Source organism: Arachis ipaensis, chromosome B7 (genome assembly GCF_059453495.1).
Source record: "Arachis ipaensis isolate K30076 ecotype BB chromosome B7, ASM5945349v1, whole genome shotgun sequence".
Lineage (NCBI taxonomy): Eukaryota > Viridiplantae > Streptophyta > Magnoliopsida > Fabales > Fabaceae > Arachis > Arachis ipaensis.
Genome location: NC_142442.1, coordinates 140878865 through 140950953, shown reverse-complemented (window position 1 = coordinate 140950953; position 72089 = coordinate 140878865). Strand labels below are relative to the sequence as shown.

Below are 72089 nucleotides of genomic sequence, written 5' to 3'. Positions count from 1 at the left end.
CATGCACGCAATACGCGTTTTGCATATTGTTAGAGGAATACACACTTTACGTATTGTGCTTCTCGAAGAACACGCCCGCAGACCCCCATTAAACACCAACTTTTCTAATATCTTCGTAAATCTCACTTTCTTCATCAATAATAAAATAAAAAATTCTTGTAAATACGGTGTGTTTTTTCTCTTCTTTGAAGTCGACCACCGTAAAAAATAAAAAGGTACATTTTGGATACAAGAATAAGTGTTATAATGAAGAAGAGTCTACTTGTAATCATATTTAGCTTATGCTTGGTCATAGAATAAATTTGTAAAAGTTATAACCGTAATATCTGTCAAATTATTCCTCTCTTTTATGGGTATGCATGCATAAATTCATATTTTATTGGGTTAATTACTAATTCAATATTTTAAAAATTTAGCCGTTGACAAAAAAAATTTCTAAAAAATATTATCGACAAAACAGTTATCAAATGATTTGAAAATACAAGCAAAAAAACTAATAAATATTATATTTTTTATAAATAACAAAAAGATTTTTATATTTAACAATCAGCTTATTCATTATATCTAAATTTTTGTGATAACATTTGAATAAATATTTAGAAGGTGCATACAAAAAATTTGGAATAAAATTTGATCTCTAGATTTTTTTAATGTGGTCATTCACAATAAATTTTTTTGAAAAAAATTATTTGCTAAAAAATTACAAAATTTTAAAGATAAAAAGATTTCTTTTAATAATGATTCTAAAAATTTATATCAAAATTTAATCTCTAAAATAATTTTTTAGAATATATATTTAATATCTAATTCTTTTTGTCATTTTTTTAAATTTTTTAAAAATTTATTTATTAATATTTTTTGGAGTCCGTTTGTTAGCTATGTAAATTTTTTAATATCATTTTGATAATTTACTTTTTTTTAATAGATGTATTTTATATTAGTAATAAACAGGGACGGACCCAGGGTATATAGGAGGGGGGCACTTGCCCCACTAAAATAAAAAAAAATTATATATATATATATTTGTTCTTGATATAATTACATTTTTTGCCCCCATAAAAATTTATAAAATTTTGTCTTCAGATTTATGTTATAAATATTTTTTTATTAAATTAAATATATAACAATATTATTTTGTTAAATTTGATTTAATATAAAAATAAAAAATAAGTAAATAAATTAACTCAATAAAAAATTAATAAATAGTGTTAATATAATTTTTAAAACTAATTAATTACTTAATTACCCAACTAAAATTTAGTTTTCTAAATATAAGTAAAATTATTAATTTTTTTTCTTCAAAAATGAGTTGAAATAAGAAAAAATAATATCTATTTATTAATTAATATTTTATATTTTAAAATTATATAATACTTTTTAATTTTATCTCTTAAATAATCTTACTTGCAACAAGTATTTTATGTCATAAATATTATAACAAATAAATTTTCTAATCCAATGGATGGTAATTAATATTTGAAAATTATAATGAGTAGTAGAATAATTGTTTAAAAGTATAGAAGTTAATTTTGATATGTTAAAATATGTATATTTTTTCATAGTCATTTAATTATATTTATTCTTTTAGATAACTATTTAGGTGATAAATGTAAAAAAAATATATTTTTTAATTATAATACATAATTAAATAGATACATAAAATCTTTAATCTGATAGTGTATTAAAATTAAATTAAAAAATATATAAAAAATGTAATTATTTAAAAAAATAAAAATAATTATAAATTGAGTTTCTATTATTTTATATAAATATACTTTTTATATACAGGTTTTTTTTGGTATTTACTATTTATATATAAATTTAGTTTCAAATTATAAATACTAGTGTATTAATAAGTGCTAACGTGCCAACTAATTCACTCTTTTTTTATTAAATATGTATAAAAATAAATAAAAGTAAAGTTAGTTAGAATGACGAGTTATTTAAAATTTAATTAAGATGTTTTAAGTTTAAAATGACAAGTTAATTAACTAGATATTTTTGCCCCCACTCCTAAAATTTTTTGAGTCCGTCACGGGTAATAAATGATGAGCATGAATATATATTACTAGTGATGATGATAGCATCGAGCTTAAACAAATTTATTTTATTTTTGGTCAGAATAATATAGAACAACAGTGATGGAATACATGGCATTCTAAGGCTCTTGTGCTGTCTTATCAAATTATTTGTTTCGCATAGGATAAGTTGGGATAAATCTTTTCGGTGAGAAGCACACTGATGAATATATATACGGGTTTTAATTTAGTTCCTCCCATAATGGGTATTGCTGTTTATGGTGGACTTTAATTTAGTTTAAATTTCTAAAAATCAATGGAACGAAATTAGTTATATGGTAATATATTTGGAATCATATCGACATACTAGGCAAAAAGGCTCAATATTTACTGCTTTCATTGGACTACCAATGATAAAATTTATTGTAGTATATGTTTTTGGTTCAGTGTGGACCAAATCATTCCATCCACACAAACAAGAACAAGAAACTAAATCATTCCATCCACACACATGACTAAATCTTTAAAGTGTGGCGAGGTTTTGTATCGGTGTTCTATTTGTTGGTCTCATATAGCCACATTTCAAGTTCGATTTTCAGTTGTAGCTGGGTGTGATAGAATCTAAATTGTGTGTGTGAGTGTGATGTGCATGAGTGATAAATACTTAGGATTGGGAGCTGTCCAATCTATCGACAAAAAAAAAAGTAATTTTTTTTATATTCGATTCGTGTATCTATTGTATTCTTGAATTTTCAATTTCACCATTTTAGATCTCGAAATTAAATTCCAAACTCAATACTATTTTTTAGGTTCATTTCCGACATAATTCAACAGTTGAGATGATGAACTAGCACAATCACTACTACGCTAGATGTGCCATAGGACGTTGTTTAGGGTATTAGTACTTAGTGAGACAAAAATGTCACCGTTTTACATAAATGAAGGAAACAAAACATTGGAAACATGTGTGTTTTGATTGTTCACAATTCTTCTCCTTCTTTTCTTCAACACTCAACACTTTGTCTTTGTCTTCTTCTAACAATGGTGAAAGCTTGTGGTGGTATGGTTTGCGAATTCGACAATTTTGTGGAACTGCTAGTGTCGTCATTAAGTTCATTGTGTTCGTACAAAGAAGAGACTATTGTTGTCATCGAGATCACTATATAGTATAGTTATTTTTTTATTTTTATTTTTTATTTTTTATTTTTTATTTTTTATTTTTATTTTTGGTAATCATAGATGATTCAAGGGTTTAGTTAGTTTTCTTTTTGTATGTGGTTGGGATATTTTTATTGTTATTGAAGGATTAGGATTTCAAATGTTCTTCTATTAGGGTGGAATTTTAAAAATGCTTTAATCTTTGCACTAAACATGATATGTAAAATGTTGAATTTCGGTTTTAGTCATGCTCATTAAATTAAGTTGTACAATCTTTATTTTTAATGTAGATGGAAATTCTACTTAATATCATGTGCCTAACCACCTAAGGACGGGGCGGCATCTACAACCACACCAATTTGGCACCTTTTCAGGTCTGATTCGCGCTAATGTTCTTGTCCAGTTTTTGGTTGAAGACGAGTGGTTCGAGCTCCCTGTCGTGTGACTATCTCCCACCCCCTCCCCCCCCCACAATCATTTGGTACACTTTTGCAAAAAATTTGCTTACGACCAATACTAGAGTTGAAAGAAGAGTAAGAAAAATAGCAAATAGGGTACAAGAAGTAGAGGTACAAGAAGATGGGATTCTAGGTTTATAAATGCAAATAGGGATTACTGTGGAACATCATCACCACATTTTCACGTCTCCTAGCCATTATTAATGCTAAAGTGGCTGTGACTATGCCAGTTCATCATCTCAGCTGTTGAGTTATGCTGAAAATGGGTCTGAGAACTTTTATGAAGTCCAACGTTCAATCTTAAAGTTTAAAATGGTGCAATTAGAAACTCAAAAGTACAATTGGTATACGAGTCGAATTTAAAAAATCACTTTAAAAATTTAGTCCACATGATTGAATGAACCCAACAAAACATCCTCTCATTTAAAATAACTCCCACCTAAATATCTAATAACAACAAATGCCTTAACTACTCTATGCTACTAAGGTGAAACAGAACTCTAATGATTAATGAAGATCTATTGATAGGAGGAAAAAAAAAATATATTTAACCTCTCTAAATCTTGACTCATAGTATTATATCTCGTAAATTTTTAATACTTAGTTAAATTTATCAATCTTTTATTTATCAATTTATATATACTTTTATCGATAATGTTAGGAAGACAAAAAAAATAAGCTCAAATTTATCTTATTTAGTATTTTTAATTGTAACGACAATTAATAAATATTAAATAAGATAAATTTAAATTATTTTAACGATTTTTTTCCTCCCAAATATTATCATATTTTTATTTATTTGTTTATTTGTTTGTTTTTGTATTACACTACATACTCGCACACCCATACTCTCCTATGGATTCCTAGGTTCTATTTCCTGAGTTGGCCCATGTTTCGGATCATGTTACAATTTAGAATAATTACTTGATCAACCTAAGTCTCGATGCAAATATTTTTTTTTGTTTAATGGACTTATTATTTGACCAACTTATGTTAGTAATCAAGTTGTTGTTTTGTGCTATTTTTTTTTTTACAAATTTTGTTTTGCGTTCTAGGTTTTTGTTTATTTTGGACTTGCCTTTTAGGTTTGTTAAATGGACAATGTAGAGGTTGGCCTACGCATTTATTATTGGCCATACTGAATACTACTTTGGTTTTACATATTTTATTCAGTTTCACATGTGAAACGAGAGGCAAATCATGATGTAGCCCTTCTTATCTTAAGCCCCAAAAAGAACTCATATAGCCCATCTAATAGAAGTTTCATTTATGAATTTATTTTAATAAATAATACACTTTATTAAAATTTAAATGTGACAGCGTTTACACCTAATATGAATTGAATATTATCGCTCAACAACTCTATCTAATAGTTTTAGACATTGCATTCGAACTTTTCTTTCTTTAAGGTTTTTCTAAGAAGAATTTATTTCTTTATAATTAATGTCTACCTCATATAGAAACAACAAAGTAGACAATTAATAAGTACAAATTGAGGTCGATTTTTAGCTGTAACATTTCTTACTTCATACAGGTGCATGTGATAGTGACAGCCACAACTATACAACGATAATAGATCAGATAATATAAAATACACATCACAACATTACATTCAATAATTTAGAGATGCATGCATATGGTGGATTAGTCCTTTGACATTTTTATTGAGCGCATGTTAAAAGATTTCAATCATCAAAAAGTTCTTTTACTCCTTTTTGAGATGTTATCCTAATCACAACTCACTATAATCTTGTATTATTGTTTTTTTTTCCTCGTGGACTTCTACTATTCTAAGTTGGACAAAACATCATCTAATTGTTTCAAATTACTAGTACTTGTTTGATTTATAATTGGGTTTAGATAATGATAAAATTTCTAATGGCGAAAATTTTAAGGTTAATATAAAAATCAAAGGAGAAAATATTGTATGAAATTTCAAAAGTAATGGATGAAAAGGTACCCACCTTAAAAGTTAAAAAGGAGACTGATTTTGGATTAGTCAAAAACCATCATATGTATGATACATTGGGAATAGAAAATCAATTATTTGAACGATGGCATATATGATTCATACCCATGAAAAAAAAAAAAAAAAACAAAGGAACTTGCTTCTTTTTATTACAAGTATTAGGAGGTGACCTCTTACTAAGTTTTCCATCCCTAATAAAGTTTAAAAATACATGTTAAAGAAGTTCTAACTAATATATTTTACATACTATCTCCTAGGAAAATTTACATTATCATCTAATTAGTGTTTTTAATTCTCTTTCATGAACTAAAATTCTTCAACCTTTTGCATCTTAGCATGGATGATAGAGAAATTTTATTAGTAGTAAAGAATAGTTTTTATACTCATTATTGCAACTCATGCTAATAAACTCACTAATATTTTAAACCAACTAAAACTTCTCAGTGAGTCAGAAGAGTTACAAAAATGAGTACAAAAACTATTCTATTTGGCATTAGCTCTGATTTTGTTTTGAGTGCCATCTTTGTTTATAACAATTCCAACCAATTTACATGGCTCCGCATCTTCAAGCATTTGAACCACTGTTCTCATAGTAGGCCTCATAGCTGGAAGAGTTGCTGTGCATATAACTGCAGTTCTTAACACTTTGCAAGCTTCTTCTTTATACATCTCTGGAATTCTTGAATCCACAACACTCTTAAACATTTCTTTGTTCTGTGCTTTACTATGGACCCAGCTTACTATGTCTTTGTTTTCACCAAATTCTGCTTCAATTGGCCTTTTACCTGTCACTAGCTCCATCAACACAACTCCAAAACTGTACACGTCACTCTTCTCATTCACCTTATAAGTGTAGCCATATTCTGCACTAATTTAAAACATAAAAAATATTAACAAGTATTTATAATTAATAGATAAGAAAGAAGAACATAAAATTATGAACTAACTAACCAGGAGCAATATAACCATGTGTTCCAGCAATGACTTGAGTAGAATCCTTTGCAACGTTAGCTTGAACAATCTTAGCCAAACCAAAATCTGCAATCCGAGGCTTCAAGAACTCATCAAGCAAGATGTTACTGGACTTAACATCCCGATGAATAACAGGCCTCTCGCATGAGTGATGCAAGTACTCCAAGCCCTTGGCGGAGCCAACTGCAATCTCATATCTTATCTCCCAATCAAGCTCCATCTTCCCACCGGTGTGCAACTTATCCCACAAGCTTCCATTAGGCAAATACTCATACACCAAAAGACTAGAATCCTCACTTGTTATGCTACAATACAATTTCACCACATTCACATGCCTTATGGAGCTCAATGCCTGCACCTCTGCATCAAACTCCTTGGACTTCCTAGTGCGCTTTCCGGCCAGCATGGGCGTTCCACTGCCACTACCAGTACTCCAGGATCTCGACTTCTTCGTCCTCCAATCAACATCGGTATTCCATATATGCTTTACAGCGAGCTCTTTTCCATTGGACAATATCACCCTGTAAACATTACCTGAACCTCCTTTTCCAATGAGATTCTCTTGCTTGATCGAATCAAGAATCTCGTTTTCGGTGAAGCTTAGAACATGGAAGGATTTTACGTCCCATGAGTACTCTTCTTTAAGAGAACGCTCTCCTCCTCCATATTTCACTTTCTTCTTGTTCTTTTTCAAGTAAAGCGTCAAACAGAGCATAACCACAACCAGCCCAACTGAAATGCAGACCACAAGAGTACGTACGCCTTTTGACATGCCAGAATTCTTAGAGCACCGAGGGAATGAACCGATCAAGTTGACGCTGCAGAGTCCAGGGTTTCCAGCGAGGCTACCATTGTAAGCTTGAATAGTAAGAGCCTGAGGAATTTCGCCGGTCAACCTATTCTCCGACAAGTCAAAGAGGCTCAATCTCAGCGACGCCAAACTTGCCGGAATCTCGCCGGACAGTTGATTCCTGGACATGTTAAGCGAGTTCAGAGCCGGTAAAGATCCTAACGAAGAAGGAATCTTGCCGGAGAGCGAGTTCATCGATAAATCTACGTTGTTTAGCGCAATACAAGAACCTACAGACTTAGGTATCGATCCAGTTAACTCGTTCTTCTGTAAATAAAGGCTTCCGAGTTGTTTCAATTCTCCAATTGAATCTGGAATCTCACCAGAAACTTGATTCTCGCTGAGATCAATAGTGACTAACGAACTCGCTTCCGAAATCTCTTTTGGTATCTGACCGGATAACCGGTTCTTCCGGGCGTATATCTGAGACAGATTCTTAGCGCTCTTGATGTCAGAGGTAACCGAACCTTCTAGATTGTTGAGTTCAATATCTATGATTACTACGTTCGGAAGACCCCAAAGTCCTCCCGGTACGGAACCGGAGAGCGAGTTGTTACTGACTCTGAAGCGGTTAAGAGTGTTACAGGAAGCGTAGGTTTCCGGTATTGATCCGGTGAGCTTGTTCTGAAGCACTAACAGAGCAGTCATTTTCCCCTTCTTGCACATGTCAGGTGGAATCGGACCCGAAAGCATGTTCTCCGAAACATCCACGAAATCGAATTCCGTCCAAGAACCCAGTCTCTGAGGGATTTCACCAATTAATTTGTTTCTATACAGAGATAATGCCTTGAGGCTCTTGAATTCGCCGATCTCTTTCGGAATCTCACCGCTTAAACCGTTTTCGAAGAGCTGAAACGAAACGAGATTGGTTAAGAACTTCACCTCGGTGAGATCGCCTTCCAGTTTGTTCATTGAACCGTCAAAGTAGTTTAGTCCCGTAAGGTTGCGAAGACCGAAGGGAAGCTTTCCGCTTAGGGAATTATTGTAGAACGTCAGCTGCCATAGCTTCTTCAGATTAACGATCTCGCCGGGAAGCTCTCCGGTGACTAAGTTATCAGAGAATTCCAGTTCCGTAAGCTCCGTAAGGTTGCCGATTCCGACTGGAATTTTCCCTCCAAGTGAACAATTCGAAAGGTAGAGCCAGTTCAGTTTCTTGAGACTAACAACTTCTTTCGGAAATGGCGTGAGATCGAAGGGGTTATCACCAACGCTTAACTGTAACAGAGAATCCGTCATGTTCAACAGTGACTGCCATGGAAAAGTTCCGGAGAAACCGCTCTGGTTCAAGAACAGGTACTGCAGTTTGTTTAACGGTGAGATGTCAGGGAACGTTCCGTAGAAGTTGTTGTTCCCAAGGTCCAAGAACTTGAGCCCGGTGCAGTTTCTGATGTCGTCGGAGATTTTTCCATGGAGAGAGTTGAAACCGAGCTCGAGAGTCTGGAGAGACTGGATGCGGCAGAGATTGTGAAAATCAAGAACGCCGGTGAGGGAATGGTTGGAGAGGTTGATTCCGGTAACGGAATTGGAAGCGTCGCACGTAACGCCGTTGAAGGCGCAAACGGAGTTGTCAGGGGTCCATGAGAGGAAGGCGTTGGGGTTTGGTGATTGAAGGTTTGACTTAAAGTCGAGGAGGAGTTGACGATCGTCAGAATTAACGGCGAGGATTAACGAGGAAATGAAGAGAAGGAGAAGAGTGTGGTGGGAAGAAGGGGCGGCAAGCATGTTGACGTAAGTGTATGAGGGAATGGAAGGGAAGGAATGAAGAAGGTTGTGATTAGGAGTCTTGAAGCGTAAGAAAGTGATAAGGGAGTTACATATAATATAAGAAAGAAGGAACAAAGTGGAAACTCGTGGGAATGGAGGGGATAGTGAGGAGTGACTTATATGATGATAATGCCAAAATTGCCAATGCAGCAATCCTCAACACTACTGGCTGTAGTAAATCCCCCACCACCTAGTGAAAAGTGAAAACAGGTTTTGTCATTTACTCATTTCCCATTAATTTTGGATGATGCATGAACGTGGACGTGGTTGATTGTTGATATTTTAGCCTCATCTTTAAATACTTATTATTATTAATTTTGATACACAAACAATAAAAAATATTTTTATTGACGCATTCCGTAATTAAATATACGTGTAAATTAGATTAATTATATTTCTTAAAAAAAATTAAGTTAATCATATCTTTTAAAACAGTTCTGTTAGTAAGCTAATGACTTATTTATACAATGTGTACAATGAATTATATGAGTTACAAAATGAACATCACCCATAATATTCAGAATAAATATCCGGGTATTAGGAATAATAAACATCTCATTCCAAAAGTTTAAGATGATTTTGAAGTTCACTAAGGATCAAACTCTTAACCTTTCGAATCTAGAACTCTAATACCATGTCATAATACCACTCATCTCAAAAGCTTACGCAAAAAAATAACACTAATAATTATATCTCTAATACTCCCTAAACCTCCATTTTACGCATTGTACAAATATTTCATTGGTTTCCCATACTTTCTCTTCTTAAAACAGTTTCAAATGAGTTACATGTATGTTTTTACTAACAAAATAAAAAATTAATGCTTATAACTGATTATTTTATTTATTATTTTTAATAGTAATTTATTTTTTAAAAAGCACTGCACTATCTGATTTATCTAGAACACATCATAGTTTATGTATGATTTGATTTAGTTTTTTTTTTTTTTACAAATATTTATTGTGATTCAGTTTAGTGCTTAACTTCTAGCATTTTTTGTTGCTATAATGTTTCACGTACATTAAAATATATAAGTATAATAAATATCTAACATACAAGGCATATTATTCACTGGTGGATATTTTAATAACAATATCTTTAGATAAAAATTATATTGTAAATCATTAAATAAATTAATATATTTAACCATATTATCTAACAATTCATAACGTGATCTTCATATAAAAATATGAAGATCAAAAGATCTATACTATATATGATCAAAACCACAATAAAAACACTAAAGAATTGGATTCAATCATTAACACTTTATGTGGATGGTTTGGTTGTTTGTTTGTTACTTTGTTAATGCTACTTTTCCTAAAGCACTCACGTGTTTCCTTTTTTATTTTCCTCTCTCTTTGCATAATTGGCATAATTAAGAAGTTAGAGTAGATTTGCATACTCATCTTATGAAGGTAAGAAATAATTCTTGGTTCTTGTGTCTATTTGGGTTCTTTTCGTTATTGTTGTCCTGCAGCTATATATTATGTACTAATATACTGTGTTTAATTTTTGCATACATAAAGAAATTAAAATTGTAAAGTTTCATATTGAAACATTTTTAAAAACATATTTTCAGATTTGTTAGCAATGCAAGACCCTGTTCTTTTTGCTTAAGTTACATCATATTACTGATAGATCGGAAGTGGTGATCCAATGAGGCTGTGAGTGAAAGAAGACTCACCAACTCAGATGATTATTTATCTAGTCAATATAAAAAGTAGTTATTTTTGCTAATATGACGTTATGTGATTAAATACATGTGTAAAACAATTTTATACTCACAGTGCATCAAAATTAAATTCATACAAAATATACATATATGGAACAAGAATAAAATGCCAATGAGTAATAGCTCAAATGACATAGTCTCCTCATACTCAATTAAGAGGTTGCGGATTCGAGTCTCATATCTTTGGTAAAAAAAAAAATGGAACAAGAATAAAATCGTCTTCCATAAAACAAAAAAGTAAAATAACATATGTATGAACATCATAAAAGTAAAAAATTGTAATAATTCATCACAATTTTAAAAGCTTATCATTTTAAATTTCTTATATATCTTAACAAAAACTAATGGATAGATCAATCATTATATATATATATATATATATATATATATATATATATATATATATATATATATATATATATATATATAAGTGTAAAATGAATATTATTTATTAGAATACGGAAGTTATTATAAGGAGAGGGAAATAACAATTAAAATGTATACTTAAAACTTTAGGACTAAAATGTTTGGACATCCAAAAAGACAAACTACCTATTGAATCCCTTTTATTCGTTGTATATATTTAATAAATTAAAAACAAAACATAATTGATATTTAAAATATTTTGGTTTACCTTTTAATTTTTGTGTATTATTATATGTTAGTGTGAAAACAAAATTACACTAACATTATATTAAATGTTGTCACATAAATAATAAAAAAAATTTTCATAAACAAAAAATGTAGAGGTTAATTAATTAATTGATTTTGTTTACATAATAACGACACTACCTAATGTATAGTTGTTGGTAGAATACATTGTTTATTCTTTTATAATTATATTACGGACATATTGTGGGGAAGCATGTACGGTATAATATGTGAACGGAAATGTAAAGTATTCTTCCAATATAATACACTTTTTTTAATTTATATTGGATAAATAATTTAATTAATTTTTTTTAAATAAAGGATTTAAATAATAAATACTTATATTAAAAATAATTTATAAATAAATTATTTTATATTTGATTTTTTAGTTCTAAAAATACTTATTTAAAAAAATAATAAAAAAATTTATTATAAGAGAAGTCATTTTTTAAATTTTTTTTATAAATACTTAAATAACTTTTTAAAAAGTTACAATTTAATTTTAAAAATTATACTAAATCTTAATACTATAATTTTTTTATAAATTGAAAATTAAAAAAAAATTATTTATAGACCTATCTAAATCTATCCTTAATATGAGATTTTCTGACTCATGAATATCCTTAACCTAATATTCATATCTTCTCTCTCTTTTCTTTTTTTTTTTTTTTTTTTTCCGGTAGAACAAAATATTCTCCACATTTTTATCTTTTGCATGTCACTGCACGATTCATGTTGTTGGGAAGGTAAAGATAAAAAATGGCTACTTGCGAAATGAAATATATATGGTCTATGAAATAATCTAATATTGTTACACACACACATATATATGGCTCTACATTATTTTATGGTAATAATAAGTACATTCAATACTCTAAAATAATTGATATATAATTTAAGTTGTTGTTTATTAATTACTTGAAGATTATCTATTTTTAAATATATCTTGTGTTTCAATGAATACAAAAACGGATTCCAATAAAATAAAAAATTTGATGCTGGGAAGATTGTGATAATTTTGAACACAAATATTTAAAAATAATAAATTTGATACTAAAAAATTGTGACGATTTAAAACAGTTACTAAATATAGAAAAAAATTATTATAAAAATTTATAATTTAGTAACGATTTTCAACTATTATCAAATATATATATATTGTGATGGTTTAAAGCCGTTATTAAATATAAAAAAATTATCATGAATTAGTAATTTAGTGACAGTTTGAAACCGTCACTAAATATAACAGAAAAATATATCGACAAATATTATAAATTAGTAACGATTTTATACTTTTAAAAGTATCACAAATAATTCAGCGATAATCTTACAATCGTTGCTAAATCCCTTGACAACGCTCAAATTGATCACTTTTTAACTGTCGCAAAAAAATTTAAACATCGTAAAATCATCGCTAAGCAATAAAAAAAAAACGATGCAAAAATATTGTTTTGTTGTGGTGCGATACTCTTCTCTTAAAATAAATATAAACATCTATATCCAATATAAAATTGGAACACAAAATCTGCCTATTTTTATTAATAGAAAAACTAATAATTTTTGTTAAGTTGTTAATAACATTAAATAAATAAAATAATTACAAACTTTTTACTTTTTATCTTTCACAAGAGTATAGCGTCCTAAAGGCGTCCTTTAAGAAAATCTAATTTTTTCTTAAAACATTAAAGAGCTTTTAAAATTATTTTCTCAATTTTTATATACATGCATTTAAAATAAAATTAGACAACTATTTTTTTGAAAGAGAATCACTTAACTATATATAGCCGCCAAAATTGACCTTATGTGATGCACCAAATAAAGAAAGAGGGGCCACTTTAGAAAAAAAAACATTAGAAGGTGACAAAACAGTGTACCAAACAAGCTGAGATGACAAATTGACAATGGACACGAAGCACGCACACATTATATGATCATCACTTAAATTTCATATTAGCTTTAGTAGATCGAATTATCAATATCAATATCAATATCAATGGAGTATATCTATTCTATATATATAATTATATATACAAAGGATTTATGATTGTCTTTCTATAATGGTCATGTTTTTAACTTTTTATATTTATATATATTATCATAGTTATTAAATTCAATTATTTGGTTCATCAATACTGATATACTATGCAGGTAATTCAGCAATTAATTTAAATGAAGAAAGTATGAGGATAGTATAAAAGTTTAATAACTAAAAAAATAAACCAATTCACATAACAGATAACAGAATTGAGAGGTAGAGTTGAGGAAGGGAGAACTTCTTGCAGCAGAGAAGAAGAGAGAATTAGTCAGAATGGCCTGGAATAAGAATTAATAAGAGAAGGGCAATTTCAGAGGGAGAGAGGGTCAGAGCTTACAACTTCCATGCCATTTCCTTGGTATCTTTCTTCCTATATATTTGTTGTCATTCCAGGGGAGTTCGTTGCTTCCATTTTGCTAGTTGAGTTGTTATGCCGGCTGCCCCATTTCTCTTTCCTTCTATCAACAGTCCCCTCGTTCAAATTGACCTTGCCCTCAAGGTCGAAGTTGGGATGCATCTGCTTCATATCTTCATAAACTTCCCAAGTGGCATCCTCCACAGGCAAAGCTTGCCACTTGATCAATACCTCTTCATGCCAGTGGTTATCCTTCTTAACCATACGGTGTCCTAAGACCAGTTGAAGCTGCAATTTGAGGCCCTGGCCATCCAGCAACAACGGTGAAGGGATGCTGGATTCTGGGGTCTGCTGGTACACTTCTTAAGCAATGACACATGGAAGACTGGGTGGATTTTAGCAGTTGCCCGGAGCTGCAACTTGTATGCAACTTTTTCGATTTTTGCGATCACTGGAAATGGGCCAAAATAGCGCATGCTAAGTTTTTTATTCTTGCGCAACGCCACCGATTGCTGTCGATATGGTTGGAGCTTCACATAAGCCAAGTCACCGACTTGAAACTCCAATTCGCTGCGCTTCTTATCAGCGTTTAGTTTCATGCGAGCTTGTGCTCATTGTAAATGGCTCCGAAGGGCTGCCAGCACATGGTCACGCTGCTGGAGGAGTTCTTGTACCGCTGGTGGGTCTGTGGCCTCAACATTGTAACAAATAAGAGGAGGGGGATCTCTCCCGAATAGGGCCTTGTATGGAGATATACTTGTAGCTGAGTGGACTGCGGTATTATAACTAAATGCCGCCCAAGTCAGTAAATTGCACCAAGCCTTCAGGTTCTGCTGAGTATAGCAGCGTAGATACATCTCGAGACATCTTTTGAGGACCTCGGTCTGGCCATCAGTTTGCGGATGCCAGGCAGAGCTTCGAGCCAACTTGATGCCCTGTGCATTGCACAAGTGTTCCCAGAATTTGCAAGTAAATACCTTGTCTCGGTCAAAGACGATGGACTGGGGAACCCCATGGATGCTAATGATGTGCTTGATGAAAGCATCAGCGACCTTAGAAGCTGAGAAGTCTTATGGAAGGGGAATGAAATGAGCAAATTTAGAGAGACAATCGACTACCACCATGATTGTCGCAAAGCCATGAGAAGGGGGAAGACCGGTAATAAAGTCCATGGAGATATCTTGCCACACATGGGAAGGAATGGGGAGTGGCACTAAGAGGCCTGGGGGTGCGCGGGTGGAGTACTTTGCCTGTTGGTAAATGGCACAAGATGAGATGTATTCCTTGATAGGAGTTGCCATGTGTTTCCAAAAGAATTGACTTGCAATTCTAGCCAAGGTTTTCTGAATACCCGCATGTCCACCTAACGGTGAATCGTGGAAGTGCCGCATAATGTGTTTCACCAATGGAGAATTGGCTGGGATGATAATGCGGTTGTCCCCATACCAGAGCCCTTGTCTGTTGCGCAGCCGGTCTGAGGATACCGCTGACTCAGATAATTCCGATTTGGGATCAAAATCTCTGAGGCCCTGTTGGATTTGAGCCATCAACTCACTCTCCATAGTAGTAAAAGACATAAAGGCACGAGATAAGCCATCTACACCTGATTCTCGGACCCTTTCTTATATTCAATTGAAAAATTATAGCCCAACAGCTTCGACATCCACCGTTGTTGCTCTAGAGTTTGAATGGTCTGTTGTTGCAGCTCCCGCAAGCTTTTATGATCTGTTCGAATAATAAACCTATTGCCGAGAAGGTAATAGCGGAACTTGGCCACAGCCGAAATGATGGCATGCATCTCCCGAGCGTAAACTGACCAGTTTTGGTTGGAAGTAGGGAGTTTTTGGGAGAAATATGCAATAGGGTGGTTGTCTTGGCTGAGGATTGCACCAATTCCGGTCCCCGAAGCATCAATTTCCAGCACAAAGGGTTTTGAGAAATTTGGTAGTGCCTGCACCGGCGCTGTTGTAAGTGTATATTTAAGGTTGATGAAGGCATCGTTGGTGGCCGCAGACCAAGTGAAGGCATCCTTCTTCAGTAAGTCTGTGAGCGGCGTAGCCAAGGTTGCAAATTGGCGGATGAACTTTCTATAGTAACTAGCAAGGCCCAAGAATGCACGAAGTTGCTTCACCGATGTTGGCACAGGCCACTCCCTGATAGCTGTGACCTTTGAACCGTCCACTTAGACCCCATTTCTGGATACTACATGTCCCAAGTAATCAATGTTCTGCTACCCAAAGGAACACTTTGACAACTTAGCAAAAAGGGTGTTCTCCTGAAGAATGGACAAGACATGCTTCAAGTGTTGCAAATGAGAATCCCAATCAGGACGATAGACGAGTATATCATCGAAGAAGACTAGCACAAACTTCCTTAAGACCGCCACAAAAATGGAATTCATGAGGCTTTGGAAGGTCGCTGGTGCATTAGATAACCCGAATGGCATTACCATCCATTCGTATAATCCCTGGTGTGTCTGGAAGGCTGCATGATGACGATCATCTTCGCGGACCCTGATTTGGTGATAGCTCGATCAGAGGTCCAATTTGGAGAAGAATTGCGCTCCAAAGAGCTCGTCTAATAACTCGTTGATGGTTGGCATGGGAAAAGAGTCTTTTACGGTCACAGCGTTAAGAGCCCAATAGTCCATACAAAAATGCCATGTCCCGTCTTTCTTCTTAACTAACAAGACTAGGGACGAAAAAGGGCTGGTGTTGGGCTGCACCACGCCTTCTGACACCAACTCAGCCACAATATATTCAATCTCGACTTTCTGGCTATGTGGATACCGGTATGGGCGTACTTTGACCAGGGAAGAGTTGGGAAATAGGGTGATAATATGGTCATGGGTACGCGGTGGCGGAAGGCCGTGAGGGATCTGAAACACTGCAGCGAAGTCGTTTATAAGTGAGGCCAGTTCAAGCGGCATGGTGGAGGGAAAATCCAATGGAGAAGGAACAGGGGTCTCAGGCGGCTGGGCTTGAAGAGTGTATAATTCCAATAGCAGACACAGAGAGGAGACGCCAGAATTGGCTAAAGTGAGCCTGGGTTGGACCTTGCCACTTCTCGCCTTGTAGGGTGACTAACTGATCTCCAGCCAAGAATGTGATGAATTTATCTTTGTAGTTGACCAAGTAAGTATCTAGTGTCTCTAACCAACTGTCACCTAAAACTAACTCCTTTGAAGCAATTGGCAGCACAAAAGCTGAGATATAGAGAGTGTGACCCTGGATGGTGACTGGAACATTGCGCACTTCACCTTCACAATGTAGTAAGGCACCGTTGCTGACCTCCAATGCAAATTTTGGGGCCGCAAAGATGGGGAGAGCAAGCATAGTTGAGAGGTCAGGGTAGATGAAGTTGTCAGAACTGCCGCCATCCATGAGAATTCGAAGTTGTTTCCCTGTAATAGAGCCAGTGAACCGAATCGACTTCCTAGAGGGTACTCCTGACAGAGCATTAAAGGATAAGTGGTGAGGTTCCTCAGTGGTGGAATCTTGATCAGGGGTGGAAACGGGTGGGCTAAGGGGCTCCTCTGGTGAATCTTGGTCCGGTGGGAGTTCCTCCACTGACTGGATGATGAAGTAGTGCTTGGAAGAGCATTTGTGGGAGGGGGAGAATTTTTCGTCGCAAGTAAAGCACAAACCCTTATCATGGCGAAATTGAATCTCAGCGGGGGAGAGTTTATGGAGGGGATTTGATTTGGGCGGGGTTGGGAGGAGTGGGGGTGCATAAGGCATGCGTGGGGTTGAGGTTGGGGTGTCCGCGTGGGCTTTGCTCGCTGAAGTAAAAGGGGGTTTCTGGGGGTGGGTGAGGAAAGGCGTGGCTAGGGTTCGAGATCTGGATGAGGTTGGGAAAAACTTCTCGTTGAATAACTTGGCCAGGGCGACCGCCTATAGCAATGAATTCGGTGAACACGATTTGACTTTGCGTTTCAGATCTGGGTGTAACCCACCGACAAAGCAATCAAGAAGAATAGCATCATACATACCGTATGCCCTTGCGGCAAGATTGGTGAAGGTGTCAAAGTATGTGGTGAATGTGGAGGATTGTTTCAACTTCAGCAAATCCTCGCGGGGGTTGTCGACTGGGACGGGCTGAACGGGATCTGCATCGCGGTGGATAAGGTGAACCAATCTTGGATCGGGCTTGTTCTTTCGAGCAATTGAAACCAGGACAGAGCCTTGCCTTCCAGGCTCACGGCAGCGAGGTCAACCTTCTGGCCCTCTGGGATGTCGTGGATCTTGAAGAAACGGTCTGCTCGATAAATCCACTGGAGAACATCATCTCCACCGGAGAAACAGGGAAACTTAAGCTTCACATGTCGTGGGGGCACGAAGATCGAGTGCGGCTGATTTGCCGACACCGACCCCTCAGCACGTTGAGCGGCATGGGCCTGGAGTGAAGTCAGGGATTGATTGATGGCAGCAAGTTGTTCCTGGTGGGCCTCGGAACGTTCGGATAGTTTGTTGATAGCGGCTTGCATTGTTTGCAGCCGAGTATTGTCGGCCATGAAAATTACAATGAAAGCACCAGTTGATATAACTATGCAGGCAATTCAGCAATTAATTTGAATGAAGGAAGTATGAGGGTAGTATAAAAGTTCAACAACTAGGAAAATGAACCAATTCACATAACAGATAACAGAATTGAGAAGTAGAGTTGATGAGCTTCCTGCAGCAGAAAAGAAGGGAGAATTGGTCAAAATGGCCAAGAGTAAGAATTAACAAGAGAAGGACAATTTCAGAGGGAGAGAGGGTCAGAGCTTACAACTTCCATGCCATTCCCTTGGTGCCTTTCTTCCTATATATTTGTTGTCATTCCAGGGGAGTTCGTTGCTTCCATTTTACTAGTTGAGTTGTTATGCCAGCTGCCCCATTTCTCTTTCCTTTTATCAAATACCTTCAAATTATAAAATTTATTTACAAACAAAATTTAACAATTATATTATGATTTATCTTATATTTTTTAATCATATATATATATATATATATATATATCATGAATTTATTAACTTTAAATATTATTAATTAATTACTCGCTTTTTTATTATTAATTAAATATTGTTTAGTATTTTTTATTATTGTTAATTCTAAATTTTCTGATAAATGTGTATTTAGTTAAAGTAATAAATAAAAACAAACAAATAAAGTGTATCTTTTTAAAGTTGACAAACATAAATTTTTATATGTTCTTAACTAAAAGTATATTAATTCATGACAATTTATGCATATAAATTAAATAGAAAAACATAATATGAGATTGTCCTAAATTAGATTTTGCTATAAATTTATCCATTTTTATATATACAAATCACAGTACATGGCTGTATATTTGTGAATAAAACTCACTCAAATACAACAATTTATTGACACAATACTACATAAATAAAATATTTTTAGTAGTCATTTATTTTGTTTTTAGCGACAATAAAAATAGTTATCAATATACATTTTATCGTTAAAAAATTTTAACAACAACAAAAAAAATTTTAATATCTGTAAAAAATATATAATTATTATTATTATAACATATAGTAATAACCAAAAAGAAATCTAGAAATTTTAATATGTAGAAACTGAATTTTATACATAACCAACATATCCCTAAAGTCGGACATATATTTACTTCTACGGTTTTCACAAATTCAACCAACCTCAATTATAAATTAAAACTTAAAAATAGCCACAACATATCCAAAATAATTTAATCAGTTAACTAATTAGTTGAGTTCTTAACTATTTAGATTAATTTGTTCATCATCAAACCAATAACTTAATCAACAACACTTCAAAATATATTTTAATTAGAATCAGAACCAAATAACGAACACAAAATTATAATAACAAATCAGAACAAACTTATAATAACAAATCAGAACATATCAGAACCAAAATAACGAACATAAAATTATAATAACAAATCAGAACAAACTTATAATAACAAATAAGAACATATCAGAACCAAAATAACAAACATAAAATTATAATAACAAATCATACCTTATTCCTATTTAGAAAAAAGAAAATTCAAAAGCATTACTTGAAGAAGAGCACCAACGCCGAGAAGAAGAGGGTGGCAGAAGCGGCGGTACCAACGGTGATGGCAAAAACGACGAATAGCGCCGAAGAAGAAGAGGATGCCGGCTTCAGAGGGGGCTTTTGGAGGGGGAGAGAGAGTTCAACTGTAACATATTGTGGTTTACCAAAATGCAGCGTTCCATTAAGTAGGTTTACCGTCGGATTTTTCTGCCGATAAACCCGACCCTAAATGTTGCGCCTATTTTTTCCGTTTTCTTTCCAATTATTATCGGCGAATTTACCGTCGGAAATGAAAATCCACTAGTAATATTTTGACATGACGAATTTGACGCCTAAATTGCTAGTAAATCCGCCGATAAAGACACTGTTATTCTGCAAAGCTAAATCCGATGGTATTTAATATATTTTTTTGTAGTATAAATTATCATAAAAAAGTGAATTATTTTTTTTTTCAACAATAAAGTTTAAAAGAGAAATTACAAGGAAAAAAAATATAAAATAAACAATGTAATTATTAAAACATAATAATGCAAGTCATTATATAGATTAGTGCGAAACTCATGCATCATAGCCTACTAAATCGTAGTATATGTCAACCATTTAGTGTGAAGCATAAAACCTATATAATTAAGTACCACGGTCTAGTGTGATTGAAAATCTAATACCCAATTATTACACACTAAGATTTAATTAAGTAGGAATTCTAATACCGAATCAAGATTTAGTAGAAATTCTAATATTCAATTACATATTAAGATTTAGTAGGAGCAGTGATATATCTTAAACTCTTCTATAATTTACAAAATTTAAAATTCAAAATTTAGATCGTGCCAACTGGTATATTTTGTAATAAAGATATTTAAAAATGGTGAAAATTTGTATGCGAGATGTCTTTATGTAAAATTAATATTTAAAATTTTTTAAATAATTTTATAAGTTCGATTAAATTATTATTTAAATATTTAATAATTTTTAATTATAAACTTTATATGAAAATAAATGCATGTAAATATTTACTACCTCTAAAATTTTTTGTGATTTAAAACTTTATTCACGTTTATTCAATAATTTATAAATTAAATATTATTCGTTGTCCAAACGTACTAATAAACTTCAAATGTTAAACCCTAATATATCACTACTCGTTAAGAAATAGTGGCAAATACTTTTCAAAAAGAGAATCGAGGAAAGATATGAAAGAACATTCCAACAAAAAAATCGTGCCAAAAAAGAATGTTACATTCACATATATTAATTATATGTATACTTGTACCAAATGGAAACCATGAACTAATGGATACTGACACCTAAGGTACGTGTAGTATATAAATAGAAAACAATTCCGAAAGCATAGAAGAATGAATCAGATTCTATAGATATATACATAAGAGACATGAACATAAAACCAATGTGATGTTATTTGGGATATTAAGATGTGAGATGATTTTTAGGACCACTTAAAAGTAGAGGATTGAAGGTGAACACATATTTGTGTCTTTCAACAAATTAACATTATTATATATATTTATGAAAATGTTTTCTATATTGATATTTACTTAATTATAATCGTATTAAGTTTTGAACTACGGATACTTCGTTGAGTTACTGTGTCCGTTTGTCTGATACATTTTGGACACGACTTTCATCGACACTCGTCTGGCACGTGTCTCTACTGAGTTCAATTGTGTCTTAAAAAATAAAAAAATTTTCTGGACATATTTAGACATACTTAAATACCATCACGTGTCAACGCGTCCAGTCTTATTATTAACATATATTCTTGAAATAAATTTAGATATAGTATATATTATTATTTATTAACACAAAAATATTTTAAATACTTGATATAATTAAAATAAGATATTAAAAATAATTAAAAAATTAATTTATATTTTAATATCAATAAAATATCAAAATATCATTACAATTTATCTAAAAAATACTTTATATTTTATACGTATGCGTGTCCCCGTATTTCACAAAATTTTAAAATTCGCGTGTCGGTGTGTCTCGTGTCGTATCCCGTATCCGTATTAGTATCCGTGCATCATAGATATTAAATAATATAATTAATTTTAGTGTTTTTCTTAGTTCAACATTAATATTCTTATTTTATCATCTTAAATCTTAATTATTAGGCATTAATAAAATGAAAAATGATAATACTACTTTTAGATTAATAACAACACACCTTTTGATTTTTCTTTATTTTGTCTAAAACATCTCCCAATGAAATAATTTACTTATCAAAATTATTAGTTATCATTGCGTATAAAATAATTTTCTTCAATAATTCTTATTAGAGAAAAATAATTATTAGTGATTACTATTAATGCATTATTTTATTGTCTCTCTAATGTTATAACACTTAGTAAGTTAAATAAATTTATATTGGTAATTTTAATTTTATAAATAACTAGGATAAAAGTTTTCATTAATAATTATTGATATAGTAAAAGAATGTTAATTTGTAATTTAACAAATTATTTCCACTTGAAAATATATCACAACCATAATTTGTCGTTGTATACAAAAATATCAAACCAATAACTTTAATAATAATTAATATATTTTTATAAGTAGTGATAAATGACAATGACAATGAAAAATGAGTATGTGAAATAAGATCTTGGTCAAGTAGTTCTTTTAATCTTTTTAGTTCATAATATTTTTTATCAATTTCAGTTAATATGAGAATAGGCTATTAGATTATTCAACCAAGATTAAATTAAACTATAAATAGGGTTGGATGTAATTCTAACTTAAAAATATGAAGAATATACTTTTTTGAAATCTCAAGTATTATATATATATCATTAACTAATACACCAAAAATATTTGATAAAATTTTTAATGTATTTATAATATATTTATAAAAAAATTCTACTTCTGATAGACACATGTTAATAAAATTCAAAAGAAAATTATTGAAAACAAAAATATCATCCAAAAAGGGAAAAATTAAATTAAGTTCCATGCTTTATTTAAAGATTTTGCTAGAATACTTATAAAATATAAATATGATTTCTTTTTATGAAATAGATAGAATATATAGTTTTGATTTTGGTTAATTCTTAAATTTTGAACCATTAATTATTATTATTATTATTATTATTATTATTATTATTATTAGAAAATAAGAATGGCGAGTAGTTTTAGAAGAAGACAAAAAAAAAATATCATTCAGAAAGAGCATTATCAATTTAAGAATGATATTATTTTTTTAATTAAATATGTAACTTTTAAATGTTAAAATAAAGAAGAGAAATTAAAGGACTGCTTTATATAATATCAAGGGGGAAAAGGGCAGGAAGGGGTTAATCAATTTCTATTGGATAATGTATTATATACCGATTATTAATATTTTTATCTATAATAATATTATAAAAATATAATTTTTTAAAATTATATTATTTTCGTTCTGAAATTATATAGATTATAGTATAAAAAATTTATAGATTCAATAAAAAAAAGTCGTAGGAAACAAAATTCTTTGTCAGCTAAAAAGATCAGAATATTTATAAGTAAAAAAAAGTAAATAATAAAATTTTTAGTTATTATTTTGATGTGAAAAATTTTAATTTTTTTACTAATAATTAACTTTAATATTTATTATCTAAAATTTAAAAGAATTTAATGTGTATATTTTTATATTTGATTAGATGTTAAGTCTATTGCATAAATAAAAATAATTTATTTTCATATTTGTTATTTAAAAATAATATTTTTTTCTCTTTATGTATATAAAAATATTATTAGATATTAGTACAAAAAAATTACATTAATAATTATAGAATTAACTCAAAATCTTTTTTTTTGAAATAATTGAATCTTGATTCTAATTATTAATCATAACATTAATATTCTCTCCAAATTATGTGTAATAAATATTTGAAGGAAGAAAAATAAAAATATAAATTAAAAAGATAAGAGGTAAAAACTTGAAACTAAATAAAAAGACTCAAAAAAATATATAATAATAATTTTTTTTCATATGAGTAATATTATAAAATTAATTTTTAATTATATTTAATTATAAATTTAATGTATTTTTTATAATTCTATGAATTTATTTAAATTATATTATTTATTAATTTTATTTTTTTTAAATAGAATGGTAGAAAAGATAGAAAATGAGAGAGAAAAGAGAGAAAAAAATCAGAAAAAGAAAAAGGATAGATAGTTTTTTAATTTTAGAGAGAAAGATTTTATTTTAATGATAATGAAAAATAATATTTTTTGATACATTTTGATTTGTCAAATTAGTAATATAAAATATAAATTATAAGTTATATATAGAGTGAGAAGAGCAATAATAATAGAGAGAAATAGAGAAGGAGAGAGAGGTAGATAAGAAAATATAAAAAAAAATTCATTAATTTTTGAAAAAAATATTTTCACTCAATTTTAATGAGAAAAATATTATGTGACACATTTTTATTCAATTTTAATTTTAATTTTAGTTGTAATTAGAGAATGTAATGTTACATATTTTAATTGATAAATTTATAATTATTAATTATTGATAATGATATATAAAAAAGATAAAATAAATAAAAAAATTTTAATTTTAAAAATAAAATTTATTTTAATTATAATAAAAAAAATATATAACATATTTTAATTATAAAATTAATAATGTGGAATCAATTTATACTTGATAAGAACTGGATTTGAATTCACTACTCAAGAGTGACTAATTCATGTGGAGTACAAATTTGACTAGGAAAAATGGGCAACATAGACAATGATTGATGCATAATAATGGACTTGGTGGGATGCATGGAAAACCAAAAACTTTCAAGAGTGAAGTGCGTTGTAACATGGTTTCATTATCAATCCTGCTACGTTATCAACAATATTTTTGTCAATTTTTGCCAATTTTTATTTATAATTGTATTTAATAAAAGTGTCTTTGTAGATGTGTCTAACAAAAATATATTTTTTATAGCTGTATTTAATAGAAGTGTCTTTATAAATATATTTTTTGGATGTATTTATTTATATATGTATATTTAAAATATAATAATTAATTATTGTTGGTAATAAATTGGCAGAGGATGTCGTTAAAGTGTGTTAAACACTCTTTAAAGTTTAAAGAGATTAAAAGATAAATCAATCGGCTAATTATACGTATAGCTTTTATATAGTAGATATAGTATTTTGATACCAGTATTTTTATATAAATGTTAGAAATATTTGATGTATAAATAGTATTATTAAAAATAAAATATTTAAACAAAAATATAAATTAAAAAAAAAACAAAAAATTATTATAAGGAAATTTGGTTAAGACAATTAAAAATATATTTATATATTAATTACCTTAGAAAAAACCAATTTTGTTGTTGTTTTAACCAATACTTTTGAAGATGGACACACTCTTTAGTTAAATCCTAATCTCTATACAAAGATTTTAAGATGAATTCAAATAAAAAAAATAAACTGTATATATTAGTATGATCTCATTTATTTAAAATATATTAATTACATATTCTAGAAATTTTGTACTCTTTTAGATTAATCACCGAATAAATTAAATGGAAGAAAATATTAACTTTTGTTGTCAACTATCATAAGTTCAAGCAAGCAAACCCTATAATTAAAAATTAGTGAGTCATTTTCTCATTCAAATTTTATAGATAACAATTATGGTAAAAGTTGTTGTCCTAATCTTGATATAGAATCACTAATCATATTTTTTTATATAAATAGAATCACTTTTATTATAGTTTTTTAATTTATGCGCATTTGTATTTTAGTATAAAGCTAAGAGAGAGTGGAAACGCAAATTTTTATATAGAAAAAAAAGATATATTTTTATATGCCAATAAACTATAATTCAAATAACAAATTTTTTTATATTCACTTAGAAGTCGTAGATTCGAATTTTACTCCTAATTTAAAAAAAAATATCAAATAAAATATATTGAGGGATATTTTTCATTTTAAATACCTTCTAGAAGTTCTGCCAATGACATATAGTAAAAGCAATAATTCAAGAAAGAATAATGAATTTCATGTAAATAACTAGAAGTATTTGGCTACAACGTCTCCATCTACTTGTTGTTTAGAAAATGACACTAATCATATAATTAGTTTATCTATCTTCAAACCATGTCCTAATCCCAAGTTTAGTTATAAAAGTACTTTCAACTACTAATTTTTAACCAAATTATGTTTCTGGACTATGCTGTCGGTTTATATATATAAATTGATACATTTGGTGAAATTTAAAAATGTCAGCTAAAAAAAAGACTCGGAATATTCTTTATAAATATGGAATTGAACTTTTCTCTTTTGGCTAGAGCTATCTTTTAATAAATAATTAATAAGTATATTTATCTTTGTATTGTAAATGTTCATTAAAGTTAGAAATATGCAGTAATTTTTTTGATAGATTATTTTTTGACCCACCAAAATTCCTTGTTTATAAAATACAATAAAATTCATCTTATATATTTTGTAAGGATAAAATATATTTTTTATTCTTAAAATTTATTAAAAATTTAAAAAATATTCATAAGTTTTATTTTGTTTAATTTTGTCTCAAAATTTTTTTAATGGTATCAAATATATTTCTGACAGTTAATTTTTTAAGAATAATCTTACATACAAACAAATCAGACATAATTATCGTATACTTTTATTAGATTAATTCTAAATTTTTTTAAGAAATTAACTATAAAAAATATATTTAATATAAATAAAAATTTTAAAAATAAAATTAAAATAAAATAAAATTTAAAAATATTTTTAAAATTTTTGATAAATTTTACTTTATTTATTCTCAAATATCTACCTCGATACTCGCACATGGATGTGTATGGTATGTGGCAGAAAAATTTTCAAGTGTGCCGTCATATCGGTGTTTCAGTGATTTTTAACCGTTGATCTTAATTATAAAAAATATATATAATATATATAATTAAGATCAACGGTTAAAAATCACTGATATACCAGTATGACGGCACACTTGAAAATCTTCCTATATGAAATGCCTTAGAATTAAAGGAACCTTCTTCCGTACTTGTTCATGTGATTTGAGGAAAATAGTAGAAATTAATTTGGCTTTTAGAAATGAATGCAATTAAGAATACTAATTATTTAATAATTTATATAATTAAGCCGAGAAAGACAGACAGGATATGCTATTCTTATTACTCTATTATTTTGTAACTTTGCCAGCAAAAGTTATAAAGACAGGAGCATTAGATGCATTATGCATAGAATATTCAACCAAATTTCTTGTCATGCTGATATTAATCAATTAAAGGACCCGGATCATATCATATCATATAAAATAATTATATAATATAAATATGATGATATGATACATGAAAGGCAATACCATAATTTTAAACAGCTACTAAGATAATCTTATCCTTTGAGCCCTGTCTTTTGAACGAGGAACATGGTCTAAGGTTAGTGATTCAACGCCTACTCCAATTTTGTCCACAATTTAATAAGTGGATTTAAATAGTCATCAACAACCCTTTTCTTTCGCTGTGTTTGTTTACAGAAACAAGACATTAAAATATAAATATTGAGACACAAAATTATATTTGATAGAAAAGACATATAGACAGAAATAATGTGTTCAGAGATATTAAATTAGTGTATTTTATGTCCATCCTAACAGGAAGGATACAGAGACACTAACAAAGAATACAACTTATTTTTTATTATTTTTTATTATTTTTGTTAATTTTTCATAATTATATTTTTTTATTATTATATTTTTCATCTCAAATTTTTTGAATAAAAAAAAAAGAAAATAAATTAAATTTTCATAATTTCTTCTATTTTATCACCAAACAGAATACAAAAACACAAAATTTTGTGTTTCTGTCTATCAGTATCTTGTCCTGTCCTGTTCTCAGTGTTTGTCTTGTCCTATTCTCAGAAACAAATGCAACCTTTATGTCTAGTCTATCTTATCATTTATTTAAGATTGATTAATAATTTGTGAGTTGGTATTTAGTTTTATGTTGTAATAGGTTAAAGATTAATTTGTAGCGAATTTAAATTTTATTTAATTGTTTATAATTAGATAATAAATTATTATATATGTAAAACAGAAATCGAACTTTGATACTTACTTAATAGTTTAAATATTAAACGAGTAAATTGATCACTCGATTAATTTAAATTGATTTATTAATTTTTAGTTAATTCGATTTTTATGAGAATTCACAAATGAATATCAAGTGTCAAACAATAATATCATAAAAGACGAGGTAAAAAAAGTTGTATCCTGTTACAAGTTGTATTATAATATAGATTAATTTTTGAATAAATAGTTAAAGTAATTTCTGAATAATCATTTGATTTTTAAATTAGTCTCTTAGAAAAAATTTTTAATTAAATTCGTCTTTCAAAGATTTTAAGTTAGTCGTATTAGTCTTTTTGTTACTTTCGTTGCTAACGGCATCAAAATTTATTGACTTGACATGTTAAGTGATATCACAATACATATTTAGTAGTCTTAATTGGCAGCTAACATGATAATTTTATAAAATTAGATCAAAATAATTTCAAATTGAGGAATTTCAATGTCTCAAAGTTTCCTTCAATTAGATTTTGATTTGATCTAATATTAATAGTCAATTAGGACTTTTAGGTGTGCGTTGTAATATACTTAACATGTCATATTAGCAAATTTTAATTCTATCAACAAAAAAAGTGACAGAAGGACCAACGTGATTAACTTAAAATTTTTGAAAGACGAATTTAATTAAAAAAATATTTTAAAAATTAATTTAAAAAATGAATGATCTTTTAGGAACGAATTTAAGTCTTTATTCTTAATTTTCTTACATGATTGTTATTAATATAAAAATTTTGAGATTATTTTATTTACTTATTTATTTATGTATCATTAAAAAACGATTTCTAAATATTGAGTCAAAAGGAAAAAATAAAATAAAATCACCTTTGATATATGAAAAGTAACATGTGAAAGAAGCAGCATTGTCTCTATAAATTGGAGCACTCACTTTCTTAAAGGCAAATGTATGGAGAGAGCAAGAAAAAAAAATAAAAAAGTTAAAAAGATTTTCAATAATCAAAATATAGTGCACATTGCGTCAGAGACCAACAATAATCACTCAGGCTTATTTCTTGCAATCAAAGTAGATATATGATATCATCGTGGGTTAGAAGTGTAGCAAAAAAAAAAAAAAGATAAAGTATACTTTTTGTCTTTAAAATTTCATACAAATTTTAAAAATAACTCTAAGTTTTATTATGTTTTAGTTTTGTCCCATTAATTTTTTATTTGTATCAAATATACTCTTAACGGCTAATTTTTTAAAAAATTTAAAACCAATCTAACAATAATGCATGAAAATTATGCTTGATTTACTTGTGTTGAGGGTTGTTTTTATGAAATTGTTGTTCAATTGGTCTTAAATTTTTTGAAAAATTAGTCGTTAGTGGTATATTTGATGCAAATAGAAAATTTTTAGAACAAAATTAAAACAAAATAAAATTTAGGGATATTTTTAAAACTTTTGTCAAATTTCATAAACAAAAAGTATACTTTACCCAAAATACTATTATTAATTTAATAAATACATTAATATAATTTTATGTATTTTTATTGAACTTTTCTCTATTAATAACATTAATACACATGTGCCATTAAAAAACATATTAGTTAAACGAAAAAAACTCATAAAAGTATGTATTAAAGCAACTTTAATAGAGTAACTTTTGAATATCATTTTTGACACTTATAAAAAATAAACTGGTTTAAAATTAAAATTTATATTAAAATTATTGAATAAAATAAAATCGATTTTATCTTGAAAAGACGGTATCATTGGATAAAAAACTAATAAAGTTTTACTATTTTTATAATAATTTTAATAAAATAATTAAAAATATAAAATTAAATTATTTGAAATTAAATATTGGAATAATAAATTTTATAATTAATCTTAAAATTATTATTTATAACATGTGATATTATAAATATTAATGTAATATTTTGTGACGTCTAAAATAAAATTTAGGGGTGAGCACGGGCAGCGGGTTTTCGATTACCCGTCTGAATCCGAACCGAACCAATTAAATTGGTTCTGAAATCAACGAGTAATCGGATCTAATTCGAACCAAACCAATGACTTTTGTTAGTGATTGGTTCGAGTATCGGTTTTGGGGTGCGGAATCCGAACCAACCCGCGAACCCGATCATATATTAATTAAATAAAAAATATATATATGGTTTTTCTATTAGACAATGATTATTCATTATTAATATGTTTGGATTTTAATGAATTTAGTTTTTAATGTATTTGGTGTTTAACATGTTTTGATTATTTCTATTGATGTTGCATGTTTATTGTACTTATTGAATTTTTAAGATAAAAATTTGTTTTTTTTTTTATGAATTTCAAAGTCATCGAGTACCCAGTTATTCGAATCGAACCAATCCGTTTTTAATCGGTTTGATTTGGTTCGGATACATATACAAAAAAATATAAATCCAAACCAAATCAAACCAATTATATTCTAATCAATTCGATTCTAATTTTACCATAAACCTAAATTAAACCGACCCTTACTCATCCCTAATAAAATTGAAACGAAAGATAACTTTGTTGGTGTTCTTAGGTTCTATAATAAATTAATAAGTAATAGCTAATACTCCTGTGAATATTGGTGCATGATTTTTTGTTCTCACCTTTGCATTATAGGTTCATGAATGTCTCATATTGGAAGTGATGCAAGCCAAATCCACATCGTTTAGGGAGTGAAGAACCAAAAAAGTCAGGGCACAAAATAACATCACTTTCCTTTCACACAAACACCCTCTCCTCCCTTCTTATCTTCTCTTTTGAAGCGTCTCCTTCCACCTTCAATCTTCTTAAGAATTTACTAACAAATGCTTTTAAAATACTTATTAAGATAATGCATAATATAATTTTTTTATACCTTTTATAAATATATGATTTTTTTTTATTTTGTTATAAAATTTTTGAAGACTCATTAACAAATATTTTTAAAACACTTACTAACTGAATATTTTTCGAATTAATAACTATAGAGTATTAATACAATATTAGAAATAAAAGAGATTATAATATATCTTTATTTTTGTCTTATAAAATTTTTTTAATCAAATTTTGTATTTTTTAGACTATAATTCAACATAAATTTTAGATTTTATATATTTTCTACAATTTATAAATGTCGTTTAACTATTTTATTGAATAAAAGTTTTTTTTTATCATAAAAAAAAAAGTCGCTTTGGTAATTGGCACTAGTGTAGCTAGAATCTAGCAAGGGACATGTCACCACAAAATTACAATAGTTACGTTTTTATTACAAAACACTAAAAATAAGATATAAAAAATAGAGATATAAAATTTAATATTTTTATATTTTATTTAGTGATAAAATAAAATAAATTATAAAAATTTAATTTATTATTATTTTTTATTTAAAATATTTAAAAAAATATATAATAATAAAAAATATAATTATAAAAATTAATAAAAATAATAAAAAAATAAATTATATTTTATATTAATATTTTTATATTTTTTTATCAAAATAAATATAAAATATACTAATTTAATATATCTAATATAATATATTTATTTATATCTTATCTATCAAATATAATTTTATGTCTTAATGTCTCTGTCTCGGTTTACAAACAAACGCAGCGAATAAGATTATTGAAACAAACAATTAGTGTGATGGGATACACTTTTTTATCCCACCATGATAAAGAAGCCAAAAAGAGATGTGGGTCAACATTCAAACTTGTCATGGTTTGGGACTTGGGTTATTCTACTGAGTAGCGACACCCTAATAGTCTAATTGACCAAACTTAGAGGAGGATATTCAACCACGCTGTGAAAGAGACAGCAACAATTATGAGATGGTCTCGTAATTCATTATTGCAAGCCCCAATTAAAAATCTACGTGGACTTCTATTAACATAAATATTCATACTTAGTTGGTCAAGTGATTAACTCACTCGTTCGTTTAAGTAAGTGTTGGGGATTTAAATTTCACTTTGTACATACAGTAACTCATTAATCACTAATAGACCCTTAAATGAAGCTCAGATTTACGATGAATTAATTCTTGACCTGTCTAGTTAAAAAATACTCTAAAAATAAAAAAAACATAAATATTCAATTGTTAGATATAAAATATGAATTTCTTATCCTGTGTTTTAACAACACATATTAGAATTATAAATTAAACAAATTTATTAAAAATATAAAAAAATTAAATTTTTATTGTATTTATTTTATATTCATTAAAAAATAAAATTTTTTATTATTAATAATTTTAAGGTACATATTAACTAAATTTATAAGATAAATAACGTAATCAGTTTAGTGGCCAACCATTCGTTTATTTGAATTTTCCAAGTTCCAAAGACACGAATTACTATTATGAAGGATATACATAAATTTTTTGTTATTTGAACTTATCACTACACCCATTTGGTTAGTCAAAAATGGTCTTAACTCTTAAATATACTCATTGAATGAAAATAATAAAATATGGAAAATTTGTTATCAGAATGAATTTAATGAGAAAATTTGTAAGCTTCATAAACTATATTCCTAGATTCAAGTCCCAATGGAGATAATGAAAAACTTTGAAGTGGAGTGTCTTAGAGTGGATATGATGAGGACTTGAGGAGTGAGTTATATGACCAAAAAAAAATATAGAGTAATAATAAATACGACCAAAAAAACAAGAAAAGAAAAACGTCATTTAATAATCACATACCATAAACAAGTAACATCATTAATTGTTTTTTATTAACTAACAAGTAACATTATTAGTTAGAGAGTGATAGTATGACACTCCTAATCTTTAGTCCTCTCTTGTATGTTTCGGCCTTGTCTTGGGCCTCTCTTAGCTCAGCAATATACATTTTTTATTCTAATGGGCCTATGGCCCAAAACAAAAGAAATTAAAAACAAATACTACAATGTTGAAAAGGACCAAAACCCCCCAAAAAAAAAATGTTGAAAAAACAAGATGTTTTCTGTAAAAAGAATCATTTCTTTCTTTCTATGATCTGTATATTATCTATACTATACCATAATATTTTGTCAGCATTAAGCCTAAAGTAATAATAACAACAAAATAAAACTACACAATAAAAATAAATGTATTAGTGATAAGGTTCGTTACGTGGATATATTCATTCTCAAAAGAGAATGAATTTAATGAGAGTTGAAAACAAAAACATTTTACGTATATAAATAGAAAGTATCGTCAAGATGTAATACACAGAAGTAATAAAATTTTCTCTCTCTTTTATACTGCTAAAACACACTTCTCTTTCTTTTATATACATTACTATATATATATAATTTTTATTATATTGAGATATTAATTGTGGTGAATATTAATATTAGAATTTTCTACTTATATTTTTTTATTTTATATTTATTATCTTTATTTATTTATTTATTTATTTTACAACAAAATGCAGTAATTCATAATCAAAATGTGTGCATTCTTGCATTATGAAAAAGCAAAATTTACGTCAGAAATTCATACACGTAACTATAAATTACACAACATGAGTACATATATTCGAGCAAATCGCATAAAACATTTTGGGTAATGTTAGGTAGACAAAAAAACAGCCAAAACTTGCCTTATTTAGCATTAATTAATTATCGCAACAATTAATGAATGCTAAATAAAGCAATTTATGGCTGTTTTTGACTGATTTTCTTTGGTTACCAAACATTTCCAAACATTTTATTCATAGCTACACTACTCATCATACACATTAAATGGAAATCAACCAAAGTATCAAAAAAGGTTATCAATAAAATACTTTGAATGTCCTTAAATTTCCTCCATTGAATACACACACATGCTAACTATGATCTGAGATGAAATTCATATGCTTTATCACTTTAGATAATAAACTTCTTATTTATTAACCATCAATCAACAAAATCATCAATGTCTGTTTTTTTTCCTACATTTTAAATTAATTAAACACCTTACAAGTTTTTTTTTTTTTAAACAAAAGAACTCAACACCATAAGATAGAATAAAAAGAACAAATAAAAAACTAACAAAATAAACAAATTGAAAAATTCAATCTATTTTTAATATTGTCATCAATAACCATAAGAGTCAACATCATATCACTCTTGGTAACTTTTAATCGTTCTATTGATAACTTCTGTTATACCTGAATGCTTGTTCTTGAAAATCCTATTATTTTTCTCAAGCCAAATATTTTAAATGACAGAAAAAAAACTAACTAACTCCGGTTGGACTCTTCTTCCCTTTTAGATGTTTTTGTCCAACTCTCAAAGTGCTGCTTAAGAATATCTGGGACCATCCATAGTCTACTTGAAACAAACAACCAATCACACCACACCTGTTAAGTATACTCACAACTAAAAAATAAGTGAAATATATTTTCAATCTTCTTTTTTACATAATAGACAAACAATATCATTTTGACTAACAACACATAATCTACACAATATTTCTTTAGTATTAACCCGTCGAACCAAGACAAACTAAATAAATAATTTAACTCTTGGTGAAATAATATCTCTCCAAATAGTGCTAGTGAAACTATAATTTGTTATACTCTTCGAAAGTATTTCTATCTGCATAACTTGCATAAAAGAGTTAGTAGAATAAACGTTTTTTTTATTATCAAATTTCTATGTAACTCAGTCCCCTCTCTCATATGTTAACCTAATTGACTATAAGGTTTCATGAAGTTAGTTAAGTAGCCCCAACTCTCATTGGAACAAATCCATCTTCTATTGAAAATTTCATATTCATTATAGCTTATCCCAAAACTCACAATCTCCTATAACAAATTTTCTTTTCTTTGAGATCAAAAAAAGTCTTAAAAAAGTATCTTTTAGAGTACTACTTTCAGTACTTTGTAACCAGATGTCCTTCCAGAGTCAAATCCTTCTTTCATCCCCTAGTTCCATAGATAAATCTCTTATCGACTTCTCCCTTACATGTGGTTTTGTGATTTGTAACTGACAAATATTCTTCCAAAGGTTCCCTTGTAGGTATAGGTTGACTAATAAGCATGTTTGAAGGATTTAAGTTATTGCATGAACACACAATTTTCTTTTATAATGGACAGTTTTTTTTTAAAAACCGTCACCACTACTTAAACAAAAGAGATGTATTCCGAATCACTGCATCTCTGACCCCTAATCCACTTAGTTTCTTCAGAGCCTGCACCACTTCTTATTTCACTAAAAGTGTCCCATTTTTTCCATCCTTCTTACTCCACAAGACTCTCTTCTACAATGAAGTTAGCTTTTTCACCACAGACTTAAGCATCTTGTACAAACTAAGATAATACACAGACAGGCTATTTAGAACAGACTTAATAAAAACTAGTTTACCAGCTTATTAAAGATTTTCACTTTTTACATACTGAGCTTTACTTCCACCTTGTCTATTACTGTCTATTATCAGCTTATATGTCTTGACAAATCTTAGATTTGTTTCTAAAAAAATACCAAAATATTTTATTGATAGTGATGTTTTATTACAGCCCAACAACCTACACATCTCTTGTGTCCAATCTTGCTCACATTAACTGGATTTAAACTAGACTCATTAAAATTAATGTTCAATTCTGACATCATCTCAAAGCACCTCAACAACCCTTTGTAGTGTCTAATAATTTTCTCTTGTAGTATACTATATTAAGTGAATTCTAATATAAAATATTTCAGTAGTTACTATTATTGTATAAGTGTGGTTAAAATTAAAATTATATTCTTTATATATTAATAATATTTTTTATTTTTTAAATTAAAAAATATTATTAAATAATAAAAAACTTTTATTTTTAAATTTAGTGTATCATAATCAGCATAGTCACCATAATGCAAAAATACAAAAATACACCATTATATTATTGTTTCTATATTTAACCCAAAGTAATAATAAAAAATATTATTTATACACTAAAATTAACTATTAAAATTATTTATTTTTAATTTATTTTAATTTATTTTTAATTTATATTTTATATTTTATATTTTAATATAAATTTTATATTAATAATTAATTTTAGTATACACTTAATATAATTAAATAATAAAATTACAAAACAAAAATAAATGCAAGAATTCATAATTAAATTAAATGTGTGCATTGTGGCACTATGGAAATCAAAATCAAACAGAAAAGTAAGAGTTGAGTAAAAAATTCGTCATCGTAATCGTTATTGTATCCATTGTTGCAATATGAAAATCATTACAAAAATAAAGAAATCAAAAAAGGAAGAAAAACGTTTATTTTAATCTTGTTTGCTGAGACTGATTCCACTGTTGATGTGCAGTGATTGAGAAATAAAAAATTACACGATATTCTCGGGTGCTAATAATGAATGAGTGATAAGCATGGATAAAAATGGATCAAGTCGAGCCAAATTTTGGTTTAGACGATTTTTTTTTATGTTAGCCATTAAAGTCCAAGCTACCCAACCAAATCTTAACCCAATCTAAATTTTCTATTTTATTCAATTTATTTTGAAGCACATAGATCTTCTTCCTATCTTTTTTCTACCTTGTGCTCCAATTTTCCGCAGCATGTATATCCTTTTATATAGGTAATTAGTATGTTCAGGCCATTACAACGCTGTTACTCTCTCCAGAACCTATAATGATGTCTAATTGTGATCTCCTCTGCTGTTTGCGCTTCGAACGAAGCTCCGATGCGAGGGTGCACAAACATGGAAGCTTCAGTTTTTTCTCCTCTGAATTTGCAATTTCGATTATGCTGTGTTTTTCGATTCGCAGCCTATTTGTTTTGAAACTTGTTTCCTGTACTGAGCTCGCTCTCTTTTCTCTTGTAACCGACCTGCATTTTATACTTCCTCAAAATAAGGTTTGTTATATCATTTTGATGGCATGTCTTGTCTCAATTTAAATTGCTGCTGCCGCTGAAATTTCATTCCCACCGTTTCTTCATCTCCAATTGCTTTAAACCAGGTCGTGGAAGTCTTGTTCTTTCTCAGATCAAATTTGGTCCTGTTGGTTCCTCCTTAAACCCCTGAACTTGGTATTGATTTTGATTTATATTTGCTCTTATATTGTTATACATGTAGCAATTACGCTTATTCTCAATTGTTGGATTTTCTAAATTATTATGTTCCTAACTTTTTTATTGATTTTCCTTTTTCAAGAGTTGTTGTCAACTTTGAGCTTCCATGTTGATAATACGCCACATCTCTAGAGGTGGTTGCATACCCCAGTTCTGACGAAGGCAATTTGATGCTGTCATTTTAGCAACTGTGTGAGCAAACAGGTTCCCTTTTTTGGGTGTCCAAGTTAGACCACAATTTAGTAATCTTTTTATTAGCTCTCTAATATCCTGTAATATTACTTCAGTTTTTCCAATGGAAATATTTGATTTTATAGTTTGGATTAGTTTTAAACTGTCTGATTCAATTAATATTTTTTCCAAATCCAAATTATCAATAATAATAATAAGGATTTGTCTAATAGCTATAGCTTCAGCTATTATACTTGGATGTGTGCTAATTTTTTCAGAGAAGCCTAACACAATTTTTTCATTATTGTTCCTAATGACCACAGATATTGCTCTATTTCCATCCTCCTATTCCTAAAAGCAGCATCCACATTAGCCTTTAACCAATCTTCTGGTGGAAGCCTCCATCTGATCAGGTGTGCTCTTCTATTTTTCTCTCTCTTCTTTTCTACAAATTGCTAGTCTATTGTGTTCTAAAATAGATTTTCTATCAGTTTAGCTCTTTTAATTGTCCATTCTAGTTGAATATTCTATTGCTGAAATATTTTCTAATTTCTTGTCTTCCACACCTCCCAAGATGGAAATCCTATTCTACTTATTCTCATCTCTTGATGATCTTCTCCCTATTTTTTTTATTTTCTCTATATATTCTATCAACCAGTCCCCAAATGATTTTACTGAGTCTGTTATGGGTGTGCACTGACATTCAGTCCCAAAAGAGGGGATGAGTAGTGGCCTCGGCCCCCCAAAATTTTAAAAAACTATATTTATATATGAAATATGTGTTTAAAAAATAAAAAAATATTATGTAATTTAGTAATTTTATATGTATTATTTTTTATTATGTGATGAATTTATGTCTTAATTGTTTAATTCACTAATATTTTTTACTTAACTAATTTAATATCATACCTTCAAGTCTTTGTACCTTTCAAATTTATTTTTATATAATAATTTCTATATTTATTTTTAAAAAAATCATCTATTTTTATATTAACATATTTAACATTTATATTATTATATTAATAATGACTTACGTAGTTATATTTTAGTAATCACATACATTATGTACTTTAGATATTCTTTTCTTGTAAAAAATATTCATTTTTCTTCTAAATTTACGTTGTTAAAAAAAATATAAAGATATCTTATATCTTGTATTCTATAAGGATACTGTGTCTTTCAAACAACTAATAATTATAATTTATTTTCAAATTTTTTAAATTTTTAAAAGAATTAATTTTAATTTATAAGATATGTGATAATTTTTAACTAAACACGCTATAACTTATTGGCATTTTATAATTTTATAATGTATTATTGATATTGTTATATTTCTTTTATGTAATATTAAAAATAAAATTATGAAAAAAATTTATAATTATATATATTTTGATAAATCTTTTAAAAAATTAACTCTAATAACTATATGTTAATTATTTTTATAGAATAAAAAAAATTATCTAAAATTCAACCTCTTCATATTACAATTTTTGGATTCGTCCCTGTCCGACCTGCTTAAAAGCCCAATAAGTCCACAAAAAAATTTGTGTCATGAATTATAATTCAAAACGATAAACTTAAAAAATCTAATTTGACATTAAGCATTTTAGAATTTACAATTCATAATTTGTAAAACATAATTCATTTTTATATCGATTATTAGTCACATATTATAACCATATTTATAATCCATAATTATAAATATTTTTTTTAAACAAAAAAGTTGCAATCTTGACTAGTCTTGACTATTAATTCTTTTCGATTTTGTTTTATATAAGTATATAGTTAAAAATCCAAATTAAGAATAATTTATTTTTTAAAAAATATATTTTTAAAGAATTGGCCAAACAAGTTTTACGAGTTTTTTTAAGCCTATCAAGTGACCTTTTAAACTAATAGACTTTTCAAAGGCCAAAACTTGACTTGTTTAATAAAACGAGTCGAGACTAAAACGAGCTCGTGACTAATCCGACCGACTTTCATCCCTAATGATGGAGAAAATGATTTGGCAAGAAACTTAGAAGACTAAATGGATAGTGATGGAGAAGAGTATTAAAAAGTAGATGGATCTCTCGTCAAACTCCATGGTGTGAGTTAGTAAGAGGAGAAAAGAGAATAAGCCTAAGAACAAAGCTTTGAAAATTGGATCAGTCATCGAACCATTTTAATTATTAGTTTATTAGTTTATTGGTCTAATCAATTTAATTGTAGTTCGACTAAAAAAATTATTTTATAATAAAATAATAAATAAAATATAAATAAGAGTAAAGTATCGTTTTTGTCCCCAACGTTTGGGGTAAGTCTTATTTGTGTCCCTAACGTTTAAATCGTCCTATTTGTATCCTTAACGTTTATAAAAGTGATTCAATGTTATCCTACTATCAATTATACTAACAAATCATATTATATTTTTCAATTATTCTCACTTGGATGTATTCATTCTTAATTAGGTCTCACTTTGATGTGTTCGATTTTAATATTATACCCACTATTTGTGTTTAGATTCAATTATGTCCCTAGAAAAGTGAATTATGTAAATATTGTAGGAATTAGTTTTAACATTTGATGAGCTATTTTTCGGAGTAGATCATCGATTCTATCCCAGAAATTTGTATTCTAACTTTAAGAAGAGATTTTTAAAACTCAAACTTAAGCACTCATGATATAGTAGGATAACATTGAATCACTTTTACAAATGTTAGGGATACAAATAGGACGATTTAAACGTTAGGGACACAAATAGGATTTACCCCAAACGTTGGGGACAAAAACGATACTTTACTCTATAAATAAATACACTAAATATAATGATGGTATATATAAATTTTAAAATGTCATCTAAATTTAAAGTACTACATCAACTAAAGTCTTATAATCTTATCAAAATACAAGCTCAAAAGACAAATGACAAAAAGAGAATATCAAAACATGAAATTCTCAGGAGAGGCTACTGTAGACTAGGGTTTCTTTTCTGTTTTGGGAGAGAATGAGATTAAAGACTTGAGAAGACTAAATCAGTATTTATCTTTGTTGGGAATAAGTAGTATGACTATAATCCAATCAATCATGTGTCAAATAATTTGTTATTATTATTATATTAAAATGTTAATATAATAACGTCCTTGATTAAATTTAGAGATTTATCATTGTGATAGTGATCACAATATTGAGAGATAAATCTTTTATAATTTAATCTAAATTGTTCTTGGTCATAGGATTATTAAAAAGGACATTAATAATCTAGAAAGATCAATATATATATATATATATATATATATATATAATGATCTTCATTAGATGAAGATTAATAGATCTCATTTATTAAATTATATATATAGATGATGCATATAGAGATATGACCATTGAACTGACTCACTCTGAAAATTCCTAATGGTTATAATTACCGTATATTTGTCAATAGGATATTCTCAAGATGAACATAGTAATAGAGTTTCCTTTGACCTGTGACTGTCATAGAAATTAACAATGTATTTATTATACTTTGATTCCGGACACCTAATACCCTAGGGTGCTAGTTGAATGGATATTGGGTATGATTTAAATACTTGTAGAATTAATGATTAGTCAATAAGGAATCCGTCAACTCTCGGTAAAGAGTTTGAGCTCTATAATTATAATGATTGAGATGAATAAAACCTTGGCCAAGGGGATTGAATGAATGAAGAAATGAGTTTCTTAGGTCATTCACAGTTCATTATAACAATAGTAACAAGTTAGAGTTTGACAATTAAACCATACTCTAAAGGTTAACCAAGAACTGGAAAGATGGAATGAATTATACTTTGTTCTTCTGAGGTTTTTAGTAAAAATAGATTACTTCAAACTATCGGGTCGTTGAGGAGTGTTGCTAGACGCCAACCTTGATTAGTAAATTTAGTATGACTAATTTACTACCCGCTTAGTATTGAACCTATGGGGTCACACACTAACGAGTGTTCTAATCTTTGCTATAGAATTATTTAATTATTATTTGATTTGATCAAATAAATAATTATATTAATTCAAATAGAATATTATTATATTCTTTGCTAGCACCAAGAATATAATAATAATATGATAATTGAGAATATTAAATGAGATTTGAGAATAATTAGTTATTCTATTTCTGAATTTGAATTATAAATTTGGATGAGATCCAAATTGATTATGTTTTAAATTGTTATGATATGATTCGTAAAATTTAAAGAATTCAGATTTAGAATTTAAAGATATGATTTAAATTTGAATTGAGAATCAAATTTAAAATCAGTAACAAATTTCATACTATATATATGTATGCCAATAGTAGAGGAAAGTGACAGATGAGAATAAAACACAAGGATTTTATTCCTTTACTTCTACACATATAAACATATGTGAGCCTAATTCTTGGAGAAGAATTTTATGGCGTGCAAAGAGTTGTAAGAGGTTTCTCAATTTAGATCAGATGTCCATTGGTCAAAGAGTTGACAGCAAAGATTGGTCTCGGTGTGGATACGCATAGTGCCTTCGTACCATCGAAAGAGAAAAAGATTTTTACTAGCGTACACAGGTATTTAGATCTGATCTAAAATATATATTGTTTATTGGAATAAAGTTTAAGCATAAAATAGATCTTTATGATTACTTTCTTTTCTTCCGCTGCGTGTTATGAACACATGGTAATCTTTCAGTGGTATCAGAGCTTTGGCTTTTTTTTGTGTTTAAGTCTTTATTCCTATATTTCTTAAAGTTTGTGAATTAATAGGATTAATTTAAAATTTTTTTTAAACATGTGATGTAATTATTTCTATTGAGATGGTTTTCTAATAAATTAATAGTTAATTTATTTTAATTATTTAATTGTGATTAAATTATCATTCTTTAAATATAAAAGTTATAATTATAATCAAATATTTTGTTTGATTTTATTTATTTATTAAATTTTATTGTGATTTTGATCACAATAAAAGAAATAAGATGCAAAATATCTTTTATTTGTTTCTTATATATATAAGTGTATATATAAAGGTCAAATTTGATTTGATAATTTTTTAAGGCTAAACGTTAGTACATGAAAAATCAAATTTTGATTTGATTGATATGTTTTGAACACTATAATTTTAGAAATTAGTTTTTCTAATGTTCTTGATTATAAAGAGCGGCCTGACAACCAGGAGTTTTATTTTCAAAATAATAATCAGTGTATACATTTGATGTTTTAAGGATTTAATTTTATATTTTTACCTAGACAACCTGGGAGTATAAAATTTAATCCATGAATACTGGTAGAAATTCTCTAACAATTGAGATAAATCCTAAAAGTTAGGAGTTTGCCAAAAATAAATTTATCTCTTGTTTACAAGGAACAACCTGACAACCAGGACACTTGTACTCAAAGATAGAATTTATTTATGCATATGATGATGTATAAGGAGAATTTATTTTATACTTGAACCTAGACAACCTAGGGGTATAAAATATAATTCAGTTAAATAATTGTCTGACAATCAGATAATTATTTGGGATTATAATTGTATGGGATACAATTTAATCATATTTATTTGGAATAGGTATGAGTAACAACTTGACAACCAAGATACTCATTCGCGATTCTAAATAATTTTTTTCAGAAATATAGATTTCTTGATTTACTTTCATATTTTAAAATTTTTAAATATGTCCATCTTTCGTATGGCATACTTTGAAAGTAATAAATTGGCTATACATTGAGAATTGTTCTTATGTATGAAAAGGTTATCATGGACATGATAATCCTATTGAAATAATATTGTCTAATAAATTTGGTTATGAAATTGTTAGAAGTTGTGAAGAATTTGGAATATTGCTTTACTGTAATATGGGTTGTTTTGACAACCATGAGTTCCAATTTCAAAGACAACTTACTATTTATTATTAAACATCTTGAGAAGATGTATGATGCCCAAAGCAAGATAGTATGACTATCAAAGATTTTATTTGAACTAGTGGGAGTATTGGGTAATATATTTTTAATTAAACAACTTTAGAAGTTGAAATGCCATTAGGCAAATGGCTTTTGCGAGAATTGTTCTTGCAAGCATTTTTGGATATTTATTTTGTTACAAACAATTTATAATTGGTCCTAATATGATTAAAGTTTGTGGTCTTTTTTGAAAAATCTACTATGAGTATTGAGGATGCGAATCAAAATTGCTCTTAAGGGTTGGTTTGACCAATAATAAAGATATTGGGCATTTTTATTATAAGAGCTTAAAGTAAAATCTCTAACATCTAATTGATATTCTATTCAAATAGAGAATGAGATTCTCTCAACGCACAAATACTAATACTCTATGTACTCCATCATGTTTAAAGAAACATGAAATTTGATTTAGCTGAGGATCACTATTTTTTAAATATTTGGACTACGTTTTAAAAATGTTGCTAAATTAACAAATTTCTCACTAAATCAATTTTTTTCCATATAAGATATGGAAAAGACATAAACTCAAACTCAAGAACATTAGAGTTTGGATATGTCTTATATGTATTAAGAGATTGCATAATAATAGAATTGATATTAAGTCCAATAAATGAGATTTATTGGTTATCCTAAAGAAATAATGAGATTATTTTTATCACTCTTCTTATGACAAAGTGTCTGTGATAAGAGGTTAAACTCCTTTTTAGAAAAGGAATTCCATCTTAAAGAAAGAGTGGGAGTACAATTACTTTTATTAGAATTGTATACCACTCAATAGAGAATATATTTTCTCTTGAAAGTATAAAAAGTTTTATCGTCAAACTAACTTTTCGAAAAAATAGTCTATTTGTATAATGATACAATTCTATAAAGATAGATCTAATGGTTACTTAGATTTTTTATAATCATGTTCAATAAGGATTGACCTTAAAATAAAATTATACACTATTGTAGTGGGAGATTTCATATTTTGAGAAAACGTGATATTTATTATGCACTAGGTGTATTTTACAAAAGGTCAAGCAAACATGCTCAAGAGCAAATGTGTTTAAGGTCAAAAGAGTTTTGATAAACACAAATATGCATTGAAAAATTATACACATGATTGATTGGCTCTAGTGCAAGTGGGAGATTATTGTGATAATAGTATGCCCAAGATCCAATCTATCATGATTGGCTCTTGTGCAAGTGGGAGATTATTGGGAATAAGTAGTATGACTACAATCCAATCAATCACGTGTCAAATAATTTGTTATTGTTATTATATTAAAATGTTAATATAATAACGTCCTTGATTAAATTTAGAGATTTATCATTGTGATAGTGATCACAATATTGAGAGATAAATCTTTTATAATTTAATCTAAATTGTTCTTGGTCCTAGGATTATTAAAAAGGACATTAATAATCCGAAAAGATCAATAAATATATATATATATATATATATATATATAATAATCTTCATTGGATGAAGATTAATAGATCTCATTTATTAAATTACATATATAGATGATGCATATAGAGATATGACCATTGAATTGACTCACTCTGAGAATTTCTAATGGTTATAATTATCGTATATTTGTCAATAGGATATTCTCAAGATGAACATAGTAATAGAGTTTCGACTGTCATAGAAATTAACAATGTATTTATTATACTTTGATTCTGAACACCTAATACCTTAGGGTGCTAGTTGAATGGATATTGGGTATGATTTAAATACTTGTAGAATTAATGATTAGTCAATAAGGAATCCGTCAACTTTCGGTAAAGAGTTTGAGCTCTATGATTATAATGATTGAGATGAATAAAACCTTGGCCAAGGAGATTGAATGAATGAAGAAATGAGTTTCTTAGGTAATTCACAGTTCATTATAACAATGGTAACAAGTTAGAGTTTGACAATTAAACCATACTCTAAAGGTTAACCAAGAGCTGGAAAGATGGAATGAATTATACTTTGTTCTTCTGAGGTTCTTAGTAAAAATAGATTACTTCAAACTATCGGATCGTTGAGGAGTGTTGCTAGACGCCAACCTTGATTAGTAAATTTAGTATGACTAATTTACTACCCGCTTAGTATTGAACCTATAGGGTCACACACTAACGAGTGTTCTAATCTTTGCTATAGAATTATTTAATTATTATTTTGATTTGATCATATAAATAATTATATTAATTCAAATGGAATATTATTATATTCTTTGCTAGTACCAAGAATATAATAATAATATGATAATTGAGAATATTAAATGAGATTTGAGAATAATTAGTTATTCTATTTCTGAATTTGAATTATAAATTTGGATGAGATTCAAATCGATTATGTTTTAAATTGTTATGATATGATTCGTAAAATTTAAAGGATTCAGATTTGGAATTTAAAGATATGATTTAAATTTGAATTGAGAATCAAATTTAAAATCAGTAACAAATTTCATACTATATATATGTATGCCAATAGTAGAGGAAAGTGACAGATGAGAATAAAACACAAGGGTTTTATTTCGTTTACTTCTACACATATAAACATATGTGAGCCTAATTCTTGGAGAAGAATTTTATGGCGTGCAAAGAGTTGTAAGAGGTTTCTCAATTTAGATCAGATGTCCATTGATCAAAGAGTTGACAGCAAAGATTGGTCTCGGTGTGGATACGCATAGTGCCTTCGTACCATCGAAAGAGAAAAAGATTTTTACTAGTGTACACAGGTATTTAGATTTGATCTAAAATATATATTATTTATTGGAATAAAGTTTAAACACAAAATAGATCTTTATGATTGTGTTATGAACACATGGTAATCTTTCAATCTTTTTTCTTTAACAAAAATAAAATGCAAAATGAGGTAGTTTAAAAAAACCGACTGAATCTTTATTCGATCCAACCTGTTAGCTCCCGGCTGGTTTAGTGTTTGTAAACGATTTTGTGTATAATGGTTTTTCATGTTGAATTAAACCGTAAAAACATTTAATTTATGATCGGATCGATGGGTCCGGTCCAATTTTCAACACCATCCCTGAGAGAGAAAGAATAAGGGAGATGAGAGAGAGAAGAGAAGAATAGCGATCGAGATTGAATTGATGAGCAAAAGTTAACGAGGCAATCTGTGAACTCACACTTCCGCTAGTTACTAATGATCTATATATAGTATATACACATACCCATCACCTAACTCAACTAATTTAACACTTCCAAAAATATGTAGAAAATATCTGTCTCAACAACTTCTAACTAATTAATTGACTAAGCTAGCTAATATAAGTAACCAACTAATTGTGTTTAATAAGCTAGTCAAGTCACAAAGAGGATTTGGGAAGAGAAACTAGAGGAAATGAGCAAAATAAAAAACTGTGCGTTGTTATTGGAGAAGAGGATTTGGGGAGAAATCTTAAAGTGAGTGAGTGATAGCACAGAGGATTTGGGGCGAGAAGTTGAGAAAGAGTGAGCAAAATCCTGACGTTGTTATTGGAGAAGAGAATTTCACAAGAAGCTAGATAAAGCAGTATACAAGAAACATAACAAATTACTGCATCAATATTCAATAAACTAACACTATAAAAATACGATCATTTGTATATATTGTCCCAAAATATTGGCTACAATAAGCAAATATTGCTAGTGGTGGAGCTTTTTCTATATTTTGAATTTAGAATCTGAGGATTGATTTTAAACGATGACACAGTCACTATAAATGTAGATGCCAAAATTTATGGTGGAACTGATAAATAAATGTATCCGATTACAAATTTACAATCATAATTATTATCATGATAAAAACAGCTCACAATGCAGAACAGTGTGAGGAAAAAAACAGAGCACTTGTTTTGGTTTCACTTCTAAGAAAAAGATTTAAAAAAAAAAAGTCAAAGCCGTCAACGGGACTGGTCCCTTTCCAGCCCCCACCGCCTGACACGTAGCTGAAACCCTAAGGCCGCGGCAAGAAACCTAACCGTCTGCGGCGGAGAAAGAACCGCCACGACCTTGCTAACCGTAGCCACCCTCAACTCATCCGCTCTCTGAAAAAGCTCTCCCACGGCGTTCCTCATCCCCCCCATAGACTCATCAAGCTCATCAATCTCCCCATCCAACAACCTCCCCACTCTCCTAGCGCGTTGCAACACGCGCGGACTAGCCACGCTCTCCTGAAACGCCGCCATTGCAGCAGAAAGCTCCCTCTCCCCGGTCCTAGTCTCCGCCCTGACCCTCTCAATCGCACGGATCTGGTCCGCCGTGAGATCTTGAAGAGCGGTGTCGGCGAGGCGGAGGATTAAGGAAGGCTTGTAGTCTCCCATCCACAGAAGTGCTCGCTCGTAGGTGGAGAGCCAGGTGGGAGAGAAGAGAAGCAAAACGTCGTCGTTTTGGAGGCGTGTTTTGTGCTCGAAGTATTGTTGGTAGTGGGAGATAACGGATTCAATGAGAGCGGTGTGTTTGTGTTGGGAGTCGGGAGCGTTGGAAAGTGTGAGAAGCTCGTCGAGGAGAGTCTGTTTGCGTTGGATCCATCCTTCGTAGAAGGCGTGAAACTGTTGCTGCGAGTTTGTTGGCATTGTCGTGTGCAGTGTTGAAATGTGTTATGTCCTCATTTATAGTGAGATTTTTGTAATTTTAATTTCATTTCTTAGCGGGTAAGATTTTTTGGGAGGGAGGAAGTGAGTGAAGCTAATGGCGGTGGTTGGGAGGAAGCACCCAAGCACGAGTGTTCCTGTCGAGGTTGGTTGATGAGGAGCCAATAAAATATTTATACAAGCTATATAATAGAGGTTTACGAAGTATTAGAGATATAATTATTAGTGTTATTTTTTCATCAGTTGAAGTTTTTGGGATGAGTGGTATCATGACATACTATTAAAATTTTAGATCCAAAAGATCAAGAGTTCGATTTATTATCCGTAATACTTGAATGATTATTTTAAATAGTATGGGAGATGTTCATTTTGTAACTCATATAATCCATTGTACAAATAAGTCATTCTCTTTCTAGTGGGACTCTTTTTTTTTTGCATGTGTTTTAAGAATATATTTATGTGATTAATTAATATAAAATATATAAACAATGCTATAAAAATAAATTTTTTTGCATTTTTTACAAATAAGAATTTTAAAGTAAAAAAAATTAGTAAAATAATAAAATAAAAAATTAATCACTTTTTAATTAAAATAATAAAATATATATTTTATGAAAGTTATAAAATTAATAACGAGTAAAATTTTTTTATTATTTTATTAATTTTTTCATTTTAAAAGATCTAAATTTTTTCTTACGTTATGTTTTAATCAAAAGTCTTTAGTTTAAATTTCATCAATATAACTTTAGAAATTGATCTGAATGTTAACTCATTTTTTTTCTATAGATTGATGGTAAGAAATCTGTTTATCCATAAGTATAATATTACTAATAATAGGTAAATTAAATAATTTAATTTTTTATTTTAATTAATATAATAAAATAGTGAATATTGTTTATTATATAGAGCTATAAAATATTCTGAAATTGGAAATATGAAATAATCTGAACATAAATCCGAATCTCGAGTCGTGTTTGTCTGAAGTTTCAACTCTGAATGTTGGAAGTTTTAAGAATAGGTTTTTAAGGAATAAATTATTTGTTTTTATGATATATATTTTTTGATATATCTGTAATGAAAAACTATTATTTTGTTTTAAATTAAATTTTAAAAATTATTATTAAAAAGTCTATTTATAATTAAAAATTTAATTAAAAAATAATAAATTCATATTAGTGATATATTAACCAATAAATAGTATAAAACAAATGACTTAATTATCGTTATCATCGAATTCGAATTCATATAATGGACAATTTTCGGTTCATTTGGTATTATACAATGATTTTGTTTTGAACTAATTTTCGATTCATTCGAGACGCAAGTGTTTCTAAAATCGAATTTATATAATGGATAATTTTCGGTTCATTTTAGTATTATACAATAGTTTCATTTTGATAATATTTTCGGTTCATTCGAGACGCAGGTGTTTCTGAATTCGAATTTATATAATGAACCATTTTCGGTTCATTTGGTATTATACAATGATTTCGTTTTGATAATATTTTCGATTCATTCAATCACCACAAAGAATCAAAATCAATAAAGATGTTAGAAAAATGTTGGTGTTGTTGGTGATGACGATAATGATGATGGAGGAGGAAGAAGAAAATGAAGGAGGAGATAAAAAAAATTCAAATAAAAAAGAAACAGGAGGAGGAGGAGGAGAAGGAAGATGAGGAAATAGATGTAGTGGTATGGTGGTGATGACAATAACAGTAATGAAAAAAAGATGAAAAAAGGAGAAGGAGAAGAAGAAGTGAGAGGAGAAGGAGGAAAAAGAAGAAGAAGATGAAGTCTCACCGCGTAAACTAAATAACTTGGATGAACTTGATATAAAATTATTTGAATGTATAGCGAAATTCTTAAAAAATACCGTAGATAACAACAAAAATTAATAAAATATCATTTTAGAATAATATTTAAATTTATATATATTGAAAATCTAAATAAATTTTATGTATCCACTCAATCTTAGGATACTAAAATTAATTATTTTTTAAATTCATAATTTAAAAAGTCATTTTTAACGCATAAATTTAATTACATAATTGTATAAAAAATTTATATTATTAAAAATTAAACTCTTTAAAATATACATGAGTCCTAAATGAATTTTTATATTTTTGTAAAAATTTTTTTTATTTTTATAAAAATATAAATTTATTTTTTTCACGTTGGCCTAATTAAATTTAAAAGATACATATTTTTAGTCTTTGTAATAAGTTTTTTTTAATTAATAATGTAATAAAAAAATTTATTAATAGTATATGTTAAAGTTATTATTAGTCTAAATTTAGAAAGTTTTTTATTTTAATAAATATACAATAAATATATCAAAAACTAAATTTGTATCTTTCTATATAAAATTTTTTTAGTTAATAAATTTAGCATCTTTACTTAGAATACACATTAGCTAAATTTAAATTATAATTGTAACAATGTAAGCATTAAGTAAGTACATTTGAAATATTTTTATTTATAGTAATTAATTTGCAATAAATATTTTATTATTTATTATATTTAATATTGTGAGAAAAAGATTATAGAAGAAAAATAGCTACCGACGAAAACTGAAATATAACCCATTACGTATTATAAAATTATTTTTTTATTTTTAAAAATAGCAATAGATATTGAGAGTAAGGGAAAATAAATAAATAAATAATCCAAAAAAAATTATTGTTTTATTATCTAGTCGGTCGGAGTTGCCACTAATCTCATTTTGGATCACAGACACTGATTTTTTTTTTTTTTTCACATTAACAGTTGGGCACGTTATCAAACTTATCATATGGCACGTGAAAGGGTACGGCACAGAAAGAGAGAACCCCATGTTTGATTAGGCTAATTTTTTTTTATATTGTATAAATATATGTAATATATTGTTATGGGAAGATTAGGTGTTTTTTTTATATGGTGTTTTATTTAAATCGGATGGTCCGATTTGTTTGAAAAAAAAAGTAAAGTACAAATTGGAGGGTCCGATTTGTTTGATAAAAAAAAAGAGTAAAGTATCGTTTTTGTTCCCAACGTTTGGGGTAAATCCTATTTGTGTCCCTAACGTTTAAATCGTCCTATTTGTATCCTTAACGTTTATAAAAGTGATTCAATGTTATCCTACTATCAATTATACTAACAAATCAGATTATATTTTTCAATTATTCTCACTTGAATGTATTCATTCTCAATTAGGTCTCACTTGTATGTGGTCGATTTTAATATTATACCCACTATTTGTGTTTAGATTCAATTATGTCCATAGAAAAGTGAATTATGTAAATGTTGTAGGAATTAGTATCAACATTTGATGAGCTATTTTTCGGAGTATATCATCGATTCTATCCTAGACATTTGTATTCTAACTTCAAGAAGATATTTTTAAAACTCAAACTAAAGCGCTCATGATGTGTAATTGACGACAGGATAAGATTGAATCACTTTTACAAACGTTAGGAATACAAATAGGACGATTTAAACGTTAGGGACACAAATAGAATTTACCCCAAACGTTGGGGACAAAAACGATACTTTACTCTAAAAAAAACTACAAATCGCATGGTCCATTTTGTATTTTTTATTTTTTTTATTTTTTTAAATAGAAATCGGACAGTCCGATTTCAACAGTAAAATTTTTTTTATTTTTAAAAACACAAATCGAACCATCCGATTTGTGATTGTTGATTTTAAAAATGAAACAAATCGAAAGGACGGATTTGTTCACACCATAACAATGAAAAACTCATCTCTTCTTCCATCATTGTGAGATACACTCAACTCTCCCCACACACAAAATAATAAGCGGTTTGATTATCACCTTCGTCATTCCTTTCGTACTGGTCTTTGACGACCAAATTGGACAAATTATTGCGATCTCTGCTATTTTTGCTGCATAATTTCTTTCTTTTTCCCAATAAAAGGTTACGGCAACAATGACTATGATGAGATATAAAACCTTGAGTATACTGCTAGTATTTATTATTCAAATATTTTATAATTGCATTGATTTTAGTGACTTATTTGAATATATTATTAGTTATTAAAATTGTTAAATTTGTAAGTTTAAGTAAATTCGTAAAATTGATCGGTTAGATTTGACTCTCAAATTATCTTATAAATTCGTACGAATTTATTGATTATAATTTTTAAAAAAATAATATATATCATATATAATATAATATTTATTTAAAAATAGACATTTAAATTTAATAATTTCAAACTCAAAATACATCATAAATTAAAATAGTACATTAGTACAACAATTATAACAAATATTTTATTAGAACATACATTCATATCTTTCGTGATACTGCATATAGTTCAACTAGAATACGAGTTTTGTTAGGTAGATAATGACTTTTATAAACAATGTGAACAATGTGTTTTAGAATTAATTCAATAAAATAAAAAAATTCTACACCCCAAATTATTTCTTAAACTTTAATATTAGGATAACCATCTACACACCTAGTAAATTGAACATCTAATCATTGTTAACTGTTCATGAGTAAATCGAATAAAAAAAAACCATCCAATTAAAAATAATGAATATAATCATCTGCATACATATTGAATTAAACATCCGACATATCTATTATTCACATTGTTTAGTATTCTCATTGTCTACCGATAATTTTTCCTAGAATACACACAAGAAAAGCTTCATAATCATAACACAAGGGAAAAAAACAACAAACCAATAATTAAATGTTCCAATAAATTAAAAATCTAAAACTGAAATTTTCTAATGCCTTCATCTTTCATGGCATTAACATCATCATCTTCACCCTCTTCATCAGAAACATCATTTTTTACAGGTTCAGGTTCGAACATGTCCAACAGAATCATTATCATTTACATGTTCGTGTTAACAATGAATTAATCAATTAACAATTATCAGAAAATTAACAACTATATCACAGAATTAAGTTAATAATGAATTAATCAATTAACAACTATCACAAAAATTCACACATTCAGTAACAAATAATAACTATCAATCTATCACAAAATACAGAATACAGAACAAATAAAAAATAGAAATAATTAAATTGTAAATTTCTTGCAGTTCTCAAGCTTTTGAAACATTAGAGAAACTATGAAACTACGGATTTATAGTGAAATATAGATTAACAATTATTATTTCTCTCTTTTGAAACATATTTGATCGAAGCAGAGAAACCAGGCGTAGTTGTGCAGAGAGACAATCGGTGGCTGTGCGCGAACGAACGATGGCAGCGCAACGGACGGCAGAGGGTACGACGACAGTGTGGCGAATGACAGATGCTCCAAGCCTCCACTTGAAGAGAAACCGAAGGTAAACAGAATAGAGAGCGAGAATAAAGAGAAATAGAGCAGACTCAGCAGAGAATAAAGAGCAAACGATGGACGGGAAGATGGATAGAGGTCACTGAGAGAGTGAGACAATGAGAGAATGATGGAGATTAGAAAGGGAGAGAAGAGTGGGTAGCGAGCCAATTAGGGTTAGGGTTGTTACTCTTCTTTTATTTTGGGCCAAGTAGATGCAAGCTTGTACGACACCGGGCAGGATGCCTCACTCTAGCACCTCTTTGAGGCTGATGTGTGGGATGATCAACTGGCAGATCCACTCCAAATACAGATGGAGGCGTCCCTTCCATGGTGAACTAAATGTCATATAAACTGCTTGCAGGCTCTTTAAGGTTGACTGTCAACTGTGGCTGGTACTCAGGCATCTCAGCCTAGCCCTCCCTCATCTGTGGTGGGTAAATTGGAATCCGAGGCTGAACCTCTGGCATATGCGGATGGTACTTTGGAATCTGCGATTGAACCTCTGGCATCTGCGGATGGTACTTCGGAATCTGAGACTGAACCTTTGACATCTGATGCTGGTAATGCTGACCATCGTCATCCCGTATGATCATCGTGAAGTCGGCATAGAACTGCGATCCACCCAAGTGATCGTCAATTCCTATGGTCAAGGTAGTGCTAGCCAAGTTAGCATACATCTGGGTGCTGATGTCATGGAATACCTGAGTGCTCGATGCATGGGAAACTGTGCCCCCGGATCCCAGCCTCTATCTCTCCACCAGCACCATGATCAAACTGGTGACCATGCATTGTGCCGGCGGGGCTATCACTGTGCCCAACTGCTGCACTCCTCGGTCCAGCACCCCGGCGTCTCGCACCACTCCGACGTACACGATGGTCGCCCTGTCCTCCTTTGTCACCACCAGCTTCCTACTCTTGCATCATATCGTTCAGCCATTACCACTTCTGATCAGTAGATCCTGTACCAATGCGTTCACATGCCTGTTATCAGGCACATCCGACACTAGTACCCTAGTGGGCACTTACGACGATCCTCTGTGAAAGACATCGTTCAGAATCTCCTCCGTCCTAGGATCGGCAAATGTGGCATCCGATGACAGAAACCTATGTGTTACACGGTACCGCATGTCTAAGAACTCAATAGAAGGACCTGGATCAACCACTCTCTGAATACTCAGAACAGAATCAACTCTGTTATCCCAATGCAATTGCCATGTCTGAAAATAAGTCAGGAACCACCTATCTCCATCCCTACCATCCTTGCCATGAAGCTAGTCTATGTTCAGGCTGGTCAGGTACATGCTGTACGCCGCCGAACTGTGGGACCATCCTATCAACTTGATGCCACTTAATCACGGCAAAATATATCAGGCTAGTGACTGCCTGCCATAACCGACTGTTGCTTCTCAGCTAGAATCTTTGGATGAACAACAAGTACGTCAAGCGTAGCATAAGGCTCCCACACAATCTAAAAATTCCAACAGAATCTACCATTAGAACACTATATACAGACATGTCGGTGAACAGGTAGTGAAACTTTGAACCACACACAAACAACTTACTTCTCAACTACCCAACCGGTCTAATGCAAGGCAAAACTGGATAATTCTTTGCTCTTTCCCGTCAGATGTGGGTAAATAAGTGGCCCACCTAGACGATAATAATGTGATATGAATGTTTAATCCGAGATCTAAAATGTTAATAACTTGAAACAAATAATGAAACCCTAAGTGCAATCGATCGATACCTAGATGCCAACGGAAAACAAAAGTCGTCAAATCCATGTGGCCTGAGAGTGGGGAACCGCCAGAAGATTCAAGACTGTAGTAGCTGTAGGGGGCTTAGCAAGTTCGTGATATTTCTGTTGGCCACCCAACACATGCATCGGTATAGCCATGCCAACGCAACTGAATCCCAGCTATAAGTGCCCATCTCGTCAAGTCCCGCCACAAATGGCAACCACCGAATATGTACCCGATTTGCACTCTTGTCACCAAACAGCTGAGTGGATAGCAGCATCATAATGTATGCACATGCGTATATGCGTATAGTATCCTCACTTGCATTTGCTGGTAGCACCCTGAACCTCTCATGGAACCATGTGAAGTGGACTGTGAATTGCTTGACTTTATCCGACGGCGACAGCTTGCTGAACAACTTCTGAAATCACTCCCAAGCCGGTTTGCCATCCTCCATAAAATGTTGCCCCCGAACGCTGTAAATACACCTACTTGGCTGCATGATGTGAAAAAAATAACCATACCCAAATTAAATTCTAATACTTACAAGTCTAAACCATAATTTATAATCCGATACAACAACTACGAGTGTCTTATCTATCTAATCTTAACTAAAATTTTAGATATAGTTCTCTTTACATTATTTTTAAAACTAATTTTATTAAAATAGAGAAATAATACGTATGAACTTACATAAAATTTGAAACAAATCTTAATGTACTTCAGAACAAATAAAAAATATCCAACTTTTAAATTTATAAGTTCTGGATTTTAAAAGTTAAAGTTTAAAATTAAAAGTTTAAAATTTAAATCTTAAATTTTAAATAATAAATTACGAATCTTAAATTCTATATCTAAAATTTAAGTCTTAAATTTTAAATACTAAACTACAAACCTTCTAAATTTAAAATTTTAAATCTTAATTTTCAAATACTATATTTAAAATTTTAACCTACAAATCTTAAACTCTGTATTTAAAATTTGAATCATAAATCTCAAATATTAAAGGACAAACCTTCTACATTTAAAATTTTAAATCTTTATTTTCAAATACTAAGCTACAAACCTTAAATTTTGTATTCTAATTCCTGCACCCTATATACTATATTTTATGTTATAAACTTTAACACTTAAAAGAAAACAAACTTACCTTTTCATTGATACTGCCAGCAATGTGAGCAATGATGTTGAGTCGGTACAAACTGCCCTTAGTCCGCCATGGTCCCGCTTGAAAATGACGCCTCTAGGAGTCTCAAGTGGCCAAATTCTCTCGAAGTCTTTTCCATATTCTCTCAATCCACAACATTCTCTCTAAACTTTTGGTTTCAATTGAAATGAAGAATCCGCTACTGCCTCCATCGGATTTATAGGCACATGTAAACCGCTACATTTACCTGCAATTTGTGAATGAGTCATTTGTAAAGAAATCGTTATAGGGTACCGCAATTTTTTCATTGTTACATTTCTTTAGAAACTGTTACAGAGTGCTACAAAGTGTAGCGGTTTCTCTTCACACGCGTTCTAATGTAAACCACTACACCTTTTTACGATTTTTATAGTAATGCAAATGTTGTATTTGCGTCTGCAATATTTAAATATTGTATTCTAATAATTATGATTTTTAAACAATTTAAATGAGTAATTTGTCCTAAATTTTAAGCACAGAAGTAGAAGTATAAATAAAAATGAGTAAGTTTTAGAATTTAAGTATAAGGAAAAATAAGATTATATGTATGAAATTTTTATAATTTAATCTTTATTTTTCTAATTTTAATTTTGATTTTTTAACTATATTTTAAATTTATTTACAACAAGAATATTATAAGAGTTTATTATATGTAAGAGTTACTAAATATGTCATCACTTTTATAATAATTTTTGTTTAGTTGATGGCAGAATAATATTAAATTATTTTCAAAACAGTCAGTATAAAAATGAAAAAAAAATCAGGAAAAATGTTGATATTTATTCAAATATTTGAAACAAATTTAATAGTTTATTGGTATAAAATATAAATGTTTAAGTAAAAATATTCTAGTTAAAATTATATAAAAAATATAAACACAAATCACCCAAATGCATATTTTTATATAAATCTAATGAGATATATTCAATTTGTAAATTTTTTAGTAAATCGAAACTGATCAATTCGAATTACCAAAAAGAATACAAATATGTCAGAATCGATTTATGCATGCATGTCAGTCACTCAATAAATCGAATCAATTACGTTCTATTTATGCCTACAAAATTTCGTCCTTAGTAATTCGAAATAGGCTAGTTACGTTCAATTTATACATACAAGATTTCGTCTCTAATAATTTGAAATAGGCTGTTTCGATTTACTCTAGAATTAGTTTTTATATAAACTCAAGATGATTAACTCTCCCTTGAATTTAAACAAGAAATTGGAATAATATTTGAATATGAGTTAAATTATAATTTATATTTAAATTTAAATTAAACAGTTTTTTTTATGATTTTTTATTTATTTAATATTTATAGATGGAAAATATTTTTTATCATATGTAATAAATAACAAATTTACATAATAAATATATAGATATTTTATTCTAATCACTTGTCTTGATTTTAAACAAGTTAATAGACATTTGTTACTATGCATACCAAAATAAATAACATATGAATTTCATGAATCAAAATTAATTGTTCTTATATAAAAACCGAAAAAATATGTATAATTTAGAGACAAATTATTTATTTAAACTTATTAAATTCTATATTATAAAAGAATTTTTAACCAGTAAAATTATTTTTATGTAGCAGCTATTTATAAATACGGATAATCAAAATATAAATTATTATAAGAGGCAGCAATTTTTTAGTATACAAAGAATAAAGTAGTAAACTACTACGGAGAATGAAATTTTATGACCATAAAAATTTTCACTCTATAAGATATATAATTATTTATATATTTTGTTGGATAAATTAAATTTTTGAAGTTAAATAATTTCATAATCTAATATTCTAAAGTTTATGGTAATAGAATATGAAAACGTACTCCAACCAGCATAAGATTTAATATATTTTACAAAAATAAAAAATATATAATATAACAATAATTTTTTCATATTAAATAATTATATCTAAAATAAGTCTTAAAATAAAAAATAGAACTTATAACTAATTCAACATGGTTTATGAATATTTTAATAGTTAGTACATGTTATACATCTATATATTATTAAATATATCAATATTACATGCTATTTTAAATAATTTTTTTTATGTTTATTTTTATTTATCTTAATTTTTAGATAACAAAAATTAAATTTTTAATATTTTATTATAAAAATTTTTTATAATTTTTTTTATTTATCTTAAATTGTTAGATAACAAAAATCGAAACAACCTGTTTCGAATTACCAGAGGCGAAATCTTGCATGCATAAATCGAACGAAACTAATTCGATCTATTGGGTGGCTGACATGCATGCAAAAGTCGATTTATTATGAAAATTTATAAATAAAATGCATCTCATTCGATTTATATAAAAATATGTACTTGAGTGATTCATTCAACATTTTTTGAATGAATTGTATAATATTATTTTAGATTTGATTTAATTATATATTTTACCTTTGTAAAAATAATAAAAAAATAGTTGAATAGTCATGGTAATATTTGTTGAACCATTAATTTTAATTAATTAAAAATCAATCCATTGTTCAAACCACATTTTAAAATTAAAGCCTAAACTAAATGGTCGGAGATTTTGAAATTATATATTCATTGTCTAAATCATTAGCTGACCATATCTGCATTACATCACTTGCAGCAGACCACAACTTACGTAATAAAGAAGTCAGCCATGTTTTGTTCAAATCATTTTAAAACTAAAGTCTAAATTATATATTCATTATCGTCTAAATCATTTGCTGACCATATCTGTATTACATTACTTGCAACAGACATCAGCTTAAGTAATAAATAGGTCAATTGATATTGGAATTATCACTTACAACATTAGATCGTTTGCAGAGTAAATCTCTAAAATGGTCTCTCAGTGCACCAATGTTACTTCTGACTTTTGACTTTTAAAATGCTCTGATTACACCCTTTAGATTGAGCTCCGTGTGAAATCCTGATTCTTTCATCCATTTTCGGCGTGACTCAGCAGCCGGAGCGCTGAGCTGGTGGTTTGTAGTCCACGTAGAAAGCCTTAAACGACGTCGTTTTGACTGGAGGTAGCCTAAACATTGTTTTCAACATCAGGCCTTTCCACAGCCTAGAGTAAGTTCCAACTCATCCACTCCCACCTCATGTATCCTCTCACCCTCCCATGGCTTCACTCTACTATTCTCAAAGTCAAAATCCGATGGTCTTCCTCTCTCTGCAGCCTGGCCCCATTGCATGCCTTCATTCATATCCATGGAACTTGGGAAGTGATCTGCTGCATTGCTGGTTTCACAAGATTAAAGGTATGCGATGGAGGAGCAGCCGATGCAGTTGTTGTCTGAAAACTAACCCAGTGATCAGAGTCCACAGTGGAAGCATCAGATTCATCACACTTAGGAATGGTGAAAGTAGCCAATTAGTGGCGGCGGAAGGGGCTGGATGGAGCCGATAACGCGAAGAGAGGATGGCGGAACGAATTAAAAGAAGAGACATTGGAGAGGGATTCGAAATCCGCCTTTCTTTTAGAACCCCTGGAGGTTGGGGAAGAAAGATGAAGGGTAACAGGGACACTATTGGATATTCTAAGAGGACAAAGGTTTGTGGGGATGGAGGTGATGTTATGAATGAATGATAGGAGTAATGAAGAGGGGTTTTGAAGGTTGGGATCAATGCGAGAGGGCTGGGGAATGATGAGGAAGTTGGGCTAGCATGGTAGGAAAGAACATGGCTTGGGAACACCGATGACTGTGGGATTGGCTGTAGTGAAGAACAACCACTCATGTTCGCTGGAGTTCCTCTAATCTCACCTTGCGGCCTCTTGCATCCCTGTCATCAAAACACAGATCTCAATCAAGATTTCTAGAGTAAAACTAACGGAACATAATCAATCATCTAGAACTATCAATTTGACACATGATCTCAGATTAACACTACAAAAACTAGTTAGATCGCAAGCCTCCAGGATCAAGTCAACTCTTTAGCAAGATTAGAAAGCGGACAAAGCAAGCAAGAAAGAGCAAGTAGATCTGAGAGGAAGAGAAGTAGAAGAAGAAACTTTGCGGTAGGTAGTACCGTCCTCTTGTTAACAAGCAATGGAAGTACCCTCCAGGTAAAACGGTGTCGTTTAAGGCTGCCTACGTAAACCACAAACAGCCAGCTCAGCGCTCCGGCTGCTGAGTCACACTGGAAATGGGTGGAAAGACCAGTATTTCACACATAACTCAATCTGAAGGGTGCAATTAAAGCATTTTAAAAGTCAGGGATAACATTAATGCACGGGCTCAATCTGAGGGATCATTTTAGGAATTTACTCATCGTTTGCAGCATACAGCTGCTCCATGTTATTTCTCATGTGCCTTATCTTATATTATTATTATTATTATTATTATTATTATTATTATTATTATTAAAATTTAATTAACATAAATCTTAAGAATGTATGATAAATTTTTTATTAATAAATTTTTTTAATATTTTTATTTAATAAATATAAATAAATATATTAAAAAATTAAATTTCTTATATTATAATACTTTTTTAATTTATAAATTTATCATGTGTTTTTTAACACAAAATAGATAAATAATAATTATTATTATTATATTAATATTTATTATAGAATTTTATTAATTTTTTTCTCTTTCTATTTTGTTAATTATTTAAGTGATAATTATTTTCATCTTTAAATAAAGAAGGTATATTACACAGAGTACCTGTTGAGTACTTTATTTTTTTATTTGTTTTTATTATTTATTATTTACAATAGACTCCACTTTTATGGTGTTGAGTTTTTTTTTTTTGAAAAAATAATTAGCATTCATTCCTTATAAATTTACAGTAAAGAGTGATTTAATAAAAAAAATTATTGAGATAAGGGAAGGAGAATGATTTTGATTTCATAAATAAAAAATTTTGAGATTAGATAAAATAGATAATTAAATTTTATTTTTAATATAAAATAAAAATACATACAAATTTTTTAAGTAAAATCTAGGACAAATCACATAAAAAACGAAATAAATTTCACTATTACACGAATTTTCTAAAACTGAAAATGTTAGTGCATGTTTTGATTGACATTTATATATAAATCATATTTACTAAATCAGATTTACTTATTATAATAGTAAATCGAATGAATAAAATTCAAATTATTAGGTGTATATGTAAATCGATTTTGATAGCTTTGATTTACTATGGTTGGAAATTTGAATTTTCTCTACCCATAGTTAATCGAAATAAGGTGCTTCGATTTAATAGCATGATTTATACCCCTAATAATTCAAATTAATTGAATTCGATTTAGGCCCCTAGTAAATTGAATTGAATGAATTCGATTTAGTAGTAACCTTCGTTAGTAGTAAGTCGAATTCACTAGTTTCAAATTACATTTCAATAAATTTTCACTCCCAAACTGCAAAAATAGAAGACGATTTAAATCGTATCTATCGGTTAAACGAAGTTGCCCATATCGCTGGTAGCATCCATGAAGAGGTTAGTGAATGAAATTTATTTTTGTTAAGAAATAAAGAATTGTTAGTGATCTTAAGTCACTTAGAATTTGATTATACGCGTTATTAGAATTTTTTAACTTCAAATGGTAGTTAGAGACTTAGAGTAGTGATTTAGTAGTTTGCTAGAACATTATTGAAGACTACAAATACAAGTTAGAAGAGTGATAAGTAAGTGTTAGTTAGAGAAGTAATTAGAAGTTCGGATAGAATTTGTAACCTAGTTTTAAATGTTAGAGGTTTAACTAGGTTAGAAATTTTGTCAGCGTTTTTAATTTAGGTTTCAAGTGTTAGATTAACTAAGCGGTAGAAGACTAGCAAGGATTCAATTTCATTTCATTTATTTAAATTTAATTTAATTCTTAAATGTTAGGTCAACGAGGCACTACCAATTTAGTTATAGTTTAATTTTTTAATTTACGTCTTAAATATTAGATTAACTATGTTATGATAGAATTTAATTTAAATTAATTTGGTTTAATTTAATTTAATTTAATTCTTAAATATTGCATTATCTATGTTTTGGTTTGCAATATGTTTTACATTAAAGTACATTTTTATTAGAATTCTCCGTTTTAGATGATTGTTTTGTAAATTATTATGGTTCTTAGAGAAATTTTTCGTTGTCATGCAGCCTCACCAATGTATCACCAGTATAATGAGGCAACATAGGATCATGTCGTACTTGCAGATGGCCGGCTTAGCCCATCTCACGAGACTCAACGACCACTAGTTTAGGTTGGATGACCTGCTGGTCAGTGCATTCATCGAGCGATGGCATTCACATGACATTCGGACAGTGCACAATTATACTTTAGGATGTTGCGTACCACTTAGGTCTCCCGTTCGATGGAAAGTATGTCAGTAGATGTCTAACTAACTCCGAGCACTACATTGAGGGCATCCAACCTGCATGGGTTTAGTTTGAAGAGTTATTGTGTGTGTGTTACTTCCGGCAGACTGCATCGATAAGTTTACTGTGAAGTGCACTTGGATGCAAGAGTCATTTAGTAACCTTCCTAAGGGCACAAACATACGTGGCGAGATTAAAGGACATGGAGAGATGCAGTTGAGGATCCGCTGCTCTCTTGTGGTTATACCGGTGCTTGTGCTGTGTGGCCAACAGAAACGTAGTTAAGTTGGCCGGTCCATTGGAGCTTCTCTAGTCTTGGATCTTCTGGCAGTCTCGGGTTTCAGGCTTGATGGGTTTGACGCCTTTCATTGTCCGTTGGCGACGAGGTGCTTAATGTTTATGGTTGTTATGTTTGTTATTTTTTTCGGTTTATTGCCGTTGATCATAAAATATTTTTGGTATCAAGTGGTCTGGTTATCAGCCAACATTGAGTGAGAAATGGTCCATAGTCGCGCATTAGAGGCTTAGGATAGATTTACTCCGGGCCATGGATTTAAATTATTTACTAGATATAATTTGACATGCAATACTCATCTGTCTTTAACAGTTCACGTGGATGCCATATAGCACACCAGACGTCGTTTAGCTGGTTCATCCCCAGATCATGGATCCCGGCATATGGCACTATGGAGGGTTGTGACGACATTGATCTATTTTACTGTGGTAGAGTGGTATCAGGTGGATAGGGTGCTACCACAGCTTGGTGGAGTATAGCATCGACCATGGCTCACACTCGACATTGATTTTCTCATGTCGAAGGATGGCAGAGGCGGAGACCGGTGGTTTTTGAACACGTTACAGAGTTAGCACATCTGTTGGACCAACATGACCAACCATGTGTTACGATTTGATGTCGTGGCAGATCGAAGACCGTTACAGGCTTACTTGGAGTGGTGGCATGCGCCTAGGAGGAGATTCTTATTGCCTGATATCTATCTCGGAGACCCCAGAGCAGATGCTATGGATCAAGTGCCAGATGTTCTTGATAGGCGTCGGGTGGAGCGGAGACGTCGTGTTCGGACATGAGCCAATAAATGTGAGTGGAGATGGTTTGATGATGCATTAGATGACATGGAAGGATTTATCTTGTGCTTAATTTAGTAGATTTTATCCATTATGCTCACACTTATTCATATAATTCGCATGTTTTACATTTTTCTTCCTAATTTTGTATTATGATTGAAAACATACTTCTTTGGCCTTAAATTTGCTAATTTTAATCCCCCTTATTACCACTCGATGCCGTGATATGTTTGCTGAGTGTTTTCAGGGTTTATAGGGCAGGAATGGCTTAGAGGACGAAAAGGAAGCATGCAAAAGTGGAAGAAACGCAAGAAAATGATGTTTTGAGAAGCTGGCAGCGACGCATACGCGTGACCAGTGCAGCAGACGAGCGACACGTACGCATAACAGAGCGTCACGTGCTGCATTACATAGAAGACGCTGGGGGCGATTTCTGGGCTGTTTTTGGCCCAGTTCCAAACCCGAAAACACAGATTAAAGGCTGCAGAGTGGGGGAATCAATTATACACACCTCATTATTCACACAATCACACATTAGGTTTTAGATGTAGTTTTCTAGAGAGAGACTCTCTCCTCTCTCTCTAGATTTTAGGGTTCTTAGTTTTATTCCTTCTCAAATTCTGAATTCTATCTTATTTCAATTTAGTTTCTCTTCTACTTTTATTTGTTCTAGCATTCTAGTTTATTTACTTCCCTTGTTGATTACTTTATGTTGCCAATTTAGTTTATGAATTCTCATTAATGCAATTTTATGTTTCATGTTTATGGCTTCTTTATTTAATTATTATCATTGATGCTTGCAATTGGTTGTTTAGATTTATTTTCCTTATTAGTTTTCTATGCTTTTATTTTATGCCTTCCAAGTGTTCGATAAAATACTTGGTTACTTTTTAAATTATATTTTTTATGTTCTTAATTAACTTGGATTAATCAATTAGAGACTCTTGAGTTATCAAAACTCATTTGTTGATTGGTAATTGAAGATTGCCGGTTTGCTTGAACTTCACCAAAGCTAGTCTCTCACTTTGAGTTGACTAGGACTTGTGAACTCAAGTTTATTGTATGCACTTGACCTTCCTCCATTGGTTAGAGGTTAACTAATTAAGTGAACGCAATTCGCATTTACCATCGCAATTGACAATGATAATGAGGATAGAACTTTTAATTATCAATCCTTACTAAGAGCTTTCTTAGTTATTAATTTATTTTCTTGTTATTTACATTCCTTGTTTATTAAACTCAAAACCCAAAAAGATACAATCTCATAACCAATAATAAATTACACTTCCCTGCAATTCCTTGAGAGACGACCCGAGATTCAAATACTTCGGTTAATTTTATTGGGTTTGCTTAAGTGACAAACAATTTAAATTTGATTGAGGTTTAATTGTCGATTTAGAACTATACTTACAACGCGCTTATTTTTGTGAAAATCTTTACCGACATTTTCCCCCATCAAGATAGATAGTTTGATGATGCATTAGATGCCATGGAAGGGAGGGTTCGGGGCCGTAGACGAGGCCAAGGGCTCGATCGAGAGGGAAGGAGGGGGCCGTCGAGGTAGAGGTCAACGTGCTAGGAAGGGCGGTGATAATGGTGGAGATAATGGTGGTACAGATGAGGACGGGAATGGAGGTGGAAGTGGAGGTGATAGAGGTAGAGATGATAGTGGTGGAGGTATAGGTGGAGCTAGTGGAGATGGAAATGGAGGTGCTGATGGTGGAGGTATAGATGGAGGTCAAGGTGGAAGTGGAGGTGGAGGAGGTGGAGGTATAGATGGTGATGGAGGTAGTAGAGGGTTTGGTGGTGCTTTAGGATGAGGCGATGGTGAAGGGTTTGGAGGTGATGGGAGGTTTAGAAATTATTTTGTTGGTGTTCGTAAAAGTGATATGGCTGTGCATATAATTTTATGCTTTAGACTATAATGTGTGTAGTATAATTTTCTGTTTATTTGATAATTTTTTTACGTAAAATATTTTATAAGTGAATGATAGCTAATATAAACTTGCATAATGTATTGGCTTGGACATGATAACACTTACAAAACTACAAGGAGAAATAGTAGCTATATCATGTATTACTTGTTCTCTTTTACTTATTAATTTTCCTATGAGCTGTGGGGTGAGAGTTTGGTGATGAAGAGATATGTATAATGAGTGCGATTATTTTGTTGTATTTGGATTATTGTTTTGTGTTATTACTTGCATTGTCGAAGAGGATAATCATATGTCATAGTTTTATATAGGGTCGAACTCTTTACTAACAATCTAAAAAAATCAATATAATAAAAAGAAGTTAATTATTCAATCTGTGTAACATGCAAAAAACTTTACTATTCATATAAAAAATGCTTTGCAATAGATTAAGGAATCAAAAGATAAAATGGATTAATGAATTTGCAAAACAGCCCGTGTGAAGTGCGAGAAACACCCTAGTATATCAAACAGTAGTAAAGACACTGAAATTTCAATCATGTCTTTGTCTCGGTTCTTATCAACTGAAATGTCTTTGTCTACTTTAACATATTAATGGTTTGCTATAGTGGCATGTAAATTTACAAGGTTTAAAAAGTAAAAACTTATTTATATAGGGTCATACCAATTTGATTAAGTTCTATTAAAAACTTAATTGCAAAATACCCTTTCTTTTTTTTTTTTTTTTTCCTCTTGTTCAGCCTACTCAAATTTGAGTTAAAGTTGGTGGTTTTAAAGAAATGAAGGGAAAATGAGAAGCAAGCCGTTGTCTCTTATTACAATTTTTTGGGGACTTATTTCTGCCTTGGAAAACACATATAGTTATACTACATTTAAGGATATCTTAGGTAAGCTTATAATGTAATATGAGTAAACATTTTGTATTTATAGGGACTATAGCTAGCCTCTATTAGTTTCCTGGTATTCGGAAGTGATAAATCTCAGCATTTATATTAGGATGAAAATGAAAATTGACAATGTTAATCTTATCTTACTTAGGAAGATAGTTTCAAATTTTATATTTTTTCCTTTGGTTTGTCTTTTCAATGTACTATAAATATTATACTTATATATATATATTACAATTGTCTCTCTATTGCCTATTATTTGGTATTTTAAAGTTAAATTCTATTATAAGTTTCAGGTTTGCAAGGACTCAAAATTGTTTTCCTTGAACTTGAGAATCCTAAGGTTTATACTTTATAGTCTCACAACGGGGAGATAAAAGAAGAGCATAGTCCTTATAAGCATCTAACTAGTAACTTCATGTTCGCCGAGCTGTGTAACGCCAGCTTATGACCCAAGTGGGGGAAACTAAAGTGATAGAACAAGTGCTTGGGCCTGCTAGGTTGGGCTTGCAAGGGAAAATTGTTGGCCTGCCCACTCCACGTTGAGAGTTGGGCCCGGTAGTCTGGGCGAAGGCCCAAGGCCCCTTAGCTCCTAGAATGGAGGGCAATGCGTGAGGCTGGCTTAACAGAGCAGCGATCACTTCCTGCTCCCAACAGTGGAGGGAACACAGGCTGCTGTTCTTCTGGCCCAATATGGCCTGGTAGGCCTAGCAATCTTGGACCATCATTTTTTTTTCATGCTACAACGTTATGACCAGAAAAAAAAAAAAATATATATATATATATATGCACACTCTTTACTTCATTTGAGATTTATTAAAAACAATCTTTGTTCTTTATACCTTGCTCCAACTCTAGGAACATCATATATTTCATGCTGATTTTTTTTACCAAAGATATGAGACTCGAACCCGCAACCTCTTAATTGAGTATGAGGAGACTATATCATTTGAGCTATAACTCATTGGCATATACTTCATGCTGATTACTCATACAACATGTTTATTTATAATTCCTTACATAACCATAACGTACATTATTTAATAATATACCTTGCCATTCCATTCACTCATTGAAGAAAGTATGTTATTATGTTAAATCAAACTTTTTACTCAACTCGTCACTAAGACTATAATGGTTTATAGAGCACAGCAGTAACAGAATGTTAACAATGACTGCTGATGAACTTGAGTGTAATGAGAGAGAATTGAAGAAGTTGAAAATTTTTTCTTGTATATTTATTTTTGCTTTAATTACATTGGAGACTCATATATGTATATATTGCAGGATCACTAGGATTGACACTATTGTTTGACCAAATAAAATGCTCCTAAGTTTTTCCATTAAAGTCAATAGAGCCATCGACAATTTGGTCAAAACTATTGGGGCTCGAAGATGGATAATTGGAAGAGGTGGTGGAGTTTTCTAAAAAGATATCATGCATGGAAAAACAAGTGATACTTATTTAGATTACTTAAATATCATTTTGTGTTTTATTTTTAAAAGACAATATGTATGTAGAATTAGTGGTTGACTTTCAACTATCGAATATATGTGAATTTACACCAATGAACTCAAAAAAACAGAGTCAAGCTAAATGTACAACAATACAAGTGAAAAGTTGACAAAATCTCAAACTATAACGAATTTTTATTCAAATAACACATATCTTTAGTTCAATATCACAGAAATTTGTCTAGTTTTTCTAGTTTTGTAGTAATCATGATATGATTCTGGTTTGTTTATAATCAAGAGAAAAAATAAGAGGAGATAATTAAACCTTAAGATCCAATCTCTCTCTGCTTGTAGAAAGAAGGTTGCTGGTCCTCACAATACATAAAAATCATTTCCCCCTTACCTTGGAATACAAAAGTAGGCACAAATGCTTGTCTATGAAATATGAATGTATGTTACCCCAAAAAGAATAAAGTAGATTAGAATTGCTTGTCTATCATAACCTTCAAGCCTGTATATATAATCAACAATGTTACAGAATTGATCTTTGTTTCACATTGAGGCAAAACAAACACAAGATCCTTTTATAAATTTCTACTTCAATTTGAATCAAGTTCCAAGTACATTACATATGCATGTCTTTCCAAGGAGTAGTAACCTTCAATCAAGCGATCAACTTGAAAACCATGTTTCTTGTAAAGGCTCACTGCTGGTGTCCTCGAGGGATCCACATGAAGCATTATGCGCGAAACCTTCCTGGTCTTGCATTTCTGAATCGCTGCTTTCAGCAGTGCCTCGCCGTGGCCTTGCTTCCTCCATTGCTCCTTCACTAACAAAACCAAATCATACCCTCCACATGGTGAATAAACCCAAAAGTAATTATGTTTTTACTGATAAAAAGAATCATTTATATCTTCACGTAACAATTCAAAATGTTGATTGAAAAACTTAAATACAAAGGAAGAAAGCATGAAGGATATACCATATTCATGCTTCAATATTCAAAACAACGTTATATTTAGTTCAGGAAATATTCAGTACACATACACCCTAAAATTATATATATAGTCTCTGAAGTTGCCAACATAAGTTACATTAGTTCCGTTTTCTTCATTGTGTTGTCTATTTCATTCATATGTCTAACTCATATGTTAACATTACATGTGACATTTAAGTTGACATAAATGAAGCAGGAGTTTGAATTAGTTCTTGAAATTTTTTAATATATACTAAAAAGGCCAGCTATGCGAATCAAGTGGAGTAATAACAATAATTTGAACATACCGACTTGTTACTTAATACAACAAATAACAGGAAAGAACGACAACACAGTAATAAATATGAAGATAGGAACTAACATGAGACATTTTGCAATTTCAGGGATTAAAGTGTTAATTTTCATATTTCAAAGATTAAATTAAACAGACCCAGATATTCAATTTAGGGATTGAAATGCACATTTACTCAATATTTAACTAGTTTAATTTTAATACTCTCAAGAACTTTTATCATTTCAACAAATTGATAATAAGGCTCTGTTTGGTTATTATAACAGGACACTAATGCTGTATTTAGAAAGGAAACTGAAACTGAGAGACAGAAACTAAATTAAGTCTCTAGATTGTGTTTGGCATAAAATATATTGGACTGAGTTATGTCCCATTATCATGTTTGGTTTAAGATAAATAGGGAGATTGGGGAGTAGATTTGTAATTTAAAAAGTTAAGTAAGAATATTTTTTGAAAGGAATATTATTAAAGTATTAGTTTCTGTCATAGGTAGCGTTTGGAAGAGAGACATGGATTGAGACTAAGAGACAGTGATTGAGACTAAGAGACAGAGACGGAGAGATAGAGATTGAAATAAGTCACAGTATTGTATTTGGTGGAAAGTGAGAGACAGAGACTGAAATAAGAATGAAATTCTAATTTAATTTGCACAAAGAGTAAAATTAGAATTAATTAATTAAAATGAGAGTATTTTATGTATAAGATATTATTAAAGTTTCAATCTTCGTCCCCAAAAATATCAGTCTCTTGTATCCCCACTTTTTGGAGGTACTAAAATACTGAAAATTTAAGGATAGAGACTGAAATTTTAGTACCAGTTTTTGAGCCAACAAATATAATAATACTGAGTGCCAGCTTCCCAGTATCTGTCACAGTACCTCAAAACAAACTCTAACTAGAAGTTTTAATCCCATGTGTCTAGAAATATTGAAGGGACTAAAATTTTATATTCCGAAACTGAAATTTTAGTTTGAGTTTCTGATCACCAAACACAATATTGAGTCCCATAAAACAAGGGGACCAGTGACATAGAGGGACAAAAGATGTTTGATTTTGCACAAGGGGGACAAAAAGATTTGTGTCCTATGACAGGAGATACAAAATCTCTCCACCATGCGAAGGACTGAGATGGACTGAGCTGAGCTGATAAAAGAAATTGTAGTTCCAATTTACTCTCACTCTTTTTCTTAATATTCCAAATTTATCCCCCGTTAAATATTCTCGTTCTATATAACCAAACTAACATGAATACATGTTACATTCTCATTGCCCCAAGCGTAAAATAAGAGCTTCCACATTTTTCATTGGAGAATTTCATCAAGCACCTTATAGGACACAACACAAGCTTCAATTTCAGAACAACACAACGCAACTTGATTTCACCTACTTAGATTTCAACCAAATAAACAAAGAGAAGTGGAGGTATTGGAACCTGCGAGCTTGGTGATGGAGGCGTAGAGGGAAGAAGGCCAAGAATACATGACATAGCCAACAAGTTCGGCATCAGCGTGGAGGTAGAGAAGTCCAGCGTTCTTCCGTTTGAGTTCGTTGTCGAAGAATGCGGCGTATGATTCGTGTTTGGGAAAGATCTTTCTCTCCAACTTCACAATTTCTTCAATTAACTTAGCACGGTTTTCAGTGTTCCTGTTAAGCTCGGCGATAATCGCCGCGTTCGCCATGATTCACGAGGAAGCCAAACAAAAACTGTGTTTATTAAATAACAACAGAATCTGAAAGAGAATTAGGGATCAGAAAAAGTAGAGATTGGAGAGGCATTTTGAATCTGAGGAACAGAGAGGTGTATGATTAAAATTACAAAAAAGACCTCCCCACCTGCATAGAATTATCGCCATGGTTTACTCCTAAACCGAATTAATGAGGAGCGGGGAAAAGAGGGTTGGAGGGGATGTTCCGCCATACCTTGAGAAAGGGACACTGTCTGGGACGATCCTCCGCCGCTTCTGTCGTCCGAATTACTGGCTTACTGCGTGACTCTACCAGCTGGGTTGGTTTTCTTTGGGCTTTAAGCCTTCTACTTGTTTCCTTTTTAAAATAAAGGAAAAAAGTACATATAAAATTTTTACACAGTAGATAGATATACATTTTAATTTTTTAATAAATTATTTGTATATATTAATCTTAAGTTTTATTATTATTTTTACCTTTTAATCGCTTGGATAATTTTTTAAAAGTAGTAACTATTAAATAATTTTGTGTATTGTGTGCCGTGACCCCCTTTTTTTTTATGACACAATGAAAACTAAATAATAAATTATTAGATTTATAAAATTTGAATTAAAAAAAGTTTACAAAACCAGTTAGAATCTTCTTTCTCTTCCTTTTTTCGCCAAAAAGTGAATGTGCATCAAGGACTACAACTTAAAAATAAAGATGTGGCTTGTAAATTTTTTTCATTCAAATTTAATAAATTCAACAATTTATTATTTAGTTTTCAGATATTGTGTCATCAAAAGAGTCATATTATACAATACACAGGATCATCTAGTAGTCATTATCATTGAAAAAGTTACTAAGTCGAGAAGAATAAAATTGACAACAAAATTTAATATTGGTGTATACCGATAACTTGTTAAAAAATTAGAGTATATATCTGCCTACCACTTATCATGTGAAAATTTATATGTACTTTTGTTCATTCTTTCTTTTTTTTTAAATATGTGTTAGATGTGGTTAATTTTTTTTAGAAAAGGAAAAAGATTGTGTGTAATTCACTGTAATGATTAGTTAGGATTTTTTTTTAGTATAGATTTTAATTTTTTAAACATTTTAATTAATAAATTGGATTCTCATATTTAAAAGAATAAAAGATAATAAAATTAGTTGAGAAATTTGACGGTTAAATTTTATGATGAACAAATTAGATGGTCCGATTTGTATTAAATTTTTTATAAGCAAAACAAAAATAACATAGTTATGATGGAGAAATTTAGCCCTTAAAAGTGTTCGTATTAGTTTTAAAAAAAAATTGAAAAATCAATGTACTCGTATTAGTTTTAAAAAAAATTATAAATAAGGGTGCTCTTATAATTTTAAAATTTTTAAATTTAAATATGGCCTATCTCAACAA

At 29.9% G+C, this 72089-nt stretch overlaps 4 protein-coding genes, 1 non-coding gene and 1 pseudogene across 8 annotated transcripts; 1 reads left to right on the top strand and 5 right to left on the bottom strand.

Annotated features, from left to right (window-relative positions):
- Window positions 1-5680: 5680 nt before the first annotated feature.
- On the bottom strand, window positions 5681-9288 carry LOC107606255 (Leucine-rich receptor-like protein kinase family protein). The gene is made up of 2 exons (XM_016308285.3): window positions 6555-9288; window positions 5681-6466 (listed from the first exon to the last, which is right to left on the bottom strand). Exons 1-2 carry the CDS (start codon window positions 9145-9147, stop codon window positions 6087-6089), a joined length of 2973 nt encoding a protein of 990 aa, XP_016163771.1. The 5' UTR covers window positions 9148-9288; the 3' UTR covers window positions 5681-6086.
- Window positions 9289-13980: 4692 nt separating this feature from the next.
- On the bottom strand, window positions 13981-14564 carry LOC148554348 (uncharacterized). The gene is made up of 2 exons (XM_088495121.1): window positions 14373-14564; window positions 13981-14268 (listed from the first exon to the last, which is right to left on the bottom strand). The coding sequence occupies exons 1-2, from the start codon at window positions 14562-14564 to the stop codon at window positions 13981-13983; spliced, it is 480 nt and encodes a 159-aa protein (XP_088351247.1).
- A 32394-nt stretch (window positions 14565-46958) lies between these two features.
- LOC107608486 (protein RESPONSE TO ABA AND SALT 1) lies at window positions 46959-47930 on the bottom strand. The gene has a single exon (XM_016310263.3). It carries the CDS (start codon window positions 47778-47780, stop codon window positions 47109-47111), a length of 672 nt encoding a protein of 223 aa, XP_016165749.1. The 5' UTR covers window positions 47781-47930; the 3' UTR covers window positions 46959-47108.
- Window positions 47931-58949: 11019 nt separating this feature from the next.
- LOC107607927 (BES1/BZR1 homolog protein 2 pseudogene) lies at window positions 58950-60002 on the bottom strand (annotated as a pseudogene).
- Window positions 60003-66681: 6679 nt separating this feature from the next.
- On the top strand, window positions 66682-66989 carry LOC148554347 (signal recognition particle RNA). The gene has a single exon (XR_015892489.1).
- Window positions 66990-68034: 1045 nt separating this feature from the next.
- On the bottom strand, window positions 68035-71054 carry LOC107606254 (uncharacterized). 4 transcript variants are annotated; one of them, XM_016308283.3, is made up of 3 exons: window positions 70835-71025; window positions 70434-70705; window positions 68035-68541 (listed from the first exon to the last, which is right to left on the bottom strand). In XM_016308283.3, the coding sequence occupies exons 2-3, from the start codon at window positions 70678-70680 to the stop codon at window positions 68312-68314; spliced, it is 477 nt and encodes a 158-aa protein (XP_016163769.1). In that variant the 5' UTR covers window positions 70681-70705; window positions 70835-71025; the 3' UTR covers window positions 68035-68311. The 4 variants fall into 4 exon arrangements, with proteins under 4 accessions (XP_016163769.1, XP_016163767.1, XP_016163768.1 ...); XM_016308281.3 differs by having other exon boundaries at window positions 68036-68541; window positions 70434-70731; XM_016308282.3 differs by having other exon boundaries at window positions 68036-68541; window positions 70434-70731; window positions 70922-71003.
- Between the last annotated feature and the right edge of the window lie 1035 nt (window positions 71055-72089).

Bases quoted from the DNA above. Each gene is read 5' to 3' on its own strand.
- LOC148554348 (XM_088495121.1), bottom strand. From the start codon at position 14,564: ATGAAACTAAACGCTGATAAGAAGCGCAGCGAATTGGAGTTTCAAGTC. The intron at 14,269-14,372 runs GCAACTGCTAAA...CTGGATGGCCAG, and splicing joins CATACAAGTTGCAGCTCCGG to GGCCTCAAATTGCAGCTTCA.
- LOC107608486 (XM_016310263.3), bottom strand. From the start codon at position 47,780: ATGCCAACAAACTCGCAGCAACAGTTTCACGCCTTCTACGAAGGATGG.
- LOC107606255 (XM_016308285.3), bottom strand. From the start codon at position 9,147: ATGCTTGCCGCCCCTTCTTCCCACCACACTCTTCTCCTTCTCTTCATT. The intron at 6,467-6,554 runs GTTAGTTAGTTC...AAATTAGTGCAG, and splicing joins ACATGGTTATATTGCTCCTG to AATATGGCTACACTTATAAG.
- LOC107606254 (XM_016308280.3), bottom strand. From the start codon at position 70,680: ATGGCGAACGCGGCGATTATCGCCGAGCTTAACAGGAACACTGAAAAC. The intron at 68,542-70,433 runs GTTCCAATACCT...TGGTTTTGTTAG, and splicing joins CTCCATCACCAAGCTCGCAG to TGAAGGAGCAATGGAGGAAG.